Source organism: Euphorbia lathyris, chromosome 7 (assembly GCF_963576675.1).
Source record: "Euphorbia lathyris chromosome 7, ddEupLath1.1, whole genome shotgun sequence".
NCBI lineage: Eukaryota > Viridiplantae > Streptophyta > Magnoliopsida > Malpighiales > Euphorbiaceae > Euphorbia > Euphorbia lathyris.
The window spans coordinates 74,560,078-74,632,166 of record NC_088916.1 but is presented as its reverse complement, the minus strand read 5'-3'; the positions used below and the strand labels follow the sequence as shown (position 1 = coordinate 74,632,166).

The 72,089-nt window shown below is 36.7% G+C and overlaps 4 protein-coding genes across 6 annotated transcripts; all 4 read right to left on the bottom strand.

Moving 5' to 3' along the window:
• Positions 1 to 19,165: 19,165 nt before the first annotated feature.
• LOC136234844 (vacuolar protein sorting-associated protein 9A-like) lies at positions 19,166 to 25,027 on the bottom strand. The gene is made up of 5 exons (XM_066024331.1): positions 24,749 to 25,027; positions 24,365 to 24,512; positions 22,957 to 23,127; positions 21,184 to 21,357; positions 19,166 to 20,727 (listed from the first exon to the last, which is right to left on the bottom strand). The coding sequence occupies exons 1-5, from the start codon at positions 24,838 to 24,840 to the stop codon at positions 19,954 to 19,956; spliced, it is 1,359 nt and encodes a 452-aa protein (XP_065880403.1). The 5' UTR covers positions 24,841 to 25,027; the 3' UTR covers positions 19,166 to 19,953.
• Positions 25,028 to 34,014: 8,987 nt separating this feature from the next.
• LOC136234843 (vacuolar protein sorting-associated protein 9A-like) lies at positions 34,015 to 39,211 on the bottom strand. Of its 2 annotated transcripts, none has more exons than XM_066024329.1 (6): positions 38,928 to 39,211; positions 38,558 to 38,705; positions 37,094 to 37,264; positions 35,474 to 35,647; positions 34,644 to 34,939; positions 34,015 to 34,505 (listed from the first exon to the last, which is right to left on the bottom strand). In XM_066024329.1, exons 1-5 carry the CDS (start codon positions 39,017 to 39,019, stop codon positions 34,736 to 34,738), a joined length of 789 nt encoding a protein of 262 aa, XP_065880401.1. In that variant the 5' UTR covers positions 39,020 to 39,211; the 3' UTR covers positions 34,015 to 34,505; positions 34,644 to 34,735. The 2 variants fall into 2 exon arrangements, with proteins under 2 accessions (XP_065880401.1, XP_065880402.1); XM_066024330.1 differs by having other exon boundaries at positions 35,474 to 35,718; positions 37,195 to 37,264.
• A 3,141-nt stretch (positions 39,212 to 42,352) lies between these two features.
• Positions 42,353 to 47,461, bottom strand: LOC136235571 (vacuolar protein sorting-associated protein 9A-like). Of its 2 annotated transcripts, XM_066025318.1 has the most exons (6): positions 47,212 to 47,461; positions 46,870 to 47,017; positions 45,379 to 45,549; positions 43,743 to 43,916; positions 43,001 to 43,296; positions 42,353 to 42,900 (listed from the first exon to the last, which is right to left on the bottom strand). In XM_066025318.1, the coding sequence occupies exons 1-5, from the start codon at positions 47,301 to 47,303 to the stop codon at positions 43,093 to 43,095; spliced, it is 789 nt and encodes a 262-aa protein (XP_065881390.1). In that variant the 5' UTR covers positions 47,304 to 47,461; the 3' UTR covers positions 42,353 to 42,900; positions 43,001 to 43,092. The 2 variants fall into 2 exon arrangements, with proteins under 2 accessions (XP_065881390.1, XP_065881392.1); XM_066025320.1 differs by lacking the exon at positions 45,379 to 45,549.
• Positions 47,462 to 50,442: 2,981 nt separating this feature from the next.
• LOC136235570 (beta-1,3-galactosyltransferase 7) lies at positions 50,443 to 57,176 on the bottom strand. Its single transcript, XM_066025317.1, has 11 exons — positions 56,703 to 57,176; positions 54,589 to 54,778; positions 54,442 to 54,500; positions 53,596 to 53,810; positions 53,446 to 53,509; positions 51,805 to 51,877; positions 51,605 to 51,725; positions 51,427 to 51,514; positions 51,208 to 51,333; positions 50,990 to 51,099; positions 50,443 to 50,875 (listed from the first exon to the last, which is right to left on the bottom strand). The coding sequence occupies exons 1-11, from the start codon at positions 56,792 to 56,794 to the stop codon at positions 50,727 to 50,729; spliced, it is 1,287 nt and encodes a 428-aa protein (XP_065881389.1). The 5' UTR covers positions 56,795 to 57,176; the 3' UTR covers positions 50,443 to 50,726.
• Between the last annotated feature and the right edge of the window lie 14,913 nt (positions 57,177 to 72,089).

Genomic DNA, 72,089 nt, shown 5'->3' with positions numbered 1-72,089 from the left:
TGAATAGCATCCTTGAAGTAAAGAGGATCTGGTTGAGTAGTGAGGACAGATAAAAAACAATGAAAACTAGGAGCAATATCAGTGATTGCTATGTTGGAAATCACTGGGGTATCAAAATCATCAAGCCATGCAGGAGCTTTATGTTGTCTAGTGGATCTGCGCAGGGGAACAGGAGGCACTATTGGGGAGATATCTGTTGAATCAGTAATAAGAGGTTCAGGTAAAGGAGATGCTGACAGGAGAGGAGCAGAGGCTTGTGAAGGCGATGGAGGAGAGTTTGGTGTATCCTTAGAAGAAGAATCCACACATAGATCATCAAAAATGGAAGGTGTGGTATTGATAACCTGAACTGCTGGTATGGGATGCATATATGAACCAGTAGAGTTGGAATGGAAGGGAAAAATAGCTTCATTGAATGACACATCTCTAGACACAAATATTTTAGAAGTGATAATGTTGAGAAGTCTGTAGCCTTTTTGAGTTGGAGGGTAGCCTAGGAATACACATGGGACTCCTCTGGGGGACAGTTTATCATTAGAGAATTCAGGATTAGAGGCAAATGCCAAGCAACCAAAGACTCTGAGATGATTATAGGTGGCAGGTTGGTTATGTAGGACTTCATAAGGGGTTCTGTTGTTTAGAACAGGTGTGGGAAGTCTGTTTATGATGTGAACAGAAGTTAACACACAATCTCCCCAATATTTGAGTGGAAGACCTGCTTGAAACCTCATAGCCCTGGAAATCTCAAGAATATGCCTATGTTTTCTTTCCACGCGAGCATTTTGTTGTGGTCTCTTGACACATGAAGTTTGATGGATAATTCCATTTTTAACAAAGAATTCCTTGCAATGAATGTCATCAAATTCTAAGGCATTGTCTGGTCTTATGTATTTGACAGATTTCTCAAAGTGAGTTTTAGCATATTGAATGAATGTTTCGAGAACAGACAATGACTCAGACTTGTATTGTAGTAAATAGACCCAAGTAGTTCTAGAATTGTCATCAACAATGGTAAAAAAATGTCTATATTTACCTCTTGTTTGTTCTTTGTATGGTCCCTAAATATCCATATGAATAAGGGCAAATGGTTCATTTGCACGAGAGTGACTTAGAGTGAAAGGCTTTTTGGTAAATTTGGATAAAGGACATGTGAGATAGATTTTGGTTTGAGTAACTGTGAAGGGTTGAATACATGGTATGAGTTTGAGTTTGCTAACAGGGGCATGTCCCAACCTGTGATGCCAAATATCTAGAGTGTCTGAGGTCATATGTTGAGAATTTGCAGCCAAACAATAAGACTCATCATTGTGGTGGTTAACAAGATAGTAAAGTCCATTCTTGACCTTACCAACCCCTATGGTCTGTCTAGTAACACAATCCACAATTATGCAATGAGTAGGGAAGAAAGATACCTCACAGTTATTGTCTTTGATTAACTTTTGCACAGACATAAGATTATGCTTGAAATGTGGGACACACAATACATTTCTCAGCTTCATTCCTGCACGAAGAATTGCATCTCTTGTATGAGATATGACAGCAGTATTCCCATTGGGAAGATTAATCTTGGAGACAGTGATGCACATCTTAGGTTCAATCAAGTTCTCCACAAGTGGTGTCATGTGATCCGATGCTCCAGAGTCAATAATCCATTCATGTGAAGAGTCTGCAGCATAGTGACATGACATCATGCCGGAGAAGTGATGCTCTATTTCCTCATCAGTATTTGAACCCTTGTGCTGAGGAATTTGGAGTTGAGGCATCATCTTTGCTAATTGTTCCAGTTGTTGAGGGGTGAACAGCAAACCTGCTGTCTCAGCACTATTTCCAGTTTGAACATTAGCAGCCATCTTTGTAGAATGAGTGTTTCTGGAACTTGAAGATCCTGATTGCCATTTCTGTGTTGAAGGCACTCCATTATTGAATGATGTGTTGGTGGCCTTAGCTTTGTTCTTGTATCTAGAATGCCACTTAGGATAGCCTACTATATTCCAACACCTATCAATGCCATGCCCTTTTCCTCCACAAGCTGTGCAAGTAACTTGTTGTCTATCAGATGAGTTTTTGCTATACATGGCAGATAAATCATTGTCAAACTTAGTGCAGTGTAAAACTTCTCTTTGAGCTTCCTCTTGTTGCAGGGCAGCAGATGCAGTTTCCACATAAGGCAAAGGGTTCTGCAATAAAAGTTGACTTCTCTGTGCATTATATGTGTCATTGAGTCCATTCAAGAACTGAAATATCTTTGATTCTTCCTTCTGAAGATCAATATCACTCATCAAGGCCTTAACTTCAGCATTTTGATCACTGACCGTAGGTAAGAGATTCAAAGAGTCAAGCTCTTCCCACAAAGTTCTCATAACAGTATAATATTCATTTATACTGAGGTTATTCTGCTTTTCATCAAACAGTTCCTTATTAAGCTTATATTTTCTAGAACCATTAGTCAGACTAAAACGTTTCTCCAGATTAAGCCAAATGTCCTTAGCAAAGTTCATATACATCACAGATTTCTTAATTGTAGGAGAGACATTATGGGTTATCCAGGCTATTACCATATTGTTGCAGGTGTCCCACATCTCTGCCTTGGTGTCATCGTCTACAGATTTGGTGACAGTGCCGGTGACGAATCCGAGCTTTCGTTTTGAGGAGAGATTGATCTCCATGGTTCGCCTCCAAGCTCTATAGTCTGATGAACCTTGAAGTTTATCAACAACAAGAGAATTTGTGCTATCAGATGGATGTAAGAACACGGGATCTAACATGTCCTGGTATGAAATTTTTGCTGTTGACATGATGGAGAAACACACAGAAAATAGAAGAAGAAGAAGAACTTTGGATTTAGGGATTTGAGATAAAGGAGAAGGAAGAAGGAAGAAGAAGGAAGGAACTTTGGATTTAGGGATTTGAGAGAAAAGAAGGTAAGACTCTGCTTAAATGATGAAGAAAAAATTTCTCTTATTCCTTTTCACATTGTCCCGATTTGCTCTGATACCATGATGACAAATAATTCCCAAATCAGATCACAATGCTAAGGAATATCAAAGAATACTTTCAGAGAAAATGGCAGAGAAATAAGAGAGAGAAAACCTGTGAAAAAGGTTGTTTCATCATTGTAAGAGTAAAGGAATCCTTACATCTTATAAAGAGCAAAAAGACAAACAAAGATAACAACCTCACAACCAGCCAAAAGAAACTAACGGTACAAAATATAAAGGAGAGGTTATTTGGACAAAATGCTATTAACTACACATAAAAGCATAATCAGCTAGAGAGCTCCTCAATAGATTATGACCAGCAGGAAAGATTTTATTATTCTAACGAAATTAGAGATCACAATGGATAATGTACATATGGGTATCCGATAGAGATGCAAGTGCGGCGGGAATTTCCTGTCTCCATCGGTGACCCGCTCCAACGAGAATGGGGAATCACCGATAAAAATCCATATGAGATGGGGATGAGGATAATTTTATCTCCGTGACGGGAATGGGGAATGGTGTCTCCGTCACATGGGGATCTCCGAACCCGCCCCGTTAATTCCCGATGGGGAATACCGATGGATCCCAATAATTCCTCGTTATAATTAAAATTATACTTCAAATATTATAATTTATAACATTTAACTTAAATTAAATAGATTTATTTTCAAATAAAATATTAGCTAAAGACTAAATGAATATTTTTTCTAAACTAAAAGCATAGTATATCTGCCATTTTTTCGAACAAAACCTAGAATTAGAAAAAAGAAGAGAAAAAAAATATATATTGATTTAAAAAAAATCAAATAAATGGTTATTCCTCACGAGGACGAGGATGTGGGATAGGAAAAAAGTGTTTTTAAACGGGGATGGAGATTCCTCACGTGACGGGGATAGGAGACAAATCTGTCCCCATCTAACTCACAGGGATGGGGATGAGGAATACCCGACTAGTTGGGGACGAAGATGAGAAATGCATTCCCACCACGCCCCGTTTGCATTCCTAGTATCCGGCACTATCTGATTCTAATAAGACTATTTGTATCTGTGTAAAAGGATATTGGATCAAAAGCATTACCCGTGCTGAGTATGAGAATACCCTCAAGGTACCCGGTACCCGTCATAAATCTTTTATATATTAAAAAATATTATTGTTTTTTTAGATATAAGATGTGAGATTCAAACTCTAACTGTTTATTCTTTAACCATTGAATAATACCGTTAACCTACTTTATTCTTATTAATTAAGATTCAATTTTTTGATTAATAATATTAACTTTATACTTTGTTAAATTTGTAATATTTTTTGTTTTATGTATTGATTCTTAACGGGTAAGGATATTCGCGGGTATCCGTGGATTAAAATGGGATGGGTATGGAATGCAAAAAAGTATACCCGTTAGGATAATGAGACAGGTATGGGTCATTAAAAAATAAACGGAAAAGGGTTTGAAATTGAGATTGACACTACCTGCGAGTATCTTACTCGTTGCCATCCCTAAACGAAACAAGACATCGCAATGGATAATGTTCCCATAGGTAGTGTCAATTTCAAGTCCTTATCCGTTTATTTTTTTATTATCTATAACCATCCCATTATTTTAATGGGTATACTTCATGAATCTCATATCCGTCCTATTTAAATCGCGAGTACACACAGATACCCTTACCTTTAAGAATCAATACATAAAACAAACAATATTATAAATTTAACAAAAAACGATCCATAAATAATTCATCTACAAATTTAATAAATATTTCAAATTATAGAATTCTTAATCAACATTAATTAATAAAAATAAATTGGTTTAATGGTTAGAGTCAATGGATATATGAAAGTCAGATATATGATGAATACTGCATAAAAAAAAGATATATGACAAGTACCGAGTAATGGGCACCCGAGGTTATTCTCATAACCATCTCATACTTTTTTATATAGGATACGAGTAATTTCATTAGGATCGGGTAGTGCTGAGTACCTGCGAATAGGTACTCGTTGATGTCCTTAGATGAAACCGATTGTCTAAGAGGCTATGATACCATGTCAATAAATCATTTGAACTAAAAGTTAAAATGCAAGAATAATTTTATTATTATATTTGACACACTCTTGCACGTGCATGCTCTATGAAATTGAAGCATGCACAACATATGTTCATTTACTGTGTGTTGAAATTTAATCAACAAACAGGGACGGATACAGATGGGGGCTTGTGGGAGCTTGAGCACCCACTGGTTGCCAGAAAACTCTAAAAATTCTATGGAAATTGTGTACGAGTTTTTAAATTTTTTATGTAAAAGCACAAAAAATATCAATTTAGCATCTATAAATCACAAGAAAATATGAATCTTAAATCTGTTACTATCAACAAATAAGATTGTAATGATTCAAATCATCGACTATTTGATTTAAGAGACCCTAATTACATATAAAAGAACCAATTGAATTAAAAAAATTCAACTATGTAACATACACTAATAAATGTAACATGTAAATGTATGAAAGATGTAATACATTTCAAATAGTAGTATTATTTTGGAATAATAGATCAACTCTAATTCACCAAAACTTTATGAACCCATTATTAAATTAATCAAATTTATTTAATAAAATACTAAGTCACATGTGTAATATTGTTACCTCTATGCTTATGCTTATGAGTGGGAAAAATATTTGAATATTTCTTGGTCCAAAAATAGAATAATGAAGCATACATTTTATTATTTTATACCATAAATTTTTTAGACTCCAATTTATAAATAATAAATCCTATAAAATATATTCTAGACTTTTAATTTATAAATTCGAATCCTTAAAATATATTAAAAGTACTGATTTTACTAATTTAACATAATCCAAAATTATGATTTGACATAATTGTAAATAGTTTTAAAAAAATAAATTTCTGTGTAATTTTCCTACATATTAGACGCTGATAACTTGCTGGATCCGCTTTAATATCCTTTGCCGGAGTTACCTGCAAAACAAAACCGGAGACAGGATCTCCGGGAAAACTCTCCGACGATCAAGTCAGTTTTTGTCAGAATGAGTCTATAATTTAGCAATAGCTTTGTGGGAAAAAATGTGAACGTACCTCCTCCCTTATTCTTAGGGCCTTTTATAGGTGTTTTTTGGGTAACCGCCGAAGGCGGTTACTCCTTAGTGGGCCACGTTCTGAGGGCGGTTACCCCTTTTTAGGCCCTGTCCCTTTCGTGGTTTTCATGGCAACGAACGTGGTTCTGAGTGGGAGTCTTGACGCTCCGTTTAGGAATTCGGGGCGGTTTACTCGCTGCGCCCGCTTCCTTCATTCGGGTCCCGTCCAATCTTAGCCCATGGGGCTTTAATATGGGCTGGGCTTGCGAAATGAATATAACCCGTTTTGGGCTTCGCGGGTTATCACATGCCTCCCCCTTGGTCTAGTAAGAGCCCTTTTAGGGTCTTTTTATAGGGGACGCTTCGTCTTTGTCCGATTATTTCAAAGTTTTGAACTTGTGCATTTCCCCTCTTTCGTTTTCTCCGGCGTCGACCTTTTAATTCCGTTACTTCTTTTCCGGCGTTGACCTCTTAATCTCGTCACTTCACTGTGTTGTCTTTTTCATGTAAGTTTTTCTTTTCACATTTGTTCCTTGTTCAGCTTTTTGCTTCTGTTTTCCTTTTATCGATCATGTCAGACCTCGACTTCGCGCCGTTTGACGACGATTATGTCCGCGAGGTCTCTAACGAGGTCGAAGAGATGGTTGAGGAAGCTTCGACCAGCTCTCCTGGGTGTAATTCTCATCCCGCCGACTTCCTTCATCTGGCAAATACAACCGACGAGGGTTTAGGTTTTGACCCCAAAAAGTTGATTCCGCCACCTGTCCCAACCCCTCGTTTGTTACCAAAGAAGGACAGGTCGGGAAGTCTGGTTTGTCAAGAGACAATCGATGATTTGCGGGAGCATTATCCCTGGCTCCGAGGTCTCAAGATTATCATTCCTGGGGAGGATAGGGGACCGGGCGATTACCCAAAGGGGTACTTCACTATTTTCGTGGCCCAGATTATCTGCGGCTTCACTTATCCGCTGGCGGATGAGATTGCTTCCGTCCTAGGCGGTTACGGAATCGCGCCCGGGCAATTACATCCTAACGGTTGGGCCGATTTGACTCTGGACAAATTCTTGGCGGATTGTTTGGAGGTTCCCTTTTCGCCCAAAATCTTCTCCAAGCTCCACCATTTCAAAAGCTCGGCGGGGTATTTCACTTTCATCCGCCAGAGCGGATACTATGGTTTTGACGAGAAGCTGAACAAGATCCGCGAGTGGGATCGATCTTACTTTTTCATCAAGTTTAATGAGGAGAACCTGAACTTCCTTCGTTGCTGGAGCCGACCCAACGTAAAGAGTTTGAACTTCGGGTATCCCAGCCAGGAAGAATCCGCCGTTATCAAGTTCCTGAAGAGCACTCCACCTTTTGTATGGACATACGATCAGGCCTTTCATATGCTAAGGAGCCGAGTAGCGATTGCATACCGCGAGGGGGATCGTATTGTCTATATTCCTTATCGCGTTTTTGTGCAAGGTACTTTTTATTTCCAAGTTGATGGTTTCTTTTAACCCTTTGCAGGGGTGATCCTTTATCTCAAATCGCTGCAGATCGGGAGGCCAAAGCCCTGGCGAGAAGAAAGAAGCGGATGACGGAAACCGCTTCCGTTGTAGGGGCGGATCCTTCTAGAGGGACGATTCCTTCTATTGGGGCGGATTCCCCGGTTAGGGCTTCCGCTTCACAAGGTCCCGCTTCTGCCTCTGAGGATCTTCCTTTAACCAGGAAGCGGAAGATAAGTGCAGATACAGAGTCTTCTCGTTCTAAAAAGAAGAACACTTCTGTGTCCCTTACTGTTGGCGGCGCACCTGTATCCGCCTCATCTAAAGGAAAGAGCAGTACCCCCATTCACGAGGTATCTTGATCTACTCCCTCTCGTATTGCTACTTTTTCCTCATGAGCTATCTGCCATTCTCTTGATATTTTTCTTTATGGTTTTGCAGCCAATCCCCGATATTAGCGGATGGTGGACTAGGACTTTCGGCCTGGCCGTGAATTTCTCTTGCAAGGATATTGTATCTTCCATATGCAATGTCCTCGGGCGACTTCCCTCTGCCTCCCGTGTGCGCGAGCAAGTATCGCTCCCTACTGCTGTGGAAGGGATCGAGAAGCGTTCTGTAGAAGTATATTATTGCTTTGTCCTTTCGCTTTCAAATATCTTGTGTTCATTGTAACCGCATATTTCTATTCGCCCATTTTTATTTGTGAGACGTGTTATATGCAGATTATCAATTTCGCTGAGGGCATTCTCCGAAGGGATGCAGAGCGAGCCAAGGAGTTGGAAAGTCTTGGTACGGAATTGGCGACTCAGAAGTCGCTTTATGATGATGTCCAAGGGAAGGTGAAGGTCCTAGAGGGCACCTGTCAGAAGGCCGTGGGCGAGAAGGAGGAGGCCCTTAAATCCCTTCAGGCCAAGTCCGATGAACTGCAAAAAGCCCTCGACGACCTAGCTGCTTTCAAGGAGGCCCAAAAAAAGAGGGTTGAGGAGATTTTGGCTGAAGATGGCGCCCGCATCTACTGGTATGGGGAGCGGATTCATGCGGCTTATGAGCACGGGCATCAGGGTCTAGTACTTAACCGCCCCAAAGTTCCCATCCCTGAAAAGGATTTAACTGGGGAGTGGGATAAGCTGGAAGCCGAGGATGCTGATATGGATGAGGTACTCTTCTTAGATTGGAAGAGTCTTCAGGATCCTCCGATTGGCTGCGAGATCCCTATTCAGCCCGCGGAAGGAGAGGCACCCCAAGCCGTTTCTCAGCCTGTGCAAGAGGTACCTCTCGCCAAAGAGGTTACTGAAGCGGTTACCGATTCAAGGGTTGAGGATTCGCTTGAAGTAGATCCTCCTATCGGAGGAGATGAGGGAGTCGCCGCAGTCCAGGAGGGCATTAGGGGCGAAGGAGAGGAAGTTGTAGCATAGCTTAACTTATATTTGGACTTTTGTATGTAAAAACCATGTAACAAACCGTTCTGATATATATATTTTCTTTCGGTTGTTGCTTTTCATATGTGTGTGATTGTCACTTTTTTGCGCTTTATATGTGCCCTTTGTCTTTTTGCCGACTCCATATTTGTGTTTCTTCATAGCTAGGGTAGCCAGACCCTTTTTGCAATTTTGAGTACTCGTTTATTCGCTTAATTTTATGCCTTAACTTATAATTCTTCTTTCGAAAATAGTCATAAGTTTTGATCATAAGGTTTTGCGAGTGATGCGTAATCATGCATCCGCCTTTCTTTAACAGGCAACACATTTATGTGTTTTTGATTTTAACCCTAAGGTTTTTTGCGAGTGATGCGTAATCATGCATCCGCCTTTCTGTAAGAGGCAACACATTTATGTGTTTTTGTAAAGAATCCGCATTTTGTTGTAACATACTGAGTGAATGTAATAACTTTTATTGATGACGAGAAAAAGTTTATTACATATGTACACCAATTGTGCGGGATCGAAGCCTCATTAAAACCTTTTATCAGAAAACCCAGTGGGAAAAACTCATAAAAGGAAAAAGAGTACTCGTCATTTCCTCGAACTACTCGGCCTTTCTATATAGGCGTAGATTCTCTAGATTCCAGGTGCGCGGGAGCTTCTTTCCGCTCATTTCTTCTATTTCAAAAGTGGCTAGTCCCAGCTTCTTGGATACTTTGTATGGTCCGATCCAGTTGACGCCCAGCTTGCCTTTGCCATCTCTGGATTGTATTTTATCCGCTTTTTTCAAGACCAAGTCGTTTTCGTTGATTATTACTTTTCGCATTCTTCTGTCATGGTATTTCTTGATTCTATTGCGGTACATTACCATTCGCATGTAAGCTTTCTCTCTTCGTTCCTCCACAGAATCCAAAGCATCTCTGATGTTGATAGGATTTTGTGTGTCGCAATAATAAATTGTCCGATCTGTGGGCGACTTGATTTCAACAGGTAGGACTGCTTCGGCTCCATAAACTAGCGAGAAAGGTGTTTCGTCTGTTGCTGCCTTTACAGAGGTTCTGTATGCCCACAACATATGGGGTATCTCATTCGCCCAACCTATTTTTTTGTCACCTAGCCACTTCTTGATGCCTTGAACCATGGCCCTGTTGGTAACTTCTGTCATACCATTTGATTGGGGATGGTTTACAGAAGAAAAATGATTCTTGATTCCCATGCTTTCGCAGTATGTTTTGAACTTGGCACAGTTGAACTGGGTGCCATTGTCGGTTATAAGCTTCTGCGGGATCCCAAATCGCATGATAATGTTCTCTCGTAAGAACTCGATCATTCGCTCAGGTGTTTGTGCGGTTACTGCCTCCGCTTCTACCCATTTGCTGAAGTGGTCCACTGCGACTATCAAATACTTCCTTTTCTTTGTTGTTTCTGGGAATGGACCCACTATATCAATTCTCCATGTTGCGAATGGCCACGCCGTCATTATAGTGATTTGTTCAGCTCCGGGAACATGCTTTTCATTCGCATGGATTTGACAGTTGTGACATTCCGCAACTATCTTCTGGGAATCTTCCACCACCTTGGGCCAGTAGTATCCCAGCAGTTTGACCTTTCTTGCCAATGCCGCCGAAGCTTCATGCGCGCCACAAATTCCTTCGTGTAGTTCTCGTAGCACATAGTCTCCTTCATTGCGACTAACGCATTTCAACCATGGACATGTGTATGATTTCCGATACAAAGTTCCATCCTGCATTGAGTATCGTGCCGACTGCCCAATTATTTTTCTGGCCAAGCTCTTATCAACCGGCAAATCTCCCTGCTCCAGATATTGACGGATTGGCATCCGCCAATCTTCATCGTCTTCCAGTTCCTCGATGATCATAATCTGATCAACCTCGAATGCTGGTGCCGATTTTATTTCCAAGCTGCATGCTTTTTGACTCCATGGTTCTCTACTTGCCGCTGCCTTTGCCAATTCGTCAGCTTTTGCATTTTGGCCTCGCGGAACATGCACCATCTCCCAAACGACTCCCTTGTGTGTTAACTCTTATGTCAATCGGCCGGCTACCTGATGGTATTTTACGAGCTCCTCCTGTTTCACCAGATAATTTTTTGTGATCTGGTTTATCATGAGTTTGGAATCGCTGTAGATTACCACTCTTTCTGGGGTGAGTTCATTGAGCAACTTCAATCCGCATATCATTGCTTCATACTCTGCGGCATTATTGGTAGTTTTGAAAGTTAATTTTGCTGCATAGCACAGGCGAATAACCTCCGGGCCCTTGATGACGACTCCTAGCCCAGCTCCGTCTGCAGATAAGGCCCCATCTGTGTACATGCTCCACTCTTCTTTTTGTGCCTTTGGACATTCATCATCATCCCAGGTGAATTCGTTCACGAAGTCGGCGAGCACTTGGCTCTTTAGCGCTGGTCTTCCTTCATAGCGGATATCGAATTCGCCCAGGCGAATTGACCATTCCATCAACCGGCCGGATGCGTCAGGTTTCTGCAGTACCTTTCGCATTGGGATGCCAGTTCTCACAATGATAGTATGCGCCTGAAAGTATGGTTTCAATCTAGCCGCCGTGGTTATCACTGCGAGGGCCATTTTGTCCAACTTCGAATACCGGAGTTCTGCATCCTTCAGGACTTTGCTCACGTAGTACACTGGATATTGTTGCCCTTTTTCTTCTCGCACCATCACAGTGCATATCGCCGTGCTGGTGACGGATACATAAAGAAACAAATCTTCTCCGTCTTCCGGCCTGCTCATTAAGGGCGGATAACATAGTAATCGCTTTATCCCCTCAAATGCTTCTTGACAATCCGGCGTCCATTCAAAGGACTTGGATTTTTTGATGGCATTGTAGAAAGGTAGACATCGCCTAGCTGAGCATGATATGAATCGCCCTAATGCCACCAACCGCCCGTTCAATCCGAAGGGCATCACTTTGAAGCAATAAGTCGCCTGGTGAGTTATGAACGATGTTTTGATTTCATCCGCCTTCTCCATGGGTATCTGATGGTAACTGGATTTCACGTCGGTGAATGATAAGGCTTCATATCCTGCAGTTCCATCTACCAATATATCAATGTTAGGAAGCGGATACATATCCTTCGGACATGCCTTGTTCAGATCTTTGAAGTCGACGCACATTCTGTACGTTCCATTTGGCTTTTTGACTAGCACCACATTGGCTAGCCATTCCGGATAGGTGACTTCTCGAATCGCATCCGACCTTAGCAAGTCCGCCACTGCTTTTTCAATCGCCTTTTGCCGCTCAGGAGCATGTCCCCTCTTCTTTTGCCGCACTGGGATTGCCCCTTTGTCTATATTCAACCGATGGGTTACTACGTCTGGGCTTATTCCTTTTAGCACTTCATTTGGGGCGGAAAATGCCGACTCACATTGGGTCAATACCTCGGTAATGGCTTTCTTTGTTTCTTCTGAGAGTCCAGCCGCTATTCGCACGTTCTTGTCATTCGAGATGGCGAATAGTTCCGTTTCTCCCAATGCTTCCGCCGGCAGCTTCTCTTCGACTTTATCCCCCTCTTCCGGTTTTGGTTCAAGTGATAATGTATAGGCCTGTTGAGATACAAGTTGATCACCTTCAACTATGACTCGCCCTTGGTGTGTTGGCAAATGTAACGTCAAATGCTTCATTGAGATGAGCGACTCCGTCTCCGACAGGAATGGCCGTCCCAGAATTATGTTGTAGGCCAGTGGGAGATCAACAATTGCGAATTCTAAATCACCTCGCCATTTTAGATTCTTATCGCCCATTTCTGCCTCCAACACCACCTGCCCACTTGTTTGGGAGGATTGACCCCCAAAACCAGTTACATCCATGAAGGTGTGTTCCACCCGCTCGTCGTTGATTCCCAACTTGTTGAATGCTGTCCGGGTAATGACGTTGCAAGAACTGCCTGTGTCGATAAGGACCCGCTTGACGTCCCATCCTTCAACGGCCATCGTGATCACCAGGGCATCCGCATGTGGCTCCGTGATTCTCGCAAAGGAGTAATTGAGGGCATCCCCCCTATGTGTGTTGCTCTTTCGCCGTTCACGGCGAGTTCTTTTTGTTGGAGGCTCGTAGATTCCGCCTGCTATCACGTTTATCACCCCTTTCTTCTGCTTCTTTTCTGGCCGTGTTTCTCCCTCATGCGGGAGCGTTGTTTTCTCATCAGCTGTTTCTTTTCTTACAAATTGACTCAGCTTGCCTCTCTCGATCAGTTTTTCTATTTCCTTCTTCAGTTCGTAGCAATCATCTGTGTCATGGCCATTTAACCTGTGGAACCTGCAATACTTACTGGGATAGCGCCCCAAACTGGTTCGGCCTTTCACCTCGGGGAACCGCACATCCTTCTTCAAGGGGCTCTTTTCGATCCAAAGTAACACCTCTTGGCGAGTCGTGTTTAGTGGTGTGTGATGTCCTCCACCTTGAAAGGGACGATCACCTCTTCGAACAAAATTACTTTTGGACTGGGTCTGACGCCGACTGTCCGAAGTGGTTCTTGCGGCATCTCTTTCCCGCCGAGTTTGGGCCCTATGTTCCCTGTTGACATCATCCACTTCCATGAATTCCTTTGCTATCTTCATGAGCTCGGCTACAGTGCGTGGTTTGTTACGGATGATTTCTTCCCGCATGCTCCAATCTGTGGTTCCATCCGCCATGATGTTGCGAATACTCACGATATCCGGGTTCTGCAATCGCACCAGGATATCGTTAAAGGCGACAACAAATTCCCTCAGGGAATTATAGTTTCTCTGTTTGATCTCCTTCAGCCGCCTATCTGTCACATCTGCCGCTTTACAGCCCACGAACTTCGCACAGAAATCCCGACTATATTGTTGCCAATTGTGAATAGATTCTGCCGGTAAAGATCGAAACCAATTAGATGCCGCACCGCCCAAAGTTGTCGAGAATAACCTGCAAATTATGCTTTCGCTTGCCCCTGCAACATCCATTAACTCTCGGTAGTTCCTGACATGAGCCTCAGGGTCAGAATTTGGATCCCCATAGTATTTTGGTATGGCAGGTGCTTTGATTCTGTGATCTGGAATGAATTCCCGCAATGAAGGGGCAAAAGGTGAATCGCTCTAGACCTCTGCTCTCGGCCTAGGCGAGTACCCCATTCGCTCCATCATGCTTCGTAATTGATCTTCTAAGTCAATATCGGGTATTCGTCGGACTTCTTCCATCCGCTGCTGGTGAATTCTGGGTGGCATCCACCCGCCCATCGGTGTTGAGACGTGTGCCTGTTGGGGGACTAACCGCTGTCCTGTTATAGGATCAAAGTTCCATGTGTGCTCCCGCCCAGGGGTCATCAACTCTGAATGTCTGTGAGGAAAAGGTTCCACTTGCTGTTGCGGAAGAGTGCCTTGTACTCCTGGCAACGGTTGATTGGCTGCCAGGTCGGATGTATCGTCGTAATGAGATCTGGGTGCGAGTAGTTGCTCGGGTGGCTGTGTGGGTTTGTGCGACTACTCTGGCCCACTTGATTGGGCTCCTGAGATGGCTGCGGAAGGACAGGTATGACAGGAATAGTCGGTGATTGCGTTGAGATAACCACAGGTTCTTGAGGAGCAGCCGCCACGGCGGTATTGTGTTCGGCGAGGGCCGTTAGTAAATTAATCATTCGATCTCCAGCCGCCTGGCTCATGTTCGAAGCCAAGACTTGTCCTGCCATCTGCACAAAATCACTATTGGACATTTCCATCTCAGCTTGCACTTGGACTTCCAATAAGGGACTCAATTGTCCCGAAGGACCCGATGAGCTAGGCACCACAGGCTGTGCACTTGCAGGTTGCGAATTCGCAATCCGTGGTCCCCTGGAGTTCATACTGGTTGATCTAGTGGTAACGCCGGTCGTTCGTGATGGTTCTGACATGTTCTTCGTGTACCTTTAACCAAATGTTGGTAAAAAAGGTCCACGATCACCGCACCAATGATAACTTGCTGGATCCGCTTTAATATCCTTTGCTGGAGTTACCTGCAAAACAAAACCGGAGACAAGATCTCCGGAAAAACTCTCCGACGATCAAGTCAGTTTTTGTCAGAATGAGTCTATAATTTAGCAATAGTTTTGTGGGAAAAAATGTGAACGTACCTCCTCCCTTATTCTTAGGGCCTTTTATAGGTGTTTTTTGGGTAACCGCCGAGGGCGGTTACTCCTTAGTGGGCCACGTTCTGAGGGCGGTTACCCCTTTTTAGGCTCTGTCCCTTTCGTGGTTTTCATGGCAACGAACGTGGTTCTGAGTGGGAGTCTTGGCGCTCCGTTTAGGAATTCGGGGCGGTTTACTCGCTGCGCCCGCTTCCTTCATTCGGGTCCCGTCCAATCTTAGCCCATGAGACTTTAATATGGGCTGGACTTGCGAAATGAATATAACCCGTTTTGGGCTTCGCGGGTTATCAGACGCGTCAATTATATTAACTGGGATTCACTCCTCTTATATTTCAAGTTTAAGATACAAATTAATAAAAAAAAAAATTGAATAATTTGAACCTAATACAATAAAAATTATAATAGTATCAAGCGTACTGTATCTATATAAATCATGTTATCTACCAAAATAAAACTTAATCTTACAATTTGGTACACTCTAATTAGTGTTACACTACGGATGCAAATTGTAGTATAACTTGTAATAAGAAGGAAATTATTACTACTTTACTTTTTTTTTTATTCCTTTAAAGCTAAAAATTAATAATAATAACATTGAATATCTTATTTTATCTGATCATCATTCATTCCAAAATCATATTGCAATATATATATATATACAGTGGCGAATCCAGGATTTGAGGGAGCGGGGGGTAAAATTCTACGTAAAAAAATTTAGACAAAAAATGTAAAATTGTTCAACTTTTTTGTGACAAAAAATGCAAAATTGTTCAATTTTTGGTGACGAAAAATGCAAAATCGTTCAATTGTCATGCATTATTTTCATGATTTTTTTTGATAAAAAACGTAAATTATAATGTTTCCGACTCGTAATCATCCATTTCCGGGATTCTCGGGTTGTTACGCATCAAATATCCCTAACGTTTTGGGTCAGGTGTAATTTTACCACCCCCTACATCCGCCCTATATATATAAGATTCGGTCCAACTCTTTCATGTTTTACTTTTTCTGAAAAAATTGACATATATTGGAATGAGCTTATGATGTAATCTCTGATGCTAAAATAAGTCTTTAAAGTACGTTAAATGGAACGTCTATGATGTATTAATAATGAAAGAGTAAATTATTCCTTTTTATACGTGTGGGAGGACATGAAAATATCGTTCAGCCCTTGGGTTTGGCGGTGGAGCGACCTTGACGGTTTAGGTATTGGGCTTGCTTTCCTCGTGGACTTTCTGGAACAAAATACGCCTTAGGGGTGCAATTGGGTTCGAAACCGATATCCCCCTCGTTGCTAAGTTCAAATCATTTAATTTAATGTGAGGGAAAATAAATATTGTCATCTTTTGTATTTATCTCGAAAAGTTATTATCTCCATTGGGATATTAATATCTATCGTTTGGTAGGGATAACGTTGGCAGTGGAAAGATATATAAACTCAAACTAAGTCACAAAATCTTTTTATCTTCAGTGGAACTCGGGTATAAAGAGAGAAAAAAGCATCAAGACTCTCCAGTTTCAGACTCAATTCCCCCAAAAGGCCCATTTCTCTCCATAAAGCCAACTAGGGAAGTAAGCTCGTGACCTAAACCGCCAAGCTCACTCTTCACTGCCAAACCCAGTGACAAAGCTATATTTTCACATCTCGTCACATTAATAAAAATGTGTAATTTATTATGTCTCTTCATTATTAGCACATCATAGGCTTTTCATTTACATACTCAAAAGACTGACTTTCGAAATCCGAGTTTACACAAAAAAAAAAAAAACTCACTCCAATACATGTTAACTTTTCTAGAAAAAGTCAAACATCAAGGAGTTGGACATCACCTAACACTAAGGTCTTGTTTGATAACCTACTTAATCACTTAAATTAAAATATTAAACACTTAAAGTAAATGCTGAAATAAAATAATCAAACTCGTCCATTTAAATAAAAATGTAGGCTAAATACATCATGGACCTTGGACGTGGTCCAAAAAACGATTAACCTCATGAATTATAAAATGTCTCGTTAACATCCCGAACTTGCTTAAATTGGCCTATTAGCCACTTAAATTCGCTTTTAAAATAACCTATTATCTTCCTAAACTTACAGTGATCTATTCGCCACTTGAACTTAGACCTTGTTTGATAACCCATTTACTCATTTAAATTAAAATGTTAAATACTTATTTTAGTTTAAATGTGCTTGATAATGATTATTTCTCCATCATTTACATTAGTTAATGAAACCATAACATTTTAAATCACATATTACCAACTAATATTTTTATATTCATCACTTATTTTTAATATTGATCAAACAATCACATCATTTAATACTTTCTGCACTTATAATATTCAACACTTAAAATACAATACTCATTTTTTCAACACTTAATTTTCCGTTTTATCAAACATCTAACTTAAAAATGATATAAATTTCAATTGTTCAAATCTCCTCTTCTGCACTTATAATATTCAACACTTAAAATACAATACTTATTTTTTCAACACTTAATTTTCCATTTTATCAAACAACATCTTACTTAAAAGTGATATACATTTCAATTGTTGAAATCTCCTCTTCTTTGTCATGAACTTAAAGAATTAATTGTGTCCCATTACACTTCAAAACAACACTCTTTAAGTTTAGAAGGCCCAAACAGTTTTTAAAGCTAAATTCAAGAGGATCCTATGAATTAAGCCAGAAATGTATCTAATGAACAAACAAAGTACTAGAAATTCCTGTTTCCAGTAATTACATTTGAAAACTTTTCAAAAATCTGAGCACTTGTGTCATATTCCTTTCTGTATTACTTCAATCTAATTAGTGTGAAAAATATAAATATATACAAAGTATCATCCATTAACTAAGTATTTTAAAAATTCTCCAATAGCCTCAATTACATGGAGTAATTAAATAATTGAAAGTATATGTAAATATAGGGGCAGTTGTACAGCTCAAGAAAACTCTATTTTCAATCACCTAAATATTTGGCCATGGAAAGACCAGACAAGTCAATCAAAACTAATAGACTTTCATATCACAATCCAATACATTAATTGATTGTTTTTCACCATTACCAATATTTTATTCTTTCGATATTTCATTTAAAACAACAAAAAAAACATTACTGTCCTATATGTGACTCCAATTTTCCAAATCTCAAGGCACATTAAATAATGTTAGTTTCAAATGTCTACATTTTATGGGGGAAATTTCGCATAAACCTATATGATAATTGATAACCTGAACTTTCAAAATATCATACCCACTCAACTTACTTAAAATGTCTGGATAACCCTCTCAACTTGCTTAAAATGTGGTATATTAATCACTCAGTTACAAAGAAAAAAAAATGTATGTGAAAGCTAGGTTCCATACGCTTTGAAAAAGTCAAATGACCAAGATAGAGGTATGTGGTTCTAATATGTTCTAATCTTACTGTTCACAGTATGATTAGAACATATTTGCAACACACAATTTTACTTCTTTGCGACCTACTGATTAATTGACTACATTTTAAGCAAGTTGAGAGGACTATCCAGACATTTTAAACAAATTGAGGGGTTATCCCGAATACTTTGAAAGTTCAGAAAGTCAATCAAGTTTTTTTGACAAGTTCACAGGCAAATAATGCATTAAGCCTTTTTTAAAATTATCCAACTTTAACATTTATTCCACTACGGGTAGTAATTTTTCACACGATGTAAAAAGAGACAACTCAACAGACACGACACAATTATTATTATCACTTTGAATTTATATCACATACAATCATATAACACATCGATAATATAATACGATTTGATAACTTTGAATTGTGTCCCCCTACATGCCATAACTGTAGGAATGAATATGCAAATGTCCTATAACATTATGACATTATACATGGATTGGTGAAATGAGCGATGTCAATTTCTAATGCAATAACATGATTAACAACAAGCCAACTGATACAACGCATTTGACATGATTATCATTTTTGCTGCATTTATATCATATATAATCGTACGAAAATTATAGATAACAATAATATACACGTTTATAACACAATCCAGAGAAATAGTGTCTGAAAGAGAGAGCATATGTGTTCATAACTTCATATTGTATAAGAAATATATATCCCATCCCAAATCAACATAACAACAAGAAGAACAACCAAGCCTTAGTCTCAACTATTTGGGAGTCAGCCAGCTATATGAATTCTTCTTTACCATGTTCCGTATATGATTTTTTGAAAATGAATATAAGAGTTCCGATGTGAAAACAGCATTTGCAAGTGAAAACAACTAGAACCTAAGTAACTGCGTAGGACTGTTTCAGCCAAGTTCAAAAACTGATAACTATAAGCTAAGATTCACGCCCGAAAGCGCAAAAATTTACAACAACACTTAAGAATATTTAGTTCCTAAGTTAAGAAAAGCAAGGAACAACGTACTAAAATACTCGGACAGCTGTTTTCACTCATGCAATGTGCAGTTTTTACACGGCCTAACAACAATATATGCAATTAGAGTACTAGAGAGAAAATTATTTCAAAGAGCTTCAAGGATGTACCTGACAATAATCCATGATTACAAGCATTCTGTAGGGATGGGCTTTCTCAGTATCAATAGACGGGCTGCTCTAAGTTCACCTCAAGGGAATACCATTTTTTTTGGTGTTGCTACATGAAACCACCGTTTCCAACTTGAAGCTCGTTGTTTTCTTTGCGTAGAGAACGTGAGATGCTCATTGCAAACAGAAGTCGAATTAGTTCTAATTTTAGCCGGACCCAAAACAAGTAGCACAAATTGCAGCGGTTGTATAGGAAGTTACATTGTTCCTACGGAAGACACGCCTCTGACAGTTAGCTCTCATTGAGAAGCCTCTTCCTTTACCTCTGCTTCAGGTTCCATCACCACATCCTGCAGAGACTTTGATTCCACATTTTCTTCAATAACAAGAGAAGCTGTACTAGAGCTATTAGTCATTGCAGTATGTTCTTGTGATTCATCACTTGGTCCTACTGCTCCAGTATCTTTATGTTCGTGGACAGTTTCAATATCACGATGGAGGTGAGTTTGAGAATTGGACAAATTGAGAGATGTAGAAACACCTAGCCCCTTCGAAAGACATACATACTTGAAAACTAGCTGTTTATAATTGTTTAGTAGGTCATCTACCTCACTGATTGTTAGATCACCAACATCAGCAAACAAGTAAGGGTATTCTCGAAGAACTCTGCTATCCACATCCTCCTTCAAGAGCATCGCCGCTCCTCTGTTCTCTATGTCTGAGAGAGATGGAACCTTTTCCATTGATGACTCACCAGTTTCATTCTTAGAATTCAAGAAATGAGGCTTGGGTATCTTAAGTTCTGTTTTAAAATTATTTCCTGCATTTTGATCGCTTTGATTAGACAGAGTATCCACATCATTTGTAAGCCCAGATAGAAGAGCTCGAGCAGATTCCATGTTGTTTTCAAATTCAGTTTCCTCCAATGAAATGGACCTTCCATTAATGTTCGAGATAAAAGACTCTGCAGATAACATGTTTGTGAAAAAGTAAGCTGCTTCTCCAACTAACCGAGATTGACCCCTATACCGTTGTATGTACAACAAATTTGAGTGAAGTTGTGGAGGATTTGCCTGCATAATTAGGTGAAGCAAATTTGTGAAATATGAATCAAAATCTTAAATGAAATAAAACCAAAAGAAACTTAAGAAAACATAACACTAAAACTCAATGGGCATTAATTTCAACCTGTAAATTGTACGTATTTTCCCACCAAAGATGTTAAGCAGAAACTATGCATATGATCATGCTTATTCATTCTAACAGGATCTTTCCATAGATTTATGGTTCTTTAACACAAGAAAGTTGAGACATCTAGGTAAAAAGATACAATTGCAGATAGTTGATTCAAAATTTCGTTGGAGGGAAAAGTTTAATATTTTCTTAGTAGAAAACAAATAAATTGACTCAGTCTCATACTTGAAATTTTTTTACATTAACATGACTAACACACTGTATCGTCCTCAAATAACATTTCACAAGCACGAGAACGAGCAAAAGGGAAAAGAAATCATATTTAGTGGTCTCACCTTTAAAGTGACATAAATTAGGACAGGAAGAAAATCATCAGCTCCAGGGGGATTATCACTTTCAGAAATTGAAAGCAATAGGTTATTTATGACCTTGCAACAATTGAGAATGCATACAAGTTTGTCTCTTGGAGCTTTGTACATATTGATCTTCTGCAGTTCTTTCTGGGCAAGCTGCCAACATAGACAGAAAAAGACACAGTAAGACGATGCTGAATATTAATAACATAAGATTTTAGTACATAACAAAGCTCTTTAACCCATGGTGAGTCACATAAATCCAACTTTTCCTTTTATCAAAAGTACCAGTGAACCTGATTCATAAGAAGATGATGGCCAAGTGTAATAAAGTAAAAAATATAGAATTATGGATTAAAGGGAGATAAAGCGCACATATATAATAGAATGTCAAAAAAAGAAAAAATCAGGACACTAACACAACCTGACCAAGGCTGTAGTTTAGGTTATCACAAACATCCACATGGATGCAAACATGTCAAGGATAAAAATATATAATGAAGGTCTCAAAATTGGATCTCCCCTTGCTGTACATGCTACAAGAGTACTGTATAAAATAAGGTGAAACATAATTTGTAGTGGAAGCTATTATTTCTGGATATTCAAGAGAACAGTTCTTATCTCATCATGGTTCATCAGAATCCTACAGCATGCATAAAAGTATATCGATTCAATTACTGTGTCAGGATATTTATTTGGTTGCTACATTCTCAGTGGGTTCTATATCTACGAATTTTATTCTTTTAGTTTGTGTTTCAAATCATTGGAAGTATGCCATTCAAGTTAAGAGTTTCTATGGCCTTAGGATCTCTATTCCCAATTGCTAGCTTCTCGGCTGTGGCTTTCCTAGAACTCGTTAACTTTTACACTGTCTAGATCAGCATATACAAGTCAATGAGGTTCACTATTTTAGCTTTGAAGGTATAATTGTACCTGACCTCATATACACTGATTCTATTTTTGACAAAAATGCATTGCCATTTGAGACTAAGAAGAACACATAACATAGAAATTATAAGGAGACCATGGGCTTTATAAACAGGCACGACATGGAAATCATTAAGGTGCAATGATATTTCAAATGCTGATACAAAAAAACAAAAAAAACCTTTTTTTAAAAAAAAAAAATATTCTTCCCAATAGGTAGAAATTATTTAAGTTTTTTTCCTTGTTTTCAAAACAAAATTACCAACATCAATTGAATCAATAATAAATTGATGTGATTGCATTATTATCAATCATCCATAACAATACCTGACCAGCAATGGAAATATAATTAAGCAAAAAAATTATTTATAACCAACACCCAAATAAAGCTCAATTTGTATTCATCTCTTATTTGATTTGTATTTTACATTAAAGAAAAAAATCAAGAGCATTATATTACATTAAAAATAAGTTATATCTTTCACCAGCTGACTATGAGTTTACAAAAGATCGTATTCAACATCAACAGTTAAAGTAAAAAGGCCCCTTATAGTAAAAAGGGGATGCTATACATGATGCACTCTCCAAAGATGCATAATAGCTGGCAAAAGCTTACCCACAAAAACTGTAGATAAAAAAATAATCTGAAAAATATTATAAATCCAAAATTGATATAGCTTTTCTAAGTAATTGTTTTTAAGATTATGACTTGGTAATTACTTGGGCTGCATTAATTATACATGAACTATGATACTCGGACCATTTCTCCTTTATACCATACAAAGGAAAGCAGACAATGTTAAGAAAATTGTGAATTGTTTTACCTACCAGCCATGATGTTTCATTTTGAAAGGTTGGCTTAATGTCTAAATTTTCAGGACGAATAAATTGTTGAATCAAAGCCATCTTCTCAGAAAGTTGCTCATCAGCTTTAACATCATCTGGAAGTGAAGCAAACACACGGGTAAATAACTTTGTCATTACATACTTCTCGAGCCCCTGTATGTAAAAAGACAGCCAGATGTAACAAATTCAAATTAATAAGATTATCATCCATTAACACCATGATGTAATTACTATCTTCCTGTAGGATTGGAAGGTGGAGAGAGTGGGAGGAACAGAAGCTGAAGGAATCAAGATAGGAAATAGCAACATGACAAAATATGTAATTATAGAAGTTGCAACTATTCACAGACCATAGAGCTTAAGGAAGGTCACAAATTTAAATAATAAACTCCAACATTTATGCCTTTCCCCTTTCTTGTTTAACTTTTTCTTTTTTTGCTCCAACTTATCTACAAATATCTGTACAATGCTTGAGGCACTGTAAGTCACCTTCTTTTTGTATTTATGATTTTGAGGAGAAGAAATTTTTTATCTGAAGGCAAATGGTAAAGCAAAAGTTGCCCAGGCAGCAACCATGTTGAAAGGGTAGAAAATAAGTCAGCAACACAGTATCTCGTAGACTCAGCCAAGACTCTGAAGAGATAAACTTGCGCTAGTTTTCCTTTATCCCATCAAGAGGTGCTGGAATGCCAATAAGACAGCTACAACTAATGATCCTCTTGACAGTATATCTTGATTCCTTTAAGAGTTGCATGTCAACCTATCTTAATATGCTATTCTGCGATCCCTCAAGAAAGATAGACCTCAGATGAAGTATATGGAATTGAAGCAGGTATAATTGATAATGCATAATTCTCCATCACAGTACTTGTTTGTTATGGTTAGAAATTCTACTAATGAAAATTAGTTGGTACAGTTATTTGTCTCATAAAATCTGCACATTACCTTAACTTTTTAAAAATACTCATTCTATCCATTGTGTAATTCACATCGAGGCAACTTTGCAAACCCAACATAAAGGTCATTTTCTGACATCCACATGTCTAAGCTGGACAAAAACATAAAACATTGACAAGGCAGCAATTTGCAGCTCGAGTAGCTGTTGAGAACTTATTAGCAGCATTATGCTGCTGCAACAGGATATGCAGGAAACTAGGAAATCTTAAAGTGCATTGATGATGAAACAAATTGGTAGATGACACATTCATTATGCATTCTTGGGGATCTCCCAGGATGCAGCTAAAATTTCTCAGCAATAAGCAATTGGACCATAATTAATATGAAAATCACAACAAATTTGCAAGAAAACTAGGTACCAACAAAAAAACAAAATCATTAACCATCTTTCATAACAAAATTTGACAAGAGATAAAACGGTCGAGTAACTCACTTCACCAGCACTCTCCAGCTCTTCTTCTGAGCAACCAGCCCAAAGCTGATGAGCCTTAAAAGCTGCTTCCATGTTGGCAAGGAACTCCTGAACCAAAGCACTATCCCTTTCTGGATCAGGAGCATTGTTGGAAAATGAGACAATGAAGCTGCCACACAGAGACCAAATTCTTATATTAGATTATGAGATTTTACAATCAAATTCCCCCGAATGTAAACCGTGCTCTCAATTGAAAATCCAATGAGCGGATAATTCGAGGAAAAATGGAAAAAAAAAAAAAAACGACCGGTAGAATCATGAAATTGAAAACCAGCGCAGGCTCGATAACTCTAGGAAAAACATAAACGATAAATGAATATGGGAATTGCGGTGCAGGAGAGAAACCTCTTGATAGATTTGACAAAATCGGCGGCGGACGGTTGACGCATGCGCTCAAGGAAGTCGTGCAGGCCGAGGAAGACATCGGCGTTCTCCATTCCACACCGTGTGATCAAGGTTTTGATGTATTTACTTGAAATTATAGAAAAACAAAAGAAATTTTTGGAGTTGAATTTATGGATGAAGCTGAAGTGAAGAACAAGGAAGTCAGTCAACTGGGAGAGAAGATGATTTGTTGCTCAGCATCGAACATTCACGTCATTAATTCCCAACGACCAGTTTTTCTTTTCTTTCTTCTTTTCTTTTTCCTTTTCCTTTTTCTTTCTTAAATTAAAATTAAGAAATTAGAAAAACCCCTTCATCAACAACAACAACAAAGCCTTAGTCCCGAAATGATTCGGGATCGGCTAACATGAATCATCATATAAAACCGTAAAATCAAGTCGTATCAGCGACACAAATTCGATCCCTCCACTCCGTCCTATCCACTACCATATTTTCCTCAATTCACAGTAAACTCATATCACTCTTGATAACCCTCCTCCAAGTTTGCTTAGGTCTTCCACTACATCCCTTTGCCACTCTTCGATTCTCCTAACCGGCGCATCAAGCGCTCTACGTCTCACATGGCCAAACCACCTTAGTCGGTTTTCTCTCATTTTATTCTCAATAGATGTGACCCCTACTTTTGTCCTAATTACTTCATTACTCACCCGATCCTTTCTCGTATGACCACACATCCATCTCAACATACGCATCTCCGCCACCGACATCTTATGGATGTGGCAGTGTTTCACTGCCCAACACTCCGTACCATATAACAATGCTGGTCTAATTGCCGTCCGGTAGAATTTTCCCTTCAATCTATTAGGCATGCCGGGGTCACAAAGGAAACTCGTAGCACTCTTCCACTTCGACCAACCAGCTTTAATCCTATGAGCAACATCTCCATCTACTTCTCCATCCGTTTGGATAATAGATCCTAAATACCGGAAGCAATCCGAGGCCTGAACAACTCTCCCATCTAGGGTGATTGTCCCTGCCTCCCTACTCCTATGGCCGCTAAACTTACACTCCAAATATTCTGTCTTACTTCGGCTCAACTTAAAGCCTCTAGATTCTAGAGTTTGTCTCCATAGTTCCAACTTCCTCTCAACTCGTTCTTTCGTCTCATCAACCAACACAATATCATCTGCAAACAGCATGCACCATGGTATACCATCTTGAAGTGAACTTGTTAGTTCATCCATAACGATGACAAAAAGAAATGGGCTTAGTGCGGAACCTTGATGCACCCCAATCATAATAGGAAACTCTTCAGTCTTCCCAATACTAATACGTACACTCGTGCATGCTCCCTCATACATGTCCTTTATGATGTCAATATATTTCCGCGAAATGTCTTTTCTTATCAAGGCTCGCCAAAGTACTTCCCTTGGTACCTTATCATATGCTTTCTCCAAGTCAATGAAAACCATATGCAAGTCTTTCTTCTTATTTCGATAGTGCTCCATTAATTGTCTCATTAGATGGATGGCTTCCATAGTTGATCTTCCCGGCATAAAGCCAAACTGGTTTTCCGAGATCTTCACCGTCCTCCTTAGCCTTTGTTCGATCACTCGCTCCCAAAGTTTCATAGTGTGACTCATTAATTTGATTCCTCGATAGTTGGCACAATCTTGAACATTGCCTTTTTTCTTATACAAAGGGATTAAGATACTTTTCCTCCATTCTGATGGCATTTTGTTTCTCCAAATTTTGTTGAAGAACGTCGTCAACCATTCGATTCCTATTTCTCCCAAACATCTCCAAATCTCAATAGGGATGCCATCAGGTCCTACTGCTTTCTTCAACTTCATCTTACTTAATGCCATTTTGACTTCACCCTTTTGAATTCTCCGCAGGCATTCATGATTTATCATATCATGATGGATACTTATATCTCCAACATCTTGTCTGCGATCTCCATTAAATAAGTCATCAAAATAGGACCTCCATCGTTCCTTGATATCCTTATCTCCAATTAGGACTTTCTGGTCCACATCCTTCACATATTTAACTTTTCCGAGATCTCGCATCTTCCTATCTCTCATCCGAGCAATTCTATATATGTCTCTTTCCCCTTCTTTCGTATCCAATCTTGTATACAGATCCCGATTCACCTTTGCTCTAGCATCTCGTATGACCTTCTTTACTTCCCTTTTAGCCTCTTTGTATTTTTCGTAGTTCTTGTCACTCCTACATTTCCCCAATATTTTATAGGATTCTCGCTTACTCTTTACTGCTTGTCGTACTTCTTCTGTCCACCAAGATGTGTCCTTACCCGGTGGCATGCTACCTTTAGATTCCCCTAGAACTTCCTTCGCTACTTCCCTTATACTATGCTCCATCTTAGTCCATATCGAATCTATATCTAAATCTATATTACAAGTCCAAATATCTTTTTTGGTCATCTCATCCACAAATTTTTGTTGATTCTCCCCTTGCAATTTCCACCATTTAATCTTAGTCTCCACTTGTGGTGTTCGTTTTCTTATACATTTCCTACTTCGAAAATCAAGCACCACTACTCTACGTTGGGTTGTCGTACTCTCACCAGGGATCACCTTACAATCAATATAACTCTTTCTCCAAGCACTCCTTACTAAGAAGAAGTCAATTTGGCTTGCATTACCGCACTCCGATAAGTCACTAAGTGGGATGTTCTCTTCATAAACCATGTGTTCATGATACTCAAGTCATAGGCTGATGCGAATTCTAAAATATCATTTCCTGCTTCATCTTATCTCCAAAACCATACCCTCCATGAACACTCTCAAACCCATCTCGCCTAGAACCCACGTGTCCATTGAGATCACCCCAGTACCATTTTTTCATCCCTAGGAACCTGTTGCACCACTTCCTCTAAGTCCTCCCAAAAAGCTTGTCTTATAGAGACATCTAATCCTATTTATGGCGCATATGCACTAATGACATTCACAACCTCATCCCCTATCACTAGCTTAACACTCATAATTCTATCGCTCTTCCTAGACACCGCTACTACATCATCAATATACTCCCTATCAATAAGAATACCTACTCCATTTCTATCCTTATCCTTTCCTGAGTACCAAAGCTTATAACCCCAATGAGCTATCTCTCTAGCCTTGGCTCCAACCCACTTGGTTTCTTGTAGGCACATTATATTTATTCTCCTCCTTAACATCTACAATTTCAGCTAATCTTCCTGTCAAAGAACCTATGTTCCATGTCCCAAAGCGTAACCTACTACCCTTACCCCTACCCCTACCATTACTGTGGACTAGCTTATTTACCGCAACCCTTGCATATTTGACACCACCCCCGGGTCCTGGGGTGGCGCGCCGCTTCGGGGCGACGACCTAGCAACCCTTGCACATTTATCACTACACCCGGGTCTAGAAAGTGCAGCGCGTCGCTGAGAAGGGAACGCCCCAACGATATTTATATTATGGTTCATGTCATAAGATGTGGCTAAGTTTTACACTGGCCGCCACAAACCTACCGCAACCCTCCACCTTTGTCCGGGCTTGGGACCGGCTGTAAAGGCCACCAAGTGACCCTCACAGGCGGAGTTTAGAAAAACCCCTTCAAATACAAGAATTTTTTTTTATACAATTTATCAGATTTTTCGATTTGAAACTCGTCACATGACCTTTATAGATCCTCAACCAATTAAATTCTTATACAAATAATTAGTTTAAAATACCATTTCAACTTATTAAATACTTACGATCATAAGTTATTTTAAAAATAATCTATAGTACAACCTTTATAAATTAATACTCGATAAATTAATAATCTTTTTAAAATAATAATTTTTTCTGATTCCGATTTGGGCCAGTTCAGTAAATTTATACTCGATAAATTAACATTATTAATTTATAAATGTTTTACTGTAATGAAACTTATAATTTTTTAAATCAGTTTTTTTGTTTAAAAAATAGTTTTTTTTAATAATTAATTATTTTAAATAAAGATAAACATTTTAATTATATTAAAAATTTATTAAATTTTTTTTTTAAACATCTCATCTTTTTGATAAGTTTGTTCCTTTTGTTTTGTAACAAGTTTCTTTCGTAATATATAGCTTTCACTTTTGCTGTAATTGCTTTTTCTATTGTTTCGTAGCTTCATTTAGTAATTTTGTCTCTTTATATGGAAATCTCTTGTTGAAGACGAAGAGAATGAAGAGGTAACTATGGAAGAGGATGACTTGAATTCTGGCCAACTTGATATGTGTCTCAGGGTAGATTTTTGTCTCATAGACCAATTGATTTTTAGCCAATGAATAATTTAATGGTTGCACTTGAGAAATCGAGTAAAGGAATTTTAATTTGTTCATTTTTCAAATTTTCCATAAAATTGATGTTAGGAAAGTTATTGATAACGACACATAGTCATTTGATAATAAGATCCTAAATGTTAAAAGGATGTTTGCAACTAACATTTATCACTTTTTCACATTGATACTTGGGTTCAAACCCATCATCTTCCTAATGGTTTCTTCTCGGAGAGTGTAATAATGATTATTGATAATCATATGGGTGAGTTTTATTGTCTTTAATCCTAACAAATTTCAAGGCATATGGAAACCCATCAGATTTCTATTGATGTTAAGGAACCGCTTATACGTAGAATGAAGATGGAAAAACAAGCAGGAGAATGATTTTGAGTCGAGTTTAAATATGAAAGAATCAAATGTTTCTACGTTATTTGTAGCTTGCTTGATCACACTGATTATAAATGTCCGAGAATTTATGATATTGGCGGTTTTGTTATAGAAAACCTCTATGACATTAGTATGCTGCACAATAGGGGCGTAAACAACATAGTAAGGGAAGCATATGGTTGGTTAATGAAGCATGTTTTTACATTAGTTGTGGAGGCAGTCCGACCATGGTAGTGGAGGAAAAAGTGGGTCAGGGAAATAGAATTCAAGGCAATTGCGTTGATGCGGGAAGGAATAACAGAATTATCGGCAATTCAAGAGGGAGTAAAATGACAGTTGATAATGTGGGGGCTATTAATGAAAAGAGTATCTCTAACTCTCAAAATGAGGGTGTTGTTATTATTGAGCCAAAACGCAGAAGGAAATGGGATATTATGGATGAAAATGTAGTTTTGGAAGCCACAACAACTAGTGATTTTGGTCCAAAAGAGGGTTATATATATGAGTTTTGATGGATAGACATGTCTATCATTATGAGTGTTTTGACCCAGAAGTGTTGTGGTTTGAGCAACCCACGAACAGTTCGGGTACTTTTAGATATTGCCCGTACTTACAAGCTTGGTTTAATTTTTATTTTGGAAATTAGTTTCGGAGAAGCTAGGTTGCGTGCAATTAGAAGAGGTTTGAGCTTCTCAAGTTATTTTTGTGTTAATAGCTTCGGTCGAACTAAATCGTGCAAGAGATAAGAGAATATACTAACAAAAAAGAGTGATTAATTATAGCCTTAACGTTTAACCACACAACTAAATCGTGTAAGAGATGAGGAATTATACTACTAGAGGACTAGAAAAAAATAGATGAAACAAACACGACAAAACAAAGAGTACCCAGACACAAGTCCAAAAGAAACTCTTTCTCTTTCTAAGAAACTAGCTTGTTGCTATTTTATTATTATTAGTGTTCAAATTGAAAATTACTTTGCCAAAATTTTATTAAGTTGTTTAGGATCTGTTGTGTTGTTGTTAGTTGTTTACTATTATTTGTAATTGATATAAGTTATATATGGTTTCCTTATCAATAATTGCTTTTCAATTTTATCCAAACATCTATATTCTACTGTTTGGATGGAGTGAAAATAATATAGAAACTACAAAAAGAAAAACCAAATTAGTACCTAATGTCCGTTTTATTATCCATTCTTCCAATTCATTTGTTATTTTATTCTAAAGAGTTAGATATAAAGTGTTTCATTAGGATGGGAAACAATTGCAAAGAGCTATTTTAAAAAGAAAACCAGTAGTGTAATAGTAAAGAGTTAAGCACCAAACAGTAAAGAACTGAACCAGTTCCAAAGTATAAAAGTCCTTGTTTTTTTCTTAAAGGTACTAACAAATTAATTTAGAACTTACTTGAATGGGAAAGTTCATGTCGAAATTCTCTATACAGTAAAATCTCTATATAGGAATATATTTGGGACCGAACTATTTGTATAACAATTGGGAGGTTATTACTAAATAGAGTTTGGTATAATAAAAAATTTCAACACATATAATTTTAAATTTTAAATAATACCACTTGAAATTGGTTAAGATTATCATAGGCATACATGGTTTATATATAACGTATAACAATAGACATTAATGGAATAAATTAAATATTTAGAATTTCAATTTAGAGTTTAGGTTTTCAATATATAGATAATTGAAAGAGTTTTATGGGAAAAATATAAACATCAATGAGAATACTAAATATTTATAATTTCAAGTTGTAGTTTGGGTTTCCAACTCGTAAATAATTTCAATAGTTTTTTTTAATATTTTATGATTTAGTTTGAATTCTTAATATATACGTATAAATATATAATTATTACTATAAGGAGGCATAATTTCTAAATGTGTGACTTGAAAAGTGTATAACAAATAACGTTTGGGAGGTTATTCATATTTATAACTGGCCCAAGTTGGGATCGAGTTTTTTTATAACAAAATAGAGGTTATTCCTATATAGAGTATTCCTATATAGAGGTTTTACTGTATTAATTGGATGAACAAATTCGAGTAGAGATTAATCGAATGAGAATTTTATGTCGAAATTAATCAGATGAGAAGATTCGTGTTGAAATTAACCGAACAAGCAAACTTATGCTGAAATTAACCGAACAAGCAAACTCGTGTTGATAACGTGTTATGGAATAAGGAAAATAATATCAATAGAATAAACAAATTAATTTGTGATTTGGTGATTCTGGTCTATTTACGGTCTCTTATGGATTCGAAGTGGGTAATTTTGGGCCGGACCCCATATTGCTATAGCTAACGTGTTTTTCATGGATTCAAAGTGAGTAGTTTTGGCCGTAAGAAACTAACCCACCACAAAGAAAATATTATTCTGATCGTTGACTTGCAGGGAATTTTCCCCGAGTACCAAGCCTTCATTATCGTCATCGGTTAAGCCGAGCTATGCATAGACATCCACTAATCCTTTGCCTTTGTTCATTAGACATGGAGAGCCGTGTAAGGGTCGCACCATTTCAGACCTAGGGTTAGGGTTTGGAACTGTTCAAAGGAACAAACGTGATACACTCCAATAAGAGAGACCAATCCTTATTGTATTTAAAAATAATAATTCAAAATTATTTGATCCTAATAATTAAAGCAGTAGAGAGATTTGATTCTGTTCTTCCATAAGCTCATAAATCTGCATTTTTCTTTTTTTTTTCTTTTTTATATTTATCTACTGAATATTAAGTTACATTTTTTTTGGTAGGGAAAAGAAGGAAAAAACAAAAACTCACAACAAGTTAGCCTGAGATTAGCCTAGGAAAGCTAACTCCCACATTATCCTCCGAAAGCAAAGACAAAAGGAAATTAGGGGGAGACGAGAAAATCGAGACGCCCAAAGCCCTCTCATGACCTTCTGTAGCAAGTCGATCTGCCACCTGATTCTGCTCTCTGTAAACATGGCAGAAGTTGATACTATCGAAAGAGGAGCAAATCCTTCTAATTGCCTTGACTAAATTCTGGTTCCCTAAGCACAGAGCCCTTTTATCAAAAATTAAATTGACTGCTTCGAGATTGTCTGACTCCACGAGCAGCTTCCTAATCCCCAGACCCCCTGCTATCCTAAGCCCAAAAAGGATACCCTAGAGCTCAGCAATAAACGAAGAGCCCAAGTCCAGATTCTGAGCAAAACCAGACATCAATTCTTCCATTCTCTTTACACGACCCATCGGTATTCAACTTCACCACCCCCTCATTAGGTCTATCCCGCCCTAACAGATGAACAACTGTCCTTTGGATAGAACCTGCTAAACTATCAACTGTAAAACTCTCAACAATTGATTTAACTTTCCTGAAGAAGAACTCCAGCAAATTAGGAATGACAACCGCTCCTTCTCCCATCACCTCTACATTCCTCCAATGCCAAATTTGGTGGCAGACCACAACAAACAGATTTGCTCCATGCTCGAGCTCAGCCAAAATCTTCCCTCCAACACCCTCCCTAAACCAGTCTTGTTCCGAATAGGAAAAGAATGCAGAAAGACACTGTTGAGGCAACACTTTTATCCACACGGCCTTACTTCCAGCACAATCTCTAAGAACATGACAGCTGATTTCCGCATGAGCTTTACATCTACTACAAGTATCAAAATCTACCAAATGTCGTCTTTTCCTTTCAACATTCGTCAGGAGCTAATTCTTAGCACAGAGTCAAAGAAAACTCCTAATACGATAAGGAACCTTCAAGGACCAAATAACCTTCCAAAGGTTTGAAGGAGGAATATCCATATCCTGATTAAAGGCCTCAAAAGCAGATTTACAAGAGTAAGCACTGTTATTAGTAAACAACCAACAGTGAGTATCACCATCCTCCTCCATGCAGCTAACTTTAACTCCTTGGATTCTCAGGAGAGTTTCAAGGCTGAAAAAAAATCAAATTTAAACCAATCCCACTCTCCATCCTTAGCCACAACATCCGCAATTCTCCAATTTCGAAACTCCGGAGACGGAGGAATAGAACAAATCTCCAACAAAAGCTGCTTCCCAAGCCAAGCATCATTCCAAAAACTAATCGATCTCCCATTGTCAACCGACCATCCAATACCAGTGCAAAACTAAAAAAAAACCGCATTAACCTCTTTCCATAAAAATGAACAAACCTGAACTTTTTTTTATGCCCCCAAAAATCCTATCATTCCTATACTTTCCGCAAAGAAGCCGAACCCACTTTCATAAAAATGAACAAACCTCTTTCCAATAGCAGACAGAGATTGCCACATCCTCCAAAGGAATTTCATTAACAACACTTTGTTATTATCCTTAGCCTATCTAATCCCAAGGCCACACAAACCTTTAGGTTGGCAGAAGGAGGTGATTTTCCTACTTTCCACCGAAGTTACATTAAATTCATAAATATTTGTTTGTTTTCTTCTTTTTAAGCTCTTGGCTCATATATCTACAGAAGTTCTGCTACTTCAAACTTGAAAGGAGCTAAAAAAAATTTCTTTCTTCCTATAATCTGCACAAAGCAAACATTCACTCAAAAGCTAGAAAATAATTAAAGTAAAAATATTATTCTTTATAAGAATAAAAAGGCACAAAACAACTGTTTATGGCCGACTAGTATCAATGTCTATTGAATTTTACATTCATATTTTTCTTTTTGTTTCTCTCTCTCTAATGGAATCTTCGACCTAAAAAGAATCTAATGTATACACCATGTTTACAAAATAACTAGCAGCTTTAGTTTAACTGCACTAGAATTCAACAGGCTTCCAAGAAGTGAGGAAGATGCATATTTTGAAACTGCTACAGTATGTATTTAACTTCTCTAGCTGGACATGCAATTGGGTAGGAAGTGTTTCCGGACCACAGATGAATATGTTCGATGGAATGTTTCGAGTAAACAATATAACAGATTCTTAAAAGAGAGCACTCCATACAGCTCTATCCCCTTCACCGCACCTATCATGAACATATTTGATCTTTTCTACCGACTTGCAGATTCCGCTGCAGCTCCAGTCAAAAGATGCAATGAACATGTTACCAGCCTGCGACTTCCACTCGCAATCTGCAGCATCAGCAACAGATACAATCATAATAAGACGCAAAAGTTAGAAATAAAAAATAACATTGTTGCAACAGATGGTTACAACTTCAAGTGATCATTGAGATATCCATTCAAGACTTATTCGTGAATCATCGTTACCTGGTAGTGTCCCAAAACACATGTTGCGGTCATCATCGATGTGTTCAACCTCAAGCTCAATCAACTGAGATTGACCCCACATCAGTTGAAAGTCAGGATAGAAGAGCACGAGCAGATTCCATGTTATTTTCAAACTCAGTTTCCTCCAATGCAATGGAACTTGCATTAATGTTCGAGATGAAACACTCTGCAGATAACATATTTGTGAAGAAGTAAGATGCTTCTCCAACTAACCGAGATTGACCCCTATACCGTTGTATGTACAACAAATTTGAGTGGAGTTGAGGAGGGTTTGCCTGCATAATCAGGTGAAACAAAGCAAGTTTGTAAAATATGTATCAAAATCTTAAATGTAATTAAACCAACAGAAACTTAACAAAACATAAAATTAGAGGTCAACAGGCACTAGTTTCAATATGTATCAAAATCTTAAATGTAATTAAACCAACAGAAACTTAAGAAAACATAAAATTAGAGCTCAACAGGCACTAGTTTCAACCTGTAACTTGTAGGTATTTTCCCATGAAAGATGTTTGGCAGAAACTATGCATTTGATCATGCTTATTCATTCTAACAGGATCTTTTCTTAAACAAGAGAAGTTAAGACATCTAGGTAAAAAAAAAAAAAAACAATTGGAGATGATTCAAAATTTAGTTGGAAAGGAAAGTAAAATATTAACATCTTAGCAGAAAAGCAAATAAATCGACTCATAGTCTCATACTTGAAAAGTTTATACATTAACATGAATAACACATTGTATTGCCCTCAAACGATGTTTACAGGCATGAGAACAAGCAAAAAGGAAAAGAAATCATATTAGTGGTCTCACCTTTATAGTTACATAAATTAAGACAGGAAGAAAATCATCAGCTCCAGGGGGATTATCACTTGATGCCATTGACAGCAAAAGGTTATTTATGACCTTGCAACAATTGAGAATGCATACAAGTTTGTCTCTTGGAGCTTTGCACATATTGATCTTCTGCAGTTCTTTCTGGGCATGCTGCCAATACAACAACAACAACAACAACAACAACAGAGCCTTAGTCCCGAAATGATTCGGGGCTGGGCATGCTGCCAATACAGACAGAAAAAACACAGTAAGATTTTAATACGCGCAAAGCTCTTTAAGGCATAGTGAGTCACATAAGTCCACTTTTTCCTCTTATCTAAGTAACAACGTATCAGATTCATAAGAAGATGATGACTAAGTTCTATAAAGTCATAAATATAAAATTATGGATTAAAGGGAGATAAAGACACACATATATAATAGAATGTCAAAAAAGAAAAAAGAAATCATGACACTAACACAACCTGACCAAGGCTGGAGTTTAGGTTATCGAAAACATACACATGGATGCAAACATGTCAAGGATAAAAAGAGGTCTGTGAATTGGATCTCCCTCATGCAGTATATGCTACAAGTATGCCATATAAAACAAGATGAAAACATAATTTGTAGTGGGAGTTATGATTTCGGAAGATTCAAGAGAGCAGTCCATGCCTCATCATGGTGTCAGACTATTTATTTTTTGTTTCAAATCAATGGAAGTATGCCATTCCAGTTAGGAGTTCCTATGGTCGTAGGATCTCCAATCCCAACTGCTAGCTTTTGAGTTGTAGATCTCCTATGACTCGTTAACCGTTACACTGTTGAGATCGGTATATATGAATCAATGAGGTTCACTATTTTAGCTTTGAAGGCATAATTGTCCCTGACCTATCCACTGATTGTATCTTTGACAAAATGCATTGTCATTTGAGATTAAGAATAAGTAACAAAGAATCAAAAGAAGACCATGGGCTTTATAAACAGCCACAACACAAAACTCTATTTAATTTTTTTTTTCCCCAACAGGTAGAAATTATTAAAGTTTTTTCCTTGTTTTCAAAACAAAATTACCAACATGTGTTGAATCAAGCTAAATTAATGTGATTGCATTATTTATTAATCATCCAGAACAATACCTACCCACAATGAAAATATAAGCAAAAGAATTATTTATAACCAACGTCCAAATAAAGTACAATTTGCATTCGTCTCTTATTTGACTTGTATTTTACATTGAAGAACTATTGCATTCAAAAAGAAGTTAAATTTTTCACCAGCTGACAATGATTTTACAAAAGATCATATTCAACATCAACAGCTAAAGTAAAAAGTCCACTTATAGTAAAAAGGTGATGCTATTCAGGATGCACTCTCCAAAGATGCATCATAGCTGGCAAAAAGTTACCCACAAAAACTGTAGATATAAGATAATCTGAATAATATTATAGATCCAAAATTAACATAGCTTTCAAGTAATTACTTTTAAGATTATGTATTGGTAATCACTTGGGCTGCATTATTCATACATGAACTATGATATTCAGACCATTTTTCTTTTAAACAGTGCGAAGGAAGGCAGACAATATTTTGAAAATTGCGAATTGTTTTACCTACCAGCCATGATGTTTCATTTTGAAAGGTTGGCTTAATGTCTAAATTTTCAGGACGAATAAATTGTTGAATCAAAGACATCTTCTCAGAAAGTTGCTCATCACCTTTAACATCATCCGGAAGTGAAGCAAACACATGGGTAAATAACTTTGTCATTACATACTTCTCGATCCCCTGTAAAAGACAGCCAGATATAACAAATTTTAATTGATAACATTATCGTCCATTAATACAATGATGTACTTAATTACTATCTTCCTGCAGGAGTGGAAGGTGGAGAGAGGGGGAGGAACAGAATCTGAAGGAATCAAGATAGGATATAGTAACATGAAAAATCATGCAATTATAGAAGTTGCAACCATTCACAAACCATATAGCTTAAGGAACATCACAATTATAAATAATAATCTCCTGCATCTATGGCTGTCCCTTCTTCTAGTTTAACCTTTTTTCCCCTCCAGCTTGTCGAAAATATGTGTAAACAAGTCACCTTTTTTTATTTATGATTTTGAGGAGAAGAATTTTGTTATCCGAAGGCCATTGGTAATGCAAAAAGTTTCCCAGGATGCGACCAAGTTGAAGAGTTAGAAAATAAGTCAGTAACACATTATCTCATAAACTCGCCCAAGACTCTGAAGGGTTAAACTTGTGCAATTTTTCCTTTATCATATCTAGAGGTGCTGGAATGCCAATAGAAAAGCTACAACTAATGATACCTATTGACAGTAGCAGCAAATCTAAATTCCTTGATGAGTTACGTGTCAGCCTGTCTAGATATGTTGGGGTGTAAATTAAATACTATTGTAGAGTCTAAAGGTCATACAAAATCGGGTAGCCTGATGCTATTCTGTGATCCCTCGGGAAAGATAGACTAAGATGAAGAATATGGAATTGAAGCTGTCACACACTCACAGGTATCATTGATAATACATGTTTCTCCATCCCATAACTTCTTTCATCTGGTTAAAAATTCTACTGATGAAAAATTAGTTGGTGCAGTTATTTCTCTCACAAAATCTGCAGATTACCTTAAGTTCCAAAAATAACCATTCTATCGATTGTGTAATTCACATTGAGGCAACTTTGCAAACCCAACATAAAGAGCATTTTCTGACATCCCATAGTCTAAGCTGGACAAAAACATAAACATTGACAAGGCAACAGTTTGTACCTCGAGTAGCTGCTCAGAACGCATTAACAGCATTAGACAGCAACAGCATATGCAGGAAAGTAGGAAAGCTTAAAGTGCATTGATGATGGTGACAACTTGGTAGATAACACATTCAGTATGCATTATTGAGATCTCTCACGATGCAGCTAAAATTTCCCAGCAATAAGCATTTGGACCATAATTAATATGAAAATCACAACAAATTTGCAAGAAAACTAGGTACCAACAAAAAAAAAAATTATTAACCATCTTTCATAACAAAATTTGACAAGAGATAAAACTGTCGAGTAACTCACTTCACCAGCACTCTCCAGCTCTTCTTCTGAGCAACCAGCCCAAAGCTGATGAGCCTTAAAAGCTGCTTCCATGTTGGCAAGGAACTCCTGAACCAGAGCACTAACCCTTTCTGGATCAGGAGCATTGTTGGAAAATGAGACAATGAAGCTGCCACACACAGACCAAATTCTTATATTAGATTATGATATTTTACAATCAAATTAAACTACGCTCTCAATTGAAAATCCAATGAGCGGCTAATTCGAGGAAAAATGAAAAAAAAAAGAATGACCGGTAGAATCATGGAATTGAAAACCGGCGCAGGCTCAATCACTATAGGAAAAACATATACGATAAATGAATATGGGAATTGCGGTGAAGGAGAGAAACCTCTTGATAGATTTGACAAAATCGGCGGCGGACGGTTGACGCATGCGCTCAAGGAAGTCGTGCAGCCCGAGAAAGACATCAGCGTTCTCCATTCCAGGTGTGATCAAGGTTTTGATGTATTTACTTGAAATTATAGAAAAACAAAAGAAATTTTTGGAGTTGAATTTATGGATGAAGCTGAAGTGAAGAACAAGGAAATCAGTCCACTGAGAGAGAAGATGATTTGTTGCTCAGCATCGAACATTCACGTCATAACTCCCAACGACCAATTTTTCTTTTCTTTCTTCTTTTCTTTTTCCTTTCCTTTTTCTTTCTTAAAATTAAAATTAAGAAATTAGAAAAACCCCTTAAAATAAAAGAAAAAAATTGGGTTAAGGTGCAATTTTACCCCTAACGTCTAAATGATTCAATTTTATTTTTACCGTTGGTAGCTAAGAGTAATCTTACCCCCAACGTTGATAATTTGGATCTATTTAAGACAATCTTATAAAATACAAATATTTTTGTTTCTTATTCTACACCAATTGCATATCAATTCGTTCTAAAAAAAGATTTCATGTTTTTTATAATTTAATAATAGATTTGGACATTAATATTTATAAATTCGGTGAATTTTTTGAATTTTTGTGTCCAATTCGTACAAACGACAGTATATTTTTTATTTATTTTTTTCACATCCAACATATGTTTGTGATTTGTTATTGATAAAATAACGCACGTGTGAAGTATAGATGACAAAATTCATGACCGAGAAAACATTTTGATGAATTATTTCTCAAATTGACCAAATTTATCAACGTTAAGGATAAAATTACTTCTGAACCAAAACATTATGTGTATTTTTTCACCTTAACCAAAAAAAAATTATACAAATAATTTTTTTTATAATTTTATCATTTCGATTCGAAACTCGTCACATAAAACATGAAAGATCCTCAACCAATTAAATTCTTATACAAATAATTAATTTAAAATACCATTTCAACTTATTAAATACTTGCCTTTTCAAAAAAAAAAAAACTTATTAAATACTTGCATATGCTATTTTTAAAAATAATCTAATTAAACTTATAATTTTTTAAAATCGGTTTTTTTTAAATTTAATTATTTTAAATAAAAATAAACATTTTAATTAAATTAAAAATTTATTAAAACCTATCCCCTACAACGGCGATTGGGAGGGGTTTAAATACCGTAATCCTTGGATCCGTCCCGAATCCAGATTAGTCGACCAATGTGGTTCGGAGTACCAGATGGTTTAATAAAAAAAAATTATTAAAACCTTTTTTTTTTAAACACATCGTCTTGTTTTGTAACAAGTTCCTTTCGTAATCTACAGCTTTCCCTTTTGATGTAATTGTTTTTTCTCTTGTTCTCTTGTTAGAAGATGAAGAGAATGAAAAGTGACTATAAAAAACCGCGACTTGAATTATGGCCAACTCGATTAGTGGCGGTGTCTTAGGGTAGATTTTTGTCTCATAGACCAATTGATTATTTAGCGGGAAAATTATAAAACTGGATCAAATGGGAGGCCCATTTACATATTTAACCCATTTACTCATCCTACTACATATCTAGACTGATTTTATATAACTTTCCCATAATACTCCTAACCTTCCCACTTCCCACCACTCGCGAACGGCCGTTCCCCCTCATCTCCTTGCTTATGCGAAAAGTTGCTCCTGCATTAATGATTTCAAGACTTTTGATCTTCCTTTCTTCCTTTAAATTGCACGAAATCTGCACCATTTCATCAAAATCACAATGAATTTCTCTTTTTCTCTCTTCATCTCTTGATTCTACAACTTTCCAACCCTAGAAAACGAAGCCATGGTTTTTCATCTTCATGTTCGTTGCTTGGTTTCTTTCTTCTTGTTACCATCAAAGAAATGGTTTTTCTACGTTATTTCCTTCGTTCTTCCCATGTTATCATATTGTTATTGTCGCTTTTGGGGTGAAAGGAGCGAAAAATGTAAGTATCTGTTTTTTTCTGCGTTTTTTCATGAATACACTTCGTGAATCGATGGTTTCGCGAAGCTTTTGCGAAGAGAACGAGCCTGGAAAGTGACGATCTACTTCGTGAATCGATGATTTCGTGAAGATATGCGAAGAGAAAGAGTCTGAAACGTATGGATCTACCTCGCGAATCGATTAGTTCACGAAGTCTGCGAATAGATCCTCACGTTTCAGACCTCGCAGACTTCGCGAAAAAAATCGATTAGCGAAGTAAAATCACCTCTTTCCCTGAACATTTACATTCACATGCTTCGCTAATCTTCATTTCGCGAAGCCAAAATCGTCTTTTTCCCTGCCTAACACGATTAATTTTTTCTGAAGGTGGTTGAATACGTAACATCCCTTTCTGGAAGGCGACGTACTGGGCTGCATGGGAGATGATTTTCCTTCCTGTATAGGGATTAACTTCCCTCAAGATTGACACATTCACTCCTAAAATGGTTGGTTAGGAGAGGTGTGTCAATCTTGGGGTGCACCATAGGACACGTTCATCCCATGGTGCCAATCTTCAAAGTGAACCTAACTAATCTGGTACCAATTTTAAATCGGATGAGTAATCTTGGTGTGCACCGTAGGACACGTCCATCCCAAAAGGTCTGGAAGTCCAGACCATTTGGGATGAGAAATGGAAGTCCAGACCTTTTGGGATGGATGTGTCTCATGGTGCACACCAAGATTACTCATCCGCTTCAAAATTGGTACCGGATTAGTTAGGTTCACTTTGAAGTGATTTGTTAGGAGTTTATTGTGGCAATATTGTTGTAAATTTTGATAATGTTATGATTTGAATTTTGTTATTATGGCAATCTTGTTGTAAAGTTTGATAATGTTATGATTTTAATGTTAGAATCTGTTGTTGTTTGCCATTTTTTGTTATATACCACTTCGCAAATTAGCTTCAAAACATATCCAGCCTTTGCATATGCGAACTAAATTCATCAAGCAAAACAAACTTCAGCTTCTCAGGCTTCGCATATGTGAACTAAATTCATTAAGCAAATTCAAACATTAGCTTCGCATATGGTCGAATTTGCGAAGTCAGACGGGAGGGAGACAGACGCGCGTAAATATTGAGGGTATTATGGAAAAGTCACACAAAATCAGTATAGATATGTAGTAGGATGAGTAAATGGGTTAAATATGTAAATGGACCTCCCATTTGATCCAGTTTTGTAATTTTCCCTTATTTAGCCAATGAGAAATTTAATGCTTGTGCTTTAGAAATCGGGTAAAGGAATTTTCATTCGTTTTGTAAATTCTAAGTTGCATTAAATTCATAAATATTTGTTTGTTTTCTTCTTTAAAGCTCTTAGCTCATACATCTACAGAAGTTCTGCTACTTCAAACTTGAAAGGAGCTAAAAAAAGAAAATTCTTCCTATAATCTGCACAAAGCAAACATTCACTCAAAAGCTAGAAAATAATTACAGTAACAAATTATAAGAATAAAAAGGCACAAAACAACTGTTTGTGGCCGGGTAGTATCAATGTCTATTGAATTTTACATTCATATTTTTCTTTTATTTTTTTCTCTCTCTCTAATGGAATCTTCTACCTAAAAAGAATCTAATGTATACACCATGTTTACAAAATACTGCAGCTTTAGTTTAACTGCACTAGCCATTGCCCCAGAATCTAACAGGCTTTCCAGAAGTGAGGAAGATGCATATTTTGAAACTGCTACAGTATGCATGTAACTTCTCTAGCTGGACATGCAATTGGGTAGGAAGTGTTTTCGGACCACAGATGAATATGTTCGTTGGAGTGTTTCGAGTAAACAATGTAACAGATTCTTAAAAGAGAGCGCTCCATACAGCTCTATCCCCTTCACTTCACCTATCATGAACATATTTGATCGTGAACATATTTGATCTTTTCTACCGACTTGCAGATTCTGCTGCAGCTCCAGTCAAAAGATGCAATGCACACGTTACCAGCCTGCGACTTCCACTCACAATCTGCAGCATCAGCGACAGATACAATGACAATAAGACGCAAAAGTTAGAAATCAACAATAACATTGCAACCGAGGGTTACAACTTCATGAATCATCTTTACCTGGTGGTGTCCCAGAAAACATGTTGTGGTCATCATCGATGTGTTCAACCTCAAGCCCGATCAACCGAGATTGACCCCACATCAGTTGAAAGTCAAGATAGAAGAGCACGAGCAGATTCCATGTTCTTTTCAAACTCAGTTTCCTCCAATGAAATGGAACTTGCATTAATGTTCGAGATGAAACACTCTGCAGATAACATATTTGTGAAGAAGTAAGATGCTTCTCCAACTAACCGAGATTGACCCCTATACCGTTGTATGTACAACAAATTTGAGTGGAGTTGAGGAGGGTTTGCCTGCATAATCAGGTGAAACAAAGCAAGTTTGTGAAATATGTATCAAAATCTTAAATGTAATTAAACCAACAGAAACTTAAGAAAGCATAAAATTAGAGCTCAACGGGCACTAGTTTCAACCTGTAACTTGTAGGTATTTTCCCACGAAAGATGTTAGGCAGAAACTGTGCATTTGATCATGCTTATTCATTCTAACAGGATCGTTTCTTAAACACGAGAAGTTAAGACATCTAGGTAAAAATAATACAATTGGAGATGATTCAAAATTTAGTTGGAAAGGAAAGTAAAATATTAACATCTTAGCAGAAAAGCAAATAAATCGACTCATAGTCTCATACTTGAAAAGTTTATACATTAACATGAATAACACATTGTATTGTTCTCAAACGACGTTTACGGGCATGCGAACAAGCAAAAGGGAAAAGAAATCATATTAGTGGTCTCACCTTTATAGTTACATAAATTAAGACAGGAAGAAAATCATCAGCTCCAGGGGGATTATGACTTGATGCCATTGACAGCAACAGGTTATTTATGACCTTGCAACAATTGAGAATGCATGCAAGTTTGTCTCTTGGAGCTTTGCACATATTGATCTTCTGCAGTTCTTTCTGGGCAAGCTACCAACACAGACAGAAAAAAGCACAGTAAGATTTTAATACACAACAAAGCTCTTAAACGCATAGTGAGTTTTTCCTCTTATCTAAGTAACATATCAGATTCATAAGAAGATGATGACTAAGTTCTATAAAGTCATAAATATAAAATTATGGATTAAAGGGAGATAAAGGGCACATATATAATAGAATGTCGAAAAAGAAAAAAGAAATCATAACACTGACACAACCTGACCAAGGGTGGAGTTTAGGTTATCGAAAACATACACATGGATGCAAACATGTCAAGGATAAACAAAAAGGTCTGTGAATTGGATCTCCCTCATGCAGTCTATGCTACAAGAGTGCCATATACAATAAGATGAGACATAATTTGTAGTGGGAGTTATGATTTCGGAAGATATAAGAGAACAATCCTTACCTCATCATGGTGCATCTAAAAGTTCCTAAAAGGCCAAAACATGCATACAAGTATATCAATTCAACTAAAATTACAGTGTCAGACTATTTATTTGGTTGCTACACTCTCAATGGGTTCTATATCTACGAAATTTTTCTTTTAGTTTTTGTTTCAAATCAATGGAAGTATGCAATTCCAGTTAGGAGTTTCTATGGCCTTAGGATCTCCAATCGCAATTGCTAGCTTTTGAGTTGTAGCTCTCCTAAGACTCGTTAACCGTTACACCGTTTAGATCGGTTTAATGAATCAATGAGGTTAACTAATTTAGCTTTGAAGGTATAATTGTCCCTGACCTACACACTGATTTTATTTGACAAAATGCATTGTCATTTGAGATTAAGACCAAATAACACAGAAATCATAAGGAAACCATGGGCTTTAACAGACACAAAATGGAAATCATTATGGTGCAATGATACATATATGTAAAAAAAAAAAAAAGGCTCTTCCCTATAGGTAGAAATTATTTAAGATTTTTTCCTTGTTTACAAAACAAATTTAACATGTATTGAATCAAAGTTAAACTTATGTGTGATTGCATTATTTATTGATCATCCACAACAATACCTAGCCAACTATGAAAATATAAGTAAGCAAAAGAATTATTTACAACCAACATCCAACTAAAGTTCAATTTGCATTTGTCTCTTATTTGATTCGTATTTTACATTGAAGAACAAGAATCTAGAGCATTATATTGCATTCAAAATGAAGTCAAAATTTTCACCAGCGGATAATGACTATACATGATGGCAGATGCACTCTCCAAAGATGCATCATAGCTGGCAAAAAGTTACCCACAAAACTGTAGATAAAAGACAATTTGAAAAATATTATAAATCTAAAATTAGCATAGCTTTCAAGTAATTACTTTTAAGATTATGTATTGGTAATTACTTCGGCTGCATTAGTTATACATGAACTATGATACTGAGACCATTTTTATTTTAAACCGTGCGAAGGAAGGCAGACAATATTTTGAAAATTGCGAATTGTTTTACCTACCAGCCATGATGTTTCATTTTGAAAGATTGGCTTAATGTCTAAATTTTCGGGACGAATAAATTGTTGAATCAAAGACATCTTCTCAGAAAGTTGCTCATCACCTTTAACATCATCCGGAAGTGAAGCAAATACATGGGTAAATAACTTTGTCATTACATACTTCTCGATCCCCTGTATGTAAAAGACAGCCAGATGTAACAAATTTTAATTAATAAGAATATCATCTATTAATACCATGATGTAATTACTATCTTCCCCCAGGAATGGAAGGTGGAGAGAGGGGGAGGAACAGAAGCTGAAGGAATCAAGATAGGAAATAGTAACATGAAAAATCATGCAATTATAGAAGTTGCAACCATTCACAAACCATATAGTTTAAGGAACATCGCAATTTTAAATAATAAGCTCCTGCATCTATGGCTTTCCCTTCTTCTTGTTTAACTTTTTTTTCCCATCTTGTCTGAAATATGTGCAAAGAAGTCACTTCTTTTTTTATTTATGATTTTGAGGAGATTGGTAACGCCAAAGCTTCCCTAGACGCAACCAAGTTGAAGAGTTAGAAAATAAGTCAGTAACACAGTATCTCATAAACTCACCCAAGACTCTGAAGGGTTAAACTTGTGCAATTTTTCCTTTATCATATCTAGAGGTGCTGGAATGCCAATAGAAAAGCTACAACTAATGATACCTCTTGACAGTAGCAGCATATCTAAATTCCTTGAAGAGTTGCATGTCAACCTGTCTAGATATGTTGGGGTGTAAATTATATACTATTGTAGAGTCTAAAGCTCATACAAAATTGGGCAGCCTGACGCTATCCTGCGATCCATCAGGAAAGATAGACCTAAGATGAAGAATGGAATTGATGCTGTCACAGACTCACAGGTATCATTGATAATGCATGTTTCTCCATCCCATAACTTCTTTCATCTTGTTAAAATTCTACTAATGAAAATTAGTTGGTACAGTTATTTCTCTCACAAAATATGCACATTACCTTAACTTCCAAAAATAACCCTTCTACCGAAAGAAGTAGCTCGCCCGGTACTACTAGGTACTTGACCGGTACTACTAGGTACTTGTGTAATTCACATTGAGGCAACTTTGCGAACCCAACATAAAGATCATTTTCTGACATCCCAAAGTCTAAGCTGGACAAAAACATAAAACAATGACAAGGCAACAGTTTGTACCTTGAGTAGCTGCTCAGAACGCATTAGCAGCATTAGACAGCAACATCATATGCAGGAAAGTAGGAAAGCTTAAAGTGCATTGATGATTATGGTTACAATTTGGTAGATAACACATTCATTATGCATTCTTGGGATCTCTCACAATGATGCTAAAATTTTCCACAAATAAGAATTTGAATCATAGTTAATATGAAAAACACAGCAAATTTGCAAGAACACTCGGTAACAAAAAAGCAAAATTATCAACCATCTTTCATAACATAATTTGATAAGAGATAAAACGGTCAGAGTAACTCACTTCACCAGCACTCTCCAGCTCTTCTTCTGAGCAGCCAACCCAAAGCTTATGAGCCCTAAAAGCTGCTTCCATGTTGACAAAGAACTCCTGTACCCGAGCACTATCCCTTTCTGGATCAGGAGCAATGTTGGAAAATGAGACGATGAACCTGCCACACAGAGACCAAATTCTTATATTAGATTATGAGATTTTACAATCAAATTCCCCTGAATATAAACTACGCTCTCAATTGAAAATCCAATGAGCGGCTAACATGAAATAGAAAACCGGCGTAGGTCCGATTACTAGAGGAAAAAACACATACGATAAATGAATATGGAAATTGCGGTGAAGGGGAGAAACCTTTTGAGAGATTTGACAAAATCGGCGGCGGACGGTTGACGCATGCGCTCAAGGAAGTCGCGCAGGCGGAGGAAGATATCAGCGTTCTCCATTCCACCACCACCGTGTGATTGAAATTAAAGAAAAAAGAATTGATGAGTTGAATTTATGGCTGAAGCTGATTTGAAGAACAAGGAAGTCAGTCCACTGAGAAAGATGATGATTTGTTTCTCAATATCGAACATTCACCTCATAATTCTCAACGATCAGTTTTTTCATTTTATTTTGGCTTAATACTATGCGGCACCTCAACTTGTAACATTTTGTCAATTAGCCCTTTTGACTCATTGAACAGTAGATCTTTCCATGGATCGGTTCGGCTCAGACCTAACGGACTTTTATATTAAAACACTCAGTGTAAGTCTAGTCTAACTTGTTATTAATTTAGACGGGCCGGGTTTAAATATCAAATCTCAAACGCAATCAAAATAAATCCATTTAAAAATAAAGGGTTAAGTGAAAAAATGGAATAAGTTCAGGGGCCACGAAAATATTAAGCCTTTTCTTTTTAAAAGAATAATGAAATAAATTACAGAAATATTTTGATGTGGTTAGGTAAGAGCAATTTTAACAATTTTAGCTCTAGCAATATTGTAAATGCATTATAAATTTAGAGTGAAAAAATAAATGGATGACTAAAAATAAAACTAAATTTTAAATTTATGGATAAAAGTTAAAACTTACTAAAAAAAATATGGGATAATTTTTAATTAAACTTGTGGTTATAAGTTTTTGCAGATCGGTATGTTTTTTTATTTATAAATCAAACCATGTGGTTTGCGCCGTTAGCATAATCAAGGAAAATGCCTTAACTCCGTTAAATGGGTGACGTGAGAGACCCATTAATAAAATCAAGCAAATGTCTTAACTCTGTTAAAAGGCAAAGTAATTTCGGGAAAAAAAATTTAATTATTTTGACTTTTTTCTTCTTCCTTTTACTAGATTTCCAACATTTTCTCAAATTTTCCAGAATTCTGAAAATTCTAGAAAATACTACAATTTCCAGCATAATAAAGTTCGCTGGATTCTGGAATTTCCATAATGTTGGGATTCCAAAAAAAAAGGAAGAAGGATGAGGAGAAAGAAAAGTAAAAAAAAATATCAAAAAATAATTTTTTTTTCTAAAATTACCTCTGCCTTTTAATAAAAGACCGTTGCCTTGATTTTGTTAACGATGTAAACCATATGGTTTGATTTGTAAACGGAAAAAATCATAGATACTAATCTGAAAAATCATAAAACCATATAGTTCAATTTGAAATTATCCCTAAAAAAATTATCAGCGTTTTATGGATAAAACTGAAGTACAATATTAATAACTTTACAAAAAAGCTATAAGTACAATGTATAAGTGTAAGTTTTCTGGGTCTGAATGTATAGAATGTTGTAGCGATACATCAATAACGATATTGTTTCCCATTGATATGTATTGCTTATTTTTTTGAGTTTTAATTCAAAAATTTATTTATACAAATGTAAACAGATTATGAGCATTGATTTCCAATTAATTTAATTGATATACAGAACTTCATGTTCATTTGAGTATGTTTCATTATTCAGGTAAAAAATAGAAATTCATTCCAAGAAGAAAGCAAAAAGCCACATTTAATTAAAAAAAACATCTAAACAACAATATGAAGACACAAAAATAATCAAATCTGTCATCTGAAAAGAAATCCAGTGTCATAATTGATTAAGACCTATGTCATCTAAAACAAGTTAAAACGACAGAATTTTTGCAAATACCAATATGTCAATCTATCATATATCGCCTTGACGTTTTTAATTATTATGATGTCGTGCGATGACTAATAATAAATAAGCTGTCATCATAACACGCGTAATATGGCAGCCTACAAATAGGCTTATGTCATATGACGTGCCTTCACATGACAGAACCCAACCGTCGTCTGAAGATCCATCAGACTGCAGAGAGCCCCGTGATAGTTTTATTTCTTGCGGGACGACGGTTTTGAACCATCGCCTGAATAGCTTTTCGGCGTAGTGTCTGGACTTGAGTCTCTTTGTGATGCGGCGAGCAACATTGCATTAGGATCGGTCACGAGGTTTCGAGTTGTTTTGGACTTCTCAATCATATCATCCTCGAGATCATGGATTTCAAGGTCTTGCATGTTCTTTTCAAGATTATTTCTTCTTCCCCCCGTGTGATCAACTACATTTTTTATATCCTCTGATCAAGGAGTGGAGTGGATTTCTTTCCACTAACAGTTGTTTGTCCATGGGTTTGAAAAATGTTTTAAGCTGCTCGGATTGAAGATCTGGAGGTCATGGAGTGGGATCCATGCTCACCGCACCAAATGTCAGATCTAGTCCAACTATCGAGTTGACTTTCTTGGATATTCGTTATCTGTGCTTGGGAGGGTTTCTGGGTACACTCGGATGTCAAAGTTAGTATAACCAATCAGAGTAAAGAATGTGGAATTTCATATAATAAAGAGAGAGAAAGTAGACAATACCTATTTATAAACTTCTACGAATATAAAAGTACCGCTCTACCTTTGGACTAAACGGCAGAACGGTTTCTACCATGTTGGGTTTTGTGGGCTTATTAGAGTTTGATGAACTTTAAAAAATGAATTGAGCCTTTATTTAGACGTGGTCTGAAATAAGTGTTATTTAATTCTTTTGAACTCTCAAAAATAAAAGTCCATGTTGTGTTTAAATAAGATAAAGTATCAAAATACCTCAATAGCTATAAATTTAGAGAAATTATTATTAACATCATAAATGGTATAGTTCGATTTAGAGCAATTATTATTGACATTGGTATGTTGAGAAACTATCGTTGACAAATTGGACCAATTTAGACATCATTAACAGAACCTGTAATCGGTCATGAATCTCATTATTTTATTCCACATGTACCATACTATCCGTCACTAACAAATCAAACACACATGTACACATATATCGTGTGCGTGTCATTTATCTGAATTCTTATCACGTGTTCGACGAAAAAACAAACAAAAAAGAAAGAAATATTTTTGTTGAACTTTAAACGTTTCATTCCAAAACTTATTTTGAAATCATAAAAAACGTAAAATCCAATTAAATAATCTGCTAAAATTGAAAGGACCCAAAACCTCTGCTAAAATTCCTTCTTTTTTTCTTTTTCTTTTTCTTTTTATAATCTGCACAAAGCAAACATTCATTCAAAAGCTAGAAAATAACTACAGTAAAAAAAACATTTTATAACAGTAAAAAAAAAAAAAAAGCCATGTCTGAGTAGTATCCATGTCTATTGAATTTTACATTCATATTTTTTTCTCTCTCTCTGTCTCTGTCTCTAAAGGAGTCTTCTACCTAAAATATCTAATGTATACACCATGTTTATAACTTATAACTACCATCTTTAATCTTCTACCTTAAGTATTGTTCGTTCATTGTTCGTGGTGTTCGTATTGTTCGTTCGATCGTATTCGTATGTTTCTGAGTAGAAACAATGTAACAGATTCTTAAAAGAGAGCACTCCATACAGCTCCATCCCCTTCACCACACCTATCATGAACAAATTTGATCTTTTCCACAGACTTGCAGATTCCGCTGCAGCTCCAATCAAAAGATGCAATGCACACGTTACCAGCCTGCGCCTTCCACTCGCAATCTGCAGCATCAGCGACAGATACAATGGCATAAGTCGCAGAAGTTAGAAGGATTGTTACAACTTCAAGTGATAATTGAATTCCATTCAAGACTTGTTTGTCGCGAACAATGTTACCTGGTGGTGTCCCGCAACACATGTTGCGGTCATCGATGTGTTCAACCTCAAGCCCGATCAACCACGCTCCAAGCGACACATCTTCGTTAGCATATTTATGCAATATTGGCCTGCATATGAATCAACATCATAAATACTGAAAATGCTCGAAATGCTGCAAATTGCCTAATGTACTTCAGCCAAAATAAAGGAACAAAAGAGAGATCAAATATCCTTACTGATTTGTGGATATATAATGGGCCAGATCCCTCGATATCGCATATATTTGTCCAGTAGCATGTTGGAAATATTTGTTTCCATCCTCACCGAATTTCCAATATTCGGGTTCATGATACTTGACATTCCTAAATAACAGAAAAGTTCAGCAAGAAACATTCGTCACCACTTTGACAAAGCAAATGAACATGTATACTCTTATCAGATTTTTCGCCAATTACTTTTGAGCAAGAACGGGTCCGGACTTCATACATCCGATATACACCCTAGGTTTCGAACGATGGCGAGCAAGCGTGGCAGCTAGTGTACCTACATAATAAAAACACACGAAAAATGATAAGCTTTGTTCTTCTGCGATAGTAATGAAAACGTTTTGATGATCTAGGAGACTGTGCCTACCGAGATTAACATGGACATCATCATCCACCTTGATATAGAATTCTGCATCCCACCGTGCAACAGCAGTGGAAAAGAAAATCTTCGTCTTTGCAGACAGTTCATGGTATCCCTCGACATGCTCCTAAAAAAACAATCTTGACGTCACGGTCCTTATGTATTTTACTCGAATATATACAGAAAGATTGAGTATGTCGCCTCACCAGCCTAAGAAAATCCATATGTTGAGCATCTTCTGAATCAATTGCTCTATCTAAAATGCTATTGGATGTTGCACTGGAAAATCAAATGCATATAACGAGGTTAGTCCCCATAAAATTAGACCGGATAAAGCTGAAAACGTAAACACGTATGAAAATTAACTACAAGCAAAATCTTCAATTCAAAAGAGCTATATCATTAAAAGGATCAAGACAAGTATCTTTTCTGTTTCTTCCTTGCTACTTTCAATGATTATGCGGATGCCAAGTGCTTTTTAGTGACCAACAATGTCTATTGATTCTACGTACTAAATAGTATTTTAATGTCCCTAATTTCAAAGGTCGAAAAAAGAAGTACAAGCTTAAACCAAAATGTGCAACTATCAGCACAGAAAAGAAGCTGCTAAATGAGGAAATGCTAGGAATTTCATAAAGTCCCGCTATTTTTTTGTAGGTCACAATTCACAAGGATCTATAGTTACTAAAGGTGCATGCGCACTAAGGCGCAAAGGGGTCCTAGAGCCCTGGCGCAGGTGCAGTCGAGTTGACCAATAGCTACTTCTCATCAAAAGTCTCCGACGCCCAAGTTCATCAATAATCACTCACCTCATCTCCAACATCATCAAATTCTTCTTCCACGATCTGATCCTTATCATCCTCATCATACAAAGAAGAATTCGATCCTTGTCATCCTCATTATTGTTATCTACAAACTCAATTTCCAATTGTGTATTTGCGTCTCTTCAAAGTCTTCTTTTTTATGTTTAGTTTGGACACTAGATGCGTCTAATCCAATGGTGGAGATTAAAATCCTAAAAATATCCTAGTCGTGTCTCTTGTAACCACAGCCAGGCACACAAAGGCGTGCCTTGGTGACATTGCACGCCTTTGGGGGTGCTAAGGCGCTTGGCTAAGTACCTTGTGAGCCTGGAGCCTTAGGCGTGCCAAACAACTATCAAGGATCTAAGGGAGAGATCAAGATTTTGTTCTTCTAAATGCAGATGCAGCACTTGTTTGTTTAATGGCAGTAGATTTCAAGTGTTTGCAAAATGAATAGATTAACTTTGCAATTTATCCATGCTGGGGGTGGCAATTTCGAACTCCGCTCATAAAGATAATACAACTGGCACGACCCTTTGACATAATTATCATTTTTTGATGCACTTCTATCATATATAATCGCATAAAATATATAAATAACATAACAATATTATGACACACCAACCGGAATTCCCACCCCTAATACGTCCATTGTGATTGTACTAGAACAGAATGCATCAAAGCATATTTGGCAGTAGATTAAAGTGTTTGCAAAATGAATAGATTAACTTTGCAATTCATTCGTGCTAGGGGTGGCAATTTCCAACACGATTCATAAAGAGAATCCAGCCGACACGATCCATGGTAGGGGTGTTAATCTATCATTTTTTGATGCATTTTTATCATATATAATCTCATAGAATATATAGAAACATAGCACGATTATGACACGCCAACCTGAATTCTCACCCCTAATATGTGCATTGTGATTGTACTAGAACAGAATGCATCAAGCATATTTCAAATAAATGTAATGGAGAAAGTTCTATTCCTCTTTCACACTTAAGTTTCTTGTATCAACAAAAATGGAGAAAAGAAATTCACCTATGACCAATCATGAACCGGATGATAATCCCCTTCTCACGCTCCAATTGAAGAAGCTTTTCCCCTAATGAAGAACAATAACCACTTCAAAACACTTTGGAACATGATCAACAAAGTAATAGCCGAAAAAGAAATCACAATGGGACTCACCTTGAGGCATCCAAGTCCCTCTGACTGAATCACGCCGCTTTCTGCTGCTAAAAGCTGTATTAATCCCAATAACCATAAAAACTTTCTGCTTGGATGGTTTTTCACGAGTCATGGTGGACGACAATGCGGTGATGCCGGTAACTGTGCTCACCTCCGGCGGACTCCGAGTTGCATCTAACTCCCTCCGAAGCATAGAAATTGACTTGTCTAGCGTCCTGGAAGGCGGAAGGAGTCCAGAAAGGTGAACAAAAATGTTACATGACTCAAACAAGAAAACTCAAATTAAGCAAAATGACAGTGTAAATCACACCGACAGTCGCTTAAGTTTGGACAAACGCCAATAATGTCACAAAAGTTGATTTTGTACTAATAAAATAGTTAAACTTTGCATTTTGTACTAATAAAGTTATTTTAAATATTTGGGGTTGCTTGCGTGGAGATACTCTAAAGAACATAATCTAATAAAATGGAGTTTATTATAATGATGATGTGTCGATGATGTGGAATGAGTATTAAACTCTTTATAGTATATAACTACTAAATTTACCCTTAGTAAATTCAACCAAACCACATAATGTGTACTAATTTACTACCACTTGCCAAATGGGTGTCAAGTGGCAGTAAATTAATACATATGTGGTCTTGATTGAACTTACTAAACGTTCTAGTAAGCATTTTCGGGGAGAATTTAGTCAGAAAATTTTCGAAGTGACTTTATTGGTATAAACTGCAAAAATGAATTATTTTATTGATACAAAATGAACTTTTGTGGCGGACACTTAAGAGACCGTCGGTAAAATTTACCCCAACATTACAAAGGAGAAACAGAGCTGAATTGGAACTCACTGAACTGCTTGGTGGGTTTTCAAAACTTCACCCATTACATCTTTATCGTGCGGAGGTTTCTAATATATAATCCAAAGCAAACGAAACTCAGAACCCAAAACTCAGATGAACAAACACCAAAAAATCAAAAGAGATAAAAGAAGAAACCTGTGTTTGAGACTGAGACTGAGACCGAGACCGAGACTGAGACTGATATTGAGATTGCAATTGAGATTGTGATTGAGATTGAGATTGAGATTGAGATTGAGATTGAGATTCGTCCGAGACAACCCGCAACTCCGACTCCTCTCGCCGCTGCGCGATAAGTGGACTGTTGGTTTCAAGTGGCTCCCACGCCCTGTAAAACGAGATTCATGAAAACGAAAACCTTGATTCATCAAAAGAGGAAAATGCACAAAATCTGTTGGATGTTATGCCTTCTTACCCAAAAGTTAACTCAAAAGACGAGTTTTCGCTTTTCCATTTATCAACCGAACACTCACCCGTCCCAAAACTCATAAGAGAGAAAAAAAAAAAAAAAGTGGCAGAACCAGAGCCAAATATTCGGGGGATAAAAATTGAGTACGAAAAAAAGATTTTTTTGGGATTAAAAATCAGAAAAGACTGGAATATTCGTTGCCAATTCCGTCTGTTACATCAATTTGTCACAGATTTTGAATGTTTATATTTAACGATGGATATTTTGTCGGTAAATGAAATTATTGATATTTTTTCCTTGGAGTCGGGGCCTCCGAGACCCCAGTAGTTCCGCCCCTCTAAAAAACCCACAATCTTCCCCACACTTGTTAACTAAACACTCCCAACGTGGGAAAATCCAACAATCTCCCCCACATACATCAGCCAAAGTAGGAACAGAACCTCCATATATAGGGCTGATGTTATAACCATGAGCACATTATTTGATGCTATTGGGTCTTTGTCATACAAAACTAGTTCAAAAATGACGTTTCTCTCTCACACTTATCAAGCAAACACTCCCCTCTTCCAAAACTGATGTAGAAAAATACAACAAAATCTACTATAAAAACGAAGAAATGGAGGTTTCTTCCTCATGTTTATCAACTAAACACTCACCTTCCACAACCGATATGGAAAAACGTAACAATCTCCCCCACATTTATCAAACTAAACACTCGCTTTTCCATATTCGACGTGGAAAAAACCAAACATGTCCCCCTCGTACATCAAACCGAAGTTGAAACAGAAGCAACATCCCTAATAGGGTGGAGAGTTGTAAGCATGAGCAAATATTGAATGCTTTGGGTCTTATTAGCTAAAACTAGCTCAAAGGATGAGCTTTCTCTTTCACATTTATCAACCAAACACTCATCATTCCACAACCGATATAGAAAAATCCAACAAAAAACCGTAAAATTGAAGTTTCTTCTTCACATTTATCAACTAAACACTCGTCATTCCACAACCGATATAGAAAAATCCAACAAAAACCGCAAAAATGAAGAAATTAAGGTTTCTTCTTCACATTTATCAACTAAACACTCGTCACTCCACAACCGATATAGAAAAATCCAACAAAAAACCGTAAAATCGACGAAACTGAGGTTTCTTCTTCACATTTATCAACTAAACACTAGTCATTCCACAACCAATATAGAAAAAACCAACAAAAAACCGTAAAATTGAAGAAATTGAGGTTTCTTCTTCACATTTATCAACTAAACACTCATCACTCCACAACCGATATAGAAAAATCCAACAAAAAACCGTAAAATCGAAGAAATTGAGGTTTCTTCTTCACATATATCAACTAAACACTCATCATTCCACAACCAATATGGAAAACCCAACAAACTCTACTACATTTATTAACAAAACACTCGTCTTTTCATACCGACGTGGATAAACCTAACAATCTCCCCCACATTCCTCAGGCCAAGGTTGGAATAGCAACAACCTCCTTAATAAGATGGAAATGTTGCAACCATGAACAGAATATTGGATGCTATAGGATCTTATATCACCCATAGCTCAAAAATGAAGTCTCTACATCACATTTATCAATCATAACGATCAGTTTAGTCCAAATCAAATTTTACATATCAATTAAGCTATTAAGTTCGAAAAATTTAACAAATTAGCCTAAATACAATCAACTTTAATAATAAAAAAATTGTCAAAATTTACAACTTGCAAACTGAGTTCATACCTAAAATTAAAACCCCCTTTTCACAAAACACAACAAAATACACAGTAAAAACGAAGAAATTGAATGAACAGACTACAAAAAAGGAAAGACGAACCTGTTAGAGTAAAGAATTCCAAGAGCAAAACAAAACGCGCAAATAAAAGGAATCCATCTGATTGAGATTTTAGGAGTGCCTCGGCTCTTCATCGTCGACGTCGTCGGCGTCAACGGCAAAAGAAGAAAAAGGAGGAGGAGCCTTATGAGGCAGCAAAAAAAGATGCTACGAAATCGATGAGAATGTTTGAGACCGTTGATTCCCCCTTTATACGAAAATTCGAAATCAAAAAAGCCAATGAAGAAAAAGTTTGATCAAAATACCAGTCAAAGTTAGGAAAAAATTAAAAAGGGCGACTTCGCCGTCGTAATGGTTACGGCGTGGAAATCACGTCGAAACCTCTTTATTCTCTGTTGTGTCTCTCTCTATCTACGCCATGAGTCAAGGCGTGTTTGGTTCATAAAAATTGAGTGATGGATGGATTAAAGACTGTGTCTGTCTGTCGTCGAGCTCGAAGAAAACACCAGACCAGTCAGTGCTTTGCGGACATTTTTATGTCCTAAACCATTTGTTTATGGTATTCCTATAATCTTGGGTTTTCAATTTTTAGTTTAAATATAGATTTGAAATTTGTGTAGGTTACTTTTCTTAATTTAGTAATTTATGTGTTTATTTTAACTAATTTTGAGTTTGTATAATACTTGAATTGAAGTTCATTGATTGTTGAGATAAATGAAAATTAATTTTTGGAACCTTCTTTGTAGTCCAACCATTTATTATGGTAAGAATCTTACCTAAAAGAGTATGTTCATTGAATTTTTAAGTTTCAAAAGCATTACTTTTTGTACTTTTATAGATTTTACTTTTTTATAACATGTTCAAATTAAGTAAACATTAATTCTCCTATTTATTGAAATAAAATACCATATGTTCATAATTTAATTATCTTGGTAAGTTAAATTGAAAATGGTTATATAATTTGAGAATAACATGAGAGAAGTTGGAAGTTTTGAATGCAGAAAGAGTCTCGTTCACACTCCACGGTTCAACAACCGAAGCTTCAGATAGACTCTCTCAAAACCTATAAAAGTACCCCAATGTAGCACCATGCTCATCTCGGATGACGAACCCATAACAATTATGCCTAAATCAATGAAGTAGGTAGTATCCATATTTACCTTGACTTGGTTGAGAGGAGGCGAGATCCGGTGTGCATCGCAAGAATTGGAAGGATTAGTTTGCATGGGCGTGGGGTGGGAAGCTTAGGTAGCAAGGTATTGAAAATAGAAGCTCGTGGAGTGTATAACGTTGACAGAAGCTTGGAAAGGAGGATGGTGCCAAACATGGTCATTTTTATGCCGCTAAATACCTCATAAAATCATGCAAGTATTCTCAACAATAGAATCATGTCCAATAGAAATGTTGCTTTGTATGAAGAAGAAATAGAATCATGTCGAATACAATATGAAAGAAAAAATGAAAAATAATCATTGACATCAACAGGTAAATCTTGATCTGGGCCAAATTTAACCAAATACTTCCCAAATCTTGATTTGTGCCAAAAAAGATTATCATCGCCAACGTTAACACGTAAAGGGATCCTCCAAATCATTTCATCGCTGTCCAAAAATAAGCAATGGTTCAACAATTAACATCTCGCGAATGAGTATATCAATTAGTCAAGGACGAAACAAACATAAAAGAAGCTTCACTCCTCATAACCAAAGGACGATAACATGGAAACCTTGGGACCCATTATACGAATCAATTTTTAATCTTCACATCATTCCCAACTTGTCACACCCTCACGCTCCAAGAGAAAACTTATGACACTGAGTAAAAGTTTCCAAACAAAATTGTATTAAGCTCACCCTTACACCTCAAACATAGAATTTTGTCTCGGATATCTATACTTATGAATACTAGCACAAAGAGAGTTGGGTTTATCAATCAACCTCCAAACGAGTACTCTACCTGCGGATATCCGGCATCATCTGGTTTTAATGGAATTATATGTATCCTATATAAAAGAGTATGGATAGGGTCGTCTTTGCCTTTAGACAATAGAGGCGGTCGCCTAACACCTCATATATAATAAATAATTAATTTTCTATTTATATTTTTTATATACGTAATAATAGCTATCGTCAATTAATATTTTAAATGTTGATTTCTTGAAGAGGAGAAAAAAAAATTTATTGTAGAATTTTAAACATTAAAATGCTAAGGTTAACTCTTACGAGTTTCATTTCACTTTCTTATTCTCTATTATTAAAATGAAGGGATAAGGTATACAAATACTCCTAAAGTTTACAGTCAAGAGCAATTTTATCCCTAACGTTGATCGTGAAAAGCAATTTTACCCCTAACGTTATCAAGTTTAGTCAATTTAAGAAATAATTCATCAAATTGTCTTCCCGGTCATAAATCATGTCATCTACACATCACATGTGAGTTTATCACTCATTAGTAACGGATCATAAACATATTATATATTAGACGTGAAAAATAATTTAAAAAAATAAAAATACATTGTCTATTGTACGAGTTGGACAAAAAAAATTTAAAATATTTCGTCGAATTTATAAATATTAATCTCCAATTGAATTATTAAATCACAGAAAATATGAAATCTTTCTTTTAAATAAACTGATATGCAATTGGTGTAGAATAAATAACAAAATATATGTGTTTTATAATACACTACAAAAAAAAACAGCTTGTAAAGAGGGGAGATATTCTCACTAAAAGCTAAAATATCCTCACGAAAGCATTTTTAACGAGAATATTAAAGGTAGACTTGCTATTGACTGCCAATATTAAAGGCAAAATCGTATCATTTTAGACGTTAAGAGTAAAATTACTATTAACTATAAACATTATGAGTATTTTTGCATTTTATCCTAAAACGAAACTTTTTCACAACTGCGATATCAAATTTCATTCACATTTAGTACAAAATTACCCCCTTTATCTTATTAATTGATTGTATATACTCTTTTAATTTTTGGGGTTTAATTTACATGAAATTACTTTCTACTACATATGTTAAGAAACATAAAATGGATTGGTTATAACATTGAATATAAAAATAGTTAGTGATTTTGTATCTCAAAAGAATAGAACAAAATTTAAATACTCGTTAATATTATTATTTATTTTTTTCAATTCCATGTATTTTTAAAACTTGTATAGTATTTTTCGGATAGAAGATATTATATAAACTAGTATTGTGCCCACGCGTTGCGCGGGTGATAAATGTTTCGTACATAAATTTAATATTTTAATATTTTTAAAATTTTGTATCATTTATATATAGTGATATTAATATTTTGATTTAAAATAATTTAAATTTAAAAATTGTAAATAAATTAACTAACAACCGTTTATAATTGCTTGATAATAGTTTTTGGAAGTTATTAAAGTTATAACCAATTGGCCATGTTGACATGTTTGCAAGGGTCCTTCATTTCCTTTCTTGTATAATATTTTTTTTATATAATCTTGCAATTTTAAAATATTTACTACACTTTGTAGCGATATTTTTTCAATCAAATTCTAGCTCTTGTCAAATCTTTTTCACGTGCTTTCTAAATCTTTTGATAAATCCATGAATTTGAAATAAGTATGTCTTTCTTTTTAAATTTTATTTAGTGTATATTGTAGTTTGGAGGTTTAAATATTGTGTTAATTATTACGACGAAAAATTAAATGTTTTATAAAAAAAATTAGTTATATTGATTTTAATGCTATTTATTAAAGTTAAAAGAATGGAATTTGAATGGATCCTTATATATTTTTTATGGTTATATAATTTGTGTTCGTTGGGATATTTTGTAAGTTAATTTATTATATCTATTAAATATAAATATACTTTTTTCTGTTATATTGGTTTTAATACTATTTATTAAAGTTAAATGAATTGAATTTGAATGGATCCTTACATATATGTTGTCATCATATAATTTTTTTCATTGTGATATTTTGTAAGTTATTTTATTATATCTATAAAATATAAAATAATTAGATATAATTTTTATAATTTTCTTTTGTTACTATTTTGGTAACTAATAAAAAAGGCTCTAAAACTCTCATCATCAATTTCTCTCCACTTCCACTATTATATATAAAATAGAGATATAAATATAGAATCCATTACTAAAAATGAGAAAGAAACTTAGAATAGTAATCATGACAAAACATGAATTGAGAACAAACTAACTATTACATATAAAAAAAATTGAATAATTACATTGGGAAACATAACGATTTCCTGTAATTTTTTACTCTTTTGTTTTTCCCGATTTCAGTTATCCATCATATTTCTTCAATTGGAGATATCAAAATCTAAATTCTGACAATTCTTGAAGAAAATGCTATTAATACAGTTTATCAATGGAAATCGTTCCTAAATAAATCTGAATCTCTTAATGAAATCAGAACAAAATAATATAAAAAAAATTATATGATTAAGAACAAAACTAAGACATAATAAAAAATAAAGGTCGATGATGACTTTGATTTTCGGTGACCAATGAATATAATGATAGAATATTATCTTGGAAAACATAGCGATTTCTTGTAATTTTTTACTCTTTTGCTTTTCCCGATTTCAGCTGTACATGCCTCTTTTATTTCCATCAGATTTCTTCAATTGGAGATATCAAAGTCTAAATTCTGACAATTCTTGAAGAAAATGATATTAATACTGTTTATCAATGGAAATCGTTCCTAAATAAATCTGAATCTCTTAATGAAATCAGAACAAAATTATAAAAAAAATTATATGATTAAGAACAAAACTAAATACATAATAAAACATAAATGTCGATGATGATTTTGATTTTCGGTAGCCAATGAATATAATGATAGAATATTAGCTTGGAAAACATAACGATTTCCTGTAATTTTTTACTCTTTTGCTTTTCCCGATTTCAGCTGTCCATACCTCTTTTATTTCCATCAGATTTCTTCAATTGGAGATATCAAAGTCTAAATTCTGACAATTCTTGAAGAAAATGCTATTAATATAGTTTATCAATGGAAATTACTCCTAAATAAATCTGAATCTCTTAATGAAATCAGAACAAAATTATAAAAAAAATTATATGATTAAGAACAAAACTAAATACATAATAAAACATAAATGTCGATGATGATTTTGATTTTCGGTAGCCAATGAATATAATGATGGAATATTACCTTGGAAAACATAACAATTTCCTGTAATTTTTTACTGTTTTGCTTTTCCCGATTTCAGCTGTCCATACCTCTTTTATTTCCATCAGATTTCTTCAATTGGAGATATCAAAGTCTAAATTCTGAAAATTCTTGAAGAAAATGCTATTAATATAGTTTATCAATGGAAATTACTCCTAAATAAATCTGAATCTCTTAATGAAATCAGAACAAAATTATAAAAAAATTATATGATTAAGAACAAAACTAATACATAATAAAAAAATAAAGGTCGATGATGACTTTGATTTTCGGTGGCAATGAATATAATGATAGAATATTACCTTGGAAAACATAACGATTTCCTGTAATTTTTTACTCTTTTACTTTTCCCGATTTCAGTTGTTCATGCCTCTTTTATTACCATCAGATTTCTTCAATTGGAGATATCAAAGTCTAAATTCTGACAATTCTTGAAGAAAATGCTATTAATACAGTTTATCAATGGAAATCGCTCCTAAATAAATCTGAATCTCTTAATGAAATCAGAACAAAATTATAAAAAAAAAATTATATGATTAATAACAAAACTAATACATAATAAAAAAAATAACGGTCGATGATGACTTTGATTTACCGTGGCCAATGAATATAATGATAAAATATTACCTTGGGAAACATAACGATTTCTTGTAATTTTTTACTGTTTTGCTTTTCCCGATTTCAGTTATCCATGCCTCTTTTATTTTCATCAGATTTCTTCAATTGGAGATATCAAAGTCTAAATTCTGACAATTCTTGAAGAAAATGCTATTAATACAGTTTATCAATGGAAATCGCTCCTAAATAAATTTGAATCTCTTAATGAAATCAGAACAAAATTATAAAAAAAAAAATTATATGATTAAGAACAAAACTAATACATAATAAAAAAAATAAAGGTCGATGATGACTTTGATTTTCGGTGGCCAATGAATATAATGATAGAATGCTATCTATCATGATTTATATATAGGTTTATTTGTGACTTTTGGATTTCCTTCGCTTTGTGTTATTTCATCTTCCTGTAACTCTTACTTTATTTTATTACTTAATTGATGGACTATTAATTGAAAATAAATATAGTACTAATTATATAGAGATAATTAGAATTCATTAACTCATTTATTCTATTTGCTCCTACGATGCCAACTAAGCCAAAAAGCCTCTAAAACTCTTCTTGCAAATTCTCTCTGCTTCCGTAATTATATATAGTATAGATATATGTAGTTTAAATTTTATTTATATACAAAGGTCTAAAATTCAAATATTGTCTAGATCCTCTGATGATCCTGAGACGGCTCTAGTATGAAATGGGTATGAGCTTAAAACAATTATCCGTGACCGGGGCGGATGTAGGGGGTCAAAGGGGCATCCCCCTCCCCTCCCATCCCAAAAAAAAATCCAAAACGACGTCGTTTTGGTTCCCCTCAAAACGATGTCGTTTTGCCTTGTGGGTTTTTGATATAAAATGAAGAGTTAAGGTGCAAAAATACCCCTAACGTTTTGGGACATGAGCAATTTTACCCCTAACGTCTAAAATTGTGCAATTTTACCCTTAATGTTGGAAGCCAAGAGCAATTTTACCCCTAACGTTGATAAATTTGATAAATTTGAGAAATAATTCATCAAACTGTCTTCTCGGTCATGAATCTTGTCATCTACACTTTACACATGCATTATTTTATCATTAACAAATCACAAAGATGTTCTGGGCAGAAGCAGTTAACACTGCAGCATTCTTGATCAACAGAGGGCCATCAAGTCCCTTGGAGAGTGGCATTCCTGAAGAGGCTTGGAGTGGCAAACAGGTAAATCTATCCTTTCTACGAGTATTTGGATGTGATTCTTATGTTCATATTGCTCCCCTTGAGAGAAGTAAGTTAGATGCGAAGTCTGTTAAATGTACGTTCATTGGATACGGTGGTGATGATTTCGGATATCGGTTCTGGGATAGTCAGAACAGGAAGATTATCCGCAGTCGGGATGTTGTTTTCAATGAGCAGATGATGTACAAGGATAGTCTGGGAGCATCTGATACTGTTAATTCAGAACCAGAGGTCGTGGACCTAGACATCACGAATTCTGGTGGGAGCAAAGAGGTAGTTGTGGAGGAGGCAGTTGTGGAGGAGGCAATTGTGGAGGAGGTAGGAGAACCCCAAACTCCACCGGTTACACTACGCAGATCCACCAGAGAGCGTAGAGCACCTGACAGGTACACGCCTACAAGCAACTACATGCTGCTGACAGATAGTGGTGAACCAGAAAGCTACTTGGAGGCATCTCGTGGAGAGGATGCGAGCAAGTGGAGGCTTGCAATAGATGATGAGATGGATTCCTTGATGACCAATAGCACTTGGGAACTTGTTGAGCTTCCAAAGGGTAAGAAGGCTCTACAAAACAGGTGGATCTTCAGAATCAAAGAAGAGGCCGATGGTAGCAAGCGCTACAAGGCAAGACTGGTCGTGAAAGGCTTTCAGCAGAGGTATGGTATAGATTATACTGACGTTTTTACTCCAGTGGTGAAGCTTACTACTATTCGTTTAGTGTTGAGTATGGTAGCTGCAGAAGATTTGGAGCTGCAGCAACAACAACAACAACAAAGCCTTAGTCCCGAAATGATTCGGGGTCGGCTAACATGAACCATCATATAAAACCGTGAAAATCAAGTCGTGTCAGCGACACAGATTCGCTCCCTCCACTCCGTCCTATCCACTACCATATTTTCCTCAATTCCCAATAAACTCATATCACTCTCGATCACCCTCCTCCAAGTTTGCTTAGGTCTTCCCCTACCCCTCACCACTACATCCCTTTGCCACTCTTCGGTTCTCCTAACCGGCGCATCAAGCGCTCTACGTCTCACATGGCCAAACCACCTTAGTCGGTTTTCTCTCATTTTATTCTCAATAGATGTGACCCCTACTTTTGTCCTAATTATTTCATTACGCACCCGGTCCTTTCTCGTGTGACCACACATCCATCTCAACATACGCATCTCCGCCACCGACATCTTATGGATGTGGCAGTGTTTCACTGCCCAACACTCCGTACCATATAACAATGCTGGTCTAATTGCCGTCCGGTAGAATTTTCCCTTCAATCTATTAGGCATGCCGGGATCACAAAGGAAACCCGTAGCACTCTTCCACTTCGACCAACCAGCTTTAATCCTATGAGCAACATCTCCATCTACTTCTCCATCCGTTTGGATAATAGATCATAAATACCGGAAGCAATCCGAGGCCTGAACAACTCTCCCATCTAGGGTGATTGTCCCTACCTCCCTACTCCTACGGCCGCTAAACTTACACTCCAAATATTCTGTCTTACTTCGACTCAACTTAAAGCCTCTAGATTCTAGAGTTTGCCTCCATAGTTCCAACTTCATCTCCACTCCTTCTTTCGTCTCATCAACCAACACAATATCATCTGCAAACAGCATGCACCATGGTATACCATCTTGAAGTGAACTTGTTAGTTCATCCATAACGATGGCAAAAAGAAATGGGCTTAGTGCGGAACCTTGATGCACTCCAATCGTAATAGGAAACTCTTCAGTCTTCCCAACACTAGTACGTACACTCGTGCATACTCCCTCATACATGTCCTTTATGATGTCAATATATTTCCGCGAAATGCCTTTCCTTGTCAAGGCCCACCAAAGTACTTCCCTTGGTACCTTATCATATGCTTTCTCCAAGTCAATGAAAACCATATGCAAGTCTTTCTTCTTATTTCGATAGTGCTCCATTAATTGTCTCATTAGATGGATGGCTTCCATAGTTGATCTTCCCGGCATAAAGCCAAACTGGTTTTCCGAGATCTTCACCGTCCTCCTTAGCCTTTGTTCAATCACTCGCTCCCAAAGTTTCATAGTGTGACTCATTAATTTGATTCCCCGATAGTTGGCACAATCTTGGACATCGCCTTTGTTCTTATACAATCTTGGAGCTGCAGCAAATGGATGTAAAAACAACATTTCTTCATGGGGACTTAGATGAAGACATCTATATGAAGCAACCTCAGGGCTATGAGTCTGATAACGCTGAACTGGTGTGCAAGTTGAATAAGAGCTTGTATGGTTTGAAACAAGCTCCAAGACAGTGGTACAAGAAATTTGACGGGTTCATGCACGAAATTGAGTTCGTGAGGAGTGAAGCTGATCATTGTTGTTACTTCAGGAAATTGAATGAAGGCTACATAATTTTACTGTTATATGTTGATGATATGCTGATTGCAGGGTCAAGTGCTCGAGAAGTGAGAAAACTGAAGAAGCAGTTATCTGAGCGGTTTGCTATGAAGGATCTCGGAGAAGCTAAGCAGATTCTGGGCATGAGGATTGAAAGAGATAGGAAAGCTGGAAAGTTGTATCTCTCACAAGCTGAGTATATGATGCGGATTCCGTGAAGAACCCGATCTGAGGGATAAGTGTACCCCGTCGTTATCAAGTAATAAATTTCTGGGTTTAAGTCCAGGTTATCGTCCACAGGATTTATTTCTGCAAGTATCAAGCTACTCGATCTCAAATGTTATCTAGGCTTAGGGGGTTTTGAGTTTGGTTTTGTTTAATTAATCTACTCCTAGGTTGAATTACACTAATTCTAATTAAGTTATCTAATTCTAGCTAAGTTATTCTAAGCCTAACTAAATTACTCTACCCCTAATTGATCTTTTACCAAAGCAATTAACTGAATGAACATGAAGGAATACGATGATAACAATGATAGAGTGTTTAAGCAATTGAATTGAAACTAAGTCGCTTATGTCCAAGGCGATTAACCCGACCTATCCTCCTAAAGTCCTTAGTTCGTGATTCCCTTGTAAGGCCGAAACTAGCTCTAAGGCTCAGTAATTTGGGCTTAATCTTCTATAGGGTCGTCAATTCTATAGGCACTGACTAGGTCAGATTCAGCTCGCAATATGTGCCAACCTAATTTTGGGATTATCGAATGAGTTAAACCAATCAGACAAAGCGTAAGACAAAGATTAAAACATCAAAACAATTGAATAAACAAAATCTATATTATATATCAAAGATGAAGGAATTGTCACGAAGTTACAATAAACCTAAGATTCATAGCATGTATCAGAGGCTAGACAGAATATAAAAGAAGAAAAATCCCTTTCAGGGAACCTGTCTACCAATGCAGGCGTCTTTCTAGGATTTAAGGATGGAGCTTGAGTAATCCTCGGTGAATGGAGCTTCGGAGGTGTCTTCAATGGAGGTTTGAAGGTTATGGAGGAGGTGGAGAGGATTTCTCAAGGTGGAAGCTAAGCTAATTACAAAAGTAAAAGATATTTAATTTACAATTGGAAATTCCTATTTATAGCCGCGTCTCGGGCCTCGTTTTGACCTAATTTCGTGTCCTTGTTGGTGTAGGAAGACGTGGGGCCGAACGTGGCTTTGTGGGGGCGGAATTGGTCTTTTTGACCAATTCCCGCAGGTCTGCTCGCCGAGCAGGAAAGGCTGCTCGCCGAGCAGGATTGCGACGAGCAGCCCCTGCTCGCCGAGCAGGCGCTTGGTGGCCTGCTCGGCGAGCAGACTCCTGCTCGGCGAGCAGACTCCTGCTCGGCGAGCAGGCCTCCAGAGGCCTGCTCGGCGAGCAGAAATGGCCCGGGGGGCCCTGCTCGTCGAGCGTTTTCGCCCGAAGAGCGCTCGATCCGTACCGGATGACTTCCAAACCCTTTTTCATCTGAACTTACACCTGCACACGCATAAAAACTCCAGAAAACATTAGTCCAAAAGCCGAATTGATCCGTCAATCGCTTATTTTGAGCAAACGCTTCGTTTGGTGCGACTTTTGACGGACCAATTAGCTTCAAAAGATAACGGAATTCTATTATGCGTGTTATTTCGGCCGTATTTGCCTAAATTGATCACAAAACGAGCCTAAACGACGAAAAGTAAATAGAATGCTTCCAATTTCTAAATAACTCACACAAAAGCATTTAAATGCGAGAATTGCTCGCTTATTAGCCAAATAAACCTAAAAACCGTCCTAAAACCGTACCCAAAGATAGGGGTTTTTGACCCCTATCAAACCTCCTCGCACTTAAAACTTTACTTGTCCCCAAGTAAACTAAAAAACTAAACCCGCCATCACAAGCAAGCTAGAAAACTTCCCAGTTTGACTAGGTGCTTGACACAATTTCGAGCATCTGTAATTACATGCATTCGGAAATACAAAGTAGAGACACGATATCCAAAAGCCGCATTTCAATTACAATAGGTCATAGTTTTAAGTAAAGGAACACATGTTCAATTGAACGAGCTTGAGGGGATCGCTAAGTAAAACACCTCACCATAGGTAGTTCACTCATTCACACAATTTTGGTGGCTAAAGTGTTTACTCTCGGCTTATATTCTTGCTTAGGATTACGTTGATTTTGAACGTTCATCCGAGTTCCTCTACTATGCTATATGACTCCGATGATATCAAAAACAGCCTCTAATTGGGGTTGTAATGTGGTTAGAGGGTTAAAGGTACAACAAAGGTTAAGTGTTCTAGCGCTACAACAACAAAGTTTAAATGGCTTTAGCAAATATGAAGTGATTGAGCTTTTTATTCGTCCCTTATTGTTTTCTTTTTGGGATGTTTTCTTTGAGACATTTTTGATTTTTCTAAGAACTAGGGAATGGAGTTCTTCCCTTTTGTTCGTCTCTTTTCTTTTCTTTTTCTTTTTCTGTTTTTCTTCTTCTCTTTTTTTTTCTTTTGGGATAGTGATGCTCATTCACTTCTTAGCCTTTTGGCTTGCTACTATAATGCCATAAACAACGATAAAGCGCTAGAGAAAAACAAAGGCTCAATTTGAGCTTTGCAAAAACAAAGGTTAAGTAGCGAACCAAGTTGTGGTTCGCAAAAACGGGTTAGAACGAAAGAAAAATCTATAAACTACAAAAATGTCGGCTCAGAGGGGCTTCCTAGAGTGGATGAAAAAGAAAAACAAGGTAAAGAAAAGGGTTAATTCTAATGAGGCTGATTCATCATTTATCCTCTCAAATCATTGCATGTAGGTTCAACACAGTATTAGGTGCAAAATCTGTAATCTTCCGCAAGTCAAAGCATTCACACAAAAATGTCAAGAAAAAGAGCTTTTGATGTTCGCTCTTAGGCTCAAATTCAACTCACAATTCTTTGGGTTTCAATTTTGTGTTTACTAGTTTTCCCCAAACTCAAGTTTAATATCACATGCCTTCAATTCTTAAGTTATCTACCTAAGTAATGATTTTAGCATTTCTTCAAAAGTAGGGTCTAAATGCAAACTGTAGCTCATGCTTTTACAGATACAAGAGTTGTGTCCTACGCCTAAACTAGTTGTCATGCAATTTTAGATTCGGTTTTCAGCCCTCAAAGACAAATAACGAAGTTTAGATTCGAAGGAGGTTCACGGTTTTAGGTCCTAAACATGCAAAAACATAAGTAAAGCAGAAATAAAACACCAAAACGCAAACCTAAACTAGACACGACGCAACAAAAATTTAAAAATTTATACAATTTTTGTAAGTTTGTCTACCCCTCCTCCTCACACTAAAATTATGCAATAAGTTCCAACATTGCATCATAAATCATGAAATACGAGTGTAAAAAGTTAGGGTGGAGAAGAAAACTTACGGATTTTATCGCAATCGCAAAAGTTTGACGATTTGCGGTGGCAAATTTTTATTTATTTATTTATTTATTTCAGCTTCGTTCGGGATTTTTAAAAAAAATCTCGAAAAAAAATTCCTTATCGCGGCCGAGCACCGCCGCTGGGCAGCAGTGCCCAGCGGCGGGCTGGGCGCCAGTGCCCAGCGGCAGGCTGGGCGCCAGCGCCCAGCGGCAGGCTGGGCGCCAGCGCCCAGCGGCGTGCTGGGCGCCAGCGCCCAGCGGCAGGCTGGGCACAGTGCCCAGCGGCGTGCTGGGCGCCAGCGCCCAGCGGCAGGCTGGGCGCCAGTGCCCAGCTCGGCGAGCTGGGCCTCCTGGGGCCAAATTTTTTTTTTTTTTTTTTTTTAAACCTGAAAACTTAAAAAAAAAAAATAAAATAAAAAATAAAAATAAAAATAAATAAAATAAAATAAAACTAAACAACTAAAAAAAATATTTATTTATTTAATTATTTATTTATTTATTTTTTTCTTATTATTTTTTTTATTTATTTTTTTTTAACGAACACTTTAAAAAAACGTAAAAGAAAACTAAAAAGACTAAACTAAAGGATCAATGTATAATCTAAATAAAACAAACCTGAAAAGTTTTATTGAAACTTGGGTTGCCTCTCAAGAAGCGCTACGTTATAGTCGGTGAGCTCGACATAGAATTCCCGCCTAGGTGTATGCTTCTACTCGCGTTAGGAATTCAAATTCCTGAATAAATAATCCGTACCTACAAAACGGATTAAGAGCCTCTAATAAGTTTAATGAAAGCAGGAGGCCGAATTTAAACATATTATGAAAAAGTTTGGTTTGCTCCCTTTTGGATTCTCTTGGTAGGTCGAAGAGAATGAAAACTTCTGAGCATGAAACAAACCTAAACTTTTCTAATGTTTGAGGAAAAGGTACTTGAGATACACAAGTTTTGATTTGATCTTTTATCTCTACCACATGATTTAGAATTTCAGATTTTGAACCGGGGTTGCTTACCTCTTCCGGTTCTTCACTTACCTCGAGTGATGCATGTGATAGTGGACTTGGTTCTACCTTTTTGTCATTCCTCAAAGAGATGGCTTGAGCTGATTCCCTTTGTGGGATTTCTATGTTTTCCTTTATGCTTGGGAGAGCATCTCGGGATTGCTTTTGCATCTCTTGGTTTATTTGAGCCAGTTGGTTGCTCAAGTCCTTGCAAACCTCCTCGGTGATTGTAAGTCGGGCTGATATTCCTTTCAAAAGGGACAGCACCTCATCTCGTGAGCTAGAGGGTTGTGGAGGAACTTGGCTTGCTTGTTCGTAAGGGAACATTCCCAATTCGTTTTCCCTGTGCTCATTAACAAACCTATTTGGAGGCCTCAATATTTTAGGGTTCCCGTAGGACAGATTTGAGTGTTGAGGTCTACCATAAAAGCTGTAAGAATTGGGGTTAGAATTATACCTTTGGTGATTACCCACAAAACTTACACTTTCATTGGTGTTGAGGCTCAGATTTGCCATCAAGATATCCATTTTCTCATTTAAGTCGGCCATGGAGGGATTGGGAGCCTCATTCTCCAGGGTATGAATGTATTGTCTTGATGGGATAGTAAACTTTTGAGCTTGCCACTCGACTTTTTCTTGCCAATTCATTGATCAGAGAATGCTGAGAAAAAGTGAAGTTCTAGCACAAAAGTTGATAAGTAACAGTATACAGATATGAACAAGTATAGAAACGTATAAAGAAATCATATATCAACAAGTATAAACGATATAAACAAAGATATTCACAATGAATGCCTAAACTAACAAATCAACCTTTGGTTCGATATTGCAGAAGAAATAAATCCCCGGCAACGGCGCCAAAAACTTGATGCGGATTCCGTGAAGAACCCGATCTGAGGGATAAGTGTACCCCGTCGTTATCAAGTAATAAATTTCTGGGTTTAAGTCCAGGTTATCGTCCACAGGATTTATTTCTGCAAGTATCAAGCTACTCGATCTCAAATGTTATCTAGGCTTAGGGGGTTTTGAGTTTGGTTTTGTTTAATTAATCTACTCCTAGGTTGAATTACACTAATTCTAATTAAGTTATCTAATTCTAGCTAAGTTATTCTAAGCCTAACTAAATTACTCTACCCCTAATTGATCTTTTACCAAAGCAATTAACTGAATGAACATGAAGGAATACGATGATAACAATGATAGAGTGTTTAAGCAATTGAATTGAAACTAAGTCGCTTATGTCCAAGGCGATTAACCCGACCTATCCTCCTAAAGTCCTTAGTTCGTGATTCCCTTGTAAGGCCGAAACTAGCTCTAAGGCTCAGTAATTTGGGCTTAATCTTCTATAGGGTCGTCAATCCTATAGGCACTGACTAGGTCAGATTCAGCTCGCAATATGTGCCAACCTAATTTTGGGATTATCGAATGAGTTAAACCAATCAGACAAAGCGTAAGACAAAGATTAAAACATCAAAACAATTGAATAAACAAAATCTATATTATATATCAAAGATGAAGGAATTGTCACGAAGTTACAATAAACCTAAGATTCATAGCATGTATCAGAGGCTAGACAGAATATAAAAGAAGAAAAATCCCTTTCAGGGAACCTGTCTACC

Excerpts from the sequence above, each read along its gene's own strand:
- LOC136234844 (XM_066024331.1), bottom strand. The coding sequence starts at position 24,840 with ATGGAGAACGCCGATGTCTTCCTCGGCCTGCACGACTTCCTTGAGCGC. Across the intron at positions 24,513-24,748 it reads TTTGTCAAATCTATCAAGAG|CTTCATTGTCTCATTTTCCA; the intron begins GTTTCTCTCCTG and ends TCTGTGTGGCAG. Across the intron at positions 21,358-22,956 it reads AAAATGAAACATCATGGCTG|CTTGCCCAGAAAGAACTGCA; the intron begins GTAGGTAAAACA and ends CTATGTTGGCAG.
- LOC136235570 (XM_066025317.1), bottom strand. The coding sequence starts at position 56,794 with ATGAAGAGCCGAGGCACTCCTAAAATCTCAATCAGATGGATTCCTTTT. Across the intron at positions 54,501-54,588 it reads AGTCTCAGTCTCAAACACAG|AAACCTCCGCACGATAAAGA; the intron begins GTTTCTTCTTTT and ends ATTATATATTAG. Across the intron at positions 51,515-51,604 it reads TGATGTCCATGTTAATCTCG|GTACACTAGCTGCCACGCTT; the intron begins GTAGGCACAGTC and ends TTTATTATGTAG.
- LOC136235571 (XM_066025318.1), bottom strand. The coding sequence starts at position 47,303 with ATGGAGAACGCTGATATCTTCCTCCGCCTGCGCGACTTCCTTGAGCGC. Across the intron at positions 47,018-47,211 it reads TTTGTCAAATCTCTCAAAAG|GTTCATCGTCTCATTTTCCA; the intron begins GTTTCTCCCCTT and ends TCTGTGTGGCAG. Across the intron at positions 45,550-46,869 it reads AGCTGGAGAGTGCTGGTGAA|GGGATCGAGAAGTATGTAAT; the intron begins GTGAGTTACTCT and ends TTTTACATACAG.
- LOC136234843 (XM_066024329.1), bottom strand. The coding sequence starts at position 39,019 with ATGGAGAACGCTGATGTCTTTCTCGGGCTGCACGACTTCCTTGAGCGC. Across the intron at positions 37,265-38,557 it reads AGCTGGAGAGTGCTGGTGAA|GGGATCGAGAAGTATGTAAT; the intron begins GTGAGTTACTCG and ends TGTCTTTTACAG. Across the intron at positions 35,648-37,093 it reads AAAATGAAACATCATGGCTG|CATGCCCAGAAAGAACTGCA; the intron begins GTAGGTAAAACA and ends TTGTATTGGCAG.